Genomic DNA, 71,593 nt, shown 5'->3' on the forward strand with positions numbered 1-71,593 from the left:
TGAAAAGTATTTGTCTACTACTAGATATGGAGTCAAAGTTACTACATGGAGCAAATATCAACTTGTGAGGATGCAAAAGTCATGAAATAGGTGGTTTCTGATTAATTCATGAAACAAACACTTGAACCTAAGAATCAAACTGACAAGGACCAAGTTTAATTCCTCATTGCATCCCTAGTGCCTAGGATGTCCATTAGAGACAATATTTGTTGAATAAGTATGTACTATATGCCAGGCACAGTAGTAGGAGCATGAGGCACATAATCCCTTACCCTCAGTCCTATGAAAAATATCCTACTTCCTCAAAGTAATAGAAGCTTGAGTGTGCAACCAAACAAATGAACATGAAAGATATTATCAAAGATAATGAAAACAATCAATCAGACTCCTTATAATGATTCCATGTGCAGCTTCTCCATTAACCGACTCTTATAACTCTGTGAAGCAGGCAGGGCAAATATTACTACCCCCAGTTCACAGCTGAGATAATACCATTGCTCAGCAGTTATTGAGGGATTCTTAATGGCCAGTACTGTTAAGTGCTTTACATTCATTATCTCATTGACCACCAGTAACCCTTATAAGGAGATACTTTTATTTCCTCCATTTCAGACTAGAAAATCAACGGAGTTAAAAAAAAGTGTAAGTAATTGTGTCCAGGGGCGCATAATTATTAATTAGCTCAGTCAGGATTCATCTCAGGTGGTGGGACACCAGGGCTCCGCACTGCACAGGAAAGGGCGCTGGACGCCAATAGTAAATGAAGATGCTGTAACTAGTATAACAGCACTCCAGCCAGTTTTAAGGGTTAACTTGCTTCAAGCTTAGGTACTCCTTGCTTACTAATCTAAGTCCCTTTATCTGTAAGAGAACTAACTTACTTTTCTTTGAGACTGGCAGACCACTGGCCTTGAGAAGTGAAGGACAAAGCTTTCCCAGAAGATAGGGCCTGACTACATTCGAAAACAGCTGCCACGATGCCAGCAAGTCTGTTCAGGGTCATGAGGGCATACAACTAACCGAGTGGGCACCTGCTTCTCCTGCACGTAATCCCCCTCCCTATTCCCCATGCCTTCCCCTTAAAAAACACAAAACCCTCCAGCTTCACCTGGATGGGGAAGATGGGTCTTTGAGACATTAGTCCACCATTTTCCCAGGCTGCTGGCTTCATGAATAAAGCAACCTTGCCTTCCTACCACCACTTGTCTCTGAATGTTGGCTTTCCAGTGGCAGGCAGCCATACCTGAGTTCAGAACTGGTTCTGTCTGGTAACACTAGTACCAATCAGAGCAACTTGAATACTATCCACATACTGAACAGATTTCCCAACATGGTAAAGGTAATATATTCCCAGAGAGTTTGAAGATGAGAAGACTCATCTCTAAAGGCCTAGGAAAATTATCCCACTGTAACAGAAACATTTTAAATACAATTCAACATTTGAAGACAGGAGAATATTTTGCTGCTGTTTCCTCTGGAAGCAATGTTTAATATTTACTACTCAAGTAGCAAAAGAATTTAGCAAAACCAAACACAGCCTCATGCTATCCATACTTGCATAGGCATCTGCCTATAGGCCCAACAAGATGGTAATGGTAACTTCACCACCACAAGTGGATCCAGGCAGAAGAACCAAATAACACAAGAGCTGGAAGGGACTCTGGTAATCAGCCCTGACTAGATAGGAGTACTCAGCCCTCAGTTTACGGAAGCGGTGAAGCTCAGAGATTCACAAAACCTCCAAGAAAACATTCCACGGGAAAAGGCTTTCCCACCTCGGAAATCAGTCTATCCCTTTCTTCCCTTTTCACTCTTTTCCTGTTGCTATTGATGAGGGAACAAAGGCAAGAGAAATGCGGCTTGGATTAAATCTCCTTACAGCTTCCAGCCCACCGATAGACACCTGAAACAGGCAGAGCTGACCTTCCTCAAGGAGTTCATGGCTGCCTTAGTGCCTAATGTTTATGTTTTTTGAAAGACTAACCTTATCTTAACAGCAGCTAGCCCTTCAAGGTCCTGAAAGCCTTGCTTCCAAAATTCCTTAGAAACTTAATTTATCTCCATCTCCCTCCCTCCACAAAGTTAAAAAGTATACAATCAGTCACTCCTCACAATCCCAGGGCAGCTCTTTTCTGCCCATGGGTCCTGTGCCCATGCTACAATAAAATCACCTTTTTGTACCAAAAGCGTCGCAAGAATTCTTTCCTAGCTTGTTGCTTACGGACCCCACTTCAAATTTCATCACTCTCTAGCCGCCTTCTTCCTTTCCTTCAACAAACCCTTTCTGAAACGGTGAGCAAAACAGGCATGGGCCAGCCCACGGTAAGTTTCAGTGGGAAGAAGATGTCTTCCCAACAGACTAAAACACAATTAAGCCAAAGACCAGATCCTCTTCTCTTGCCCCCCACGGCCCACCGCCCCGGGCACTGAAGTCCGTGCGGCGTGGGGGCTGGGCGGCGCGCTCCCGGGGAAAGCGGGGTGCACCAGGGGGCGCCTGGGCCAGCCGGCGCCGATGTGGCCAGCGCACAGCTAGGCGGTCTCCTAGCGACCCGAGTGGCCGAGAGTACACACCACGAACGCCCGGCTGCAGTCGAGGAGGCAGGGACACCATGGACGACCACAGGCGGCAGTGTGGGCGGGGGGCGCCAAACAGCGTTGCAGTGAACAGGAACTGCGGGCCGGGGTAAGCGCGCCGGGCCCAAGCCAGGCGCACCCCGCGGGTGCCGCGAGGGGGCGCCTGCACCCGGTGCTTGCTGGGGGCTGGGGGCCGCGGGGGTGGGGGGATGGCCAAGGAGGGCTCTGCTGGGGGTACCGCTTGTCTTTTCTCCACAGGGTCCCCGGCACCAAAATGATTATAATGTAGAATAATCAACGCTCAGTATTCTGTCGCAAAGCAGACTTTTTTTTTCTGTTCTGCTCCTAACCTCGTAACCTCCCAGGGAATGTAGATTGACATACCCATTCCAGATGGGAACCTGCTGGCCACAGAGTCCTCTGTGGAGACTGGCTGAGCTTATCACCCACCCTTCTCCGGGTTAGCCAACCGGATATGGGGCCTCTGGCCACCCCGCACTGCGTGCCACCAAGTTGAGCCTGTGCTTGGGGGGGGGGGGGGCGTGCCTCACATACGGGGATGGTCTGCTGCCATTTTGAATAGATGGTGTCACAGCCCCAGGGCAGGAACCCAAGGCTTTTTTGCCTTTACGGATTCCTTGAGCTATTTATGAGAATGGAATTCGTCTCTCCCGGAGGTAGCCCGATATGGTGGTTGATTCCAAAATCTAGAATCAGAAAGGCTGGAGTCGGCGGCCAGTCCTCTTCTTGTTTGCCTAGCGACCCTAGACAACTTAGTTGCTCCCTCTGGGCTCAGTTTGCTTAAGTGTAAAATGGGAACAACAAAATGAATCAGCTTTACATGAATGCGATGAGGATTAACTGCTGTATCACTTGTAAAGCAGTTACTGGCATACAGTATGTACTTGCATTTTAGCAATGATCAACCCTCAGAATCTTTTTTCCCACATTTTCAAGGTTTTTATTTTGAAATAATTGTAGACTCACAGGAAGTTGCAAAAATAATACAGAGGTCCTGTGCACCCTTCCCCTAGCTGCTTCTAGCCGCACCATCTTACACAACTGTAGTACATTACCAAAGCAGGAAATGGACATTGGCACAATATATGAGTTGGGCTATAAGCCTTGCTTGGATTTCATCAGATTTTGCTTGCAGGTGTGTGTGTGTGTGTGTGTGTGTGTGTGTGTGTGTGTGTGTGTGTGTGTATAGTTCTATAAAATTTTGTCATATGTAGTCATCAAGATACGAAAGTATTTCCTCACCACGGGGAACTACTTCTTGCAAGCCCTTTATTAGCAGTTCTTTCCCCACCTCCAACCTTTAGCAACCATAATTGTTCTTCATTTCTGTAACTCTGTTCTTTTGAGGATGTTAGACAAATAGAATAAAACAATATCACACCTTTTGAGATGGGCTTTCCCCCCACCCCCCACCTCCATCTGCATAAAGCCCTTGAGATCCATCCAAGACACTGTGTATCAGCAGTTTGTTCTTTTTCATTGCTCCTATGGTTGTAAGACTGTTTCACCTATTGAAGGACATTCAGGTGGTTCTAGTTTTTGGCTGCTGCTATCAACATTTGCGTTCAGGTTTTTGTATAAACATAAGTTGTCATTTCTTTTTTTTTTTTAAGTTGTCATTTCTTTAGAATAAATACCCAATATGCTTTTGCAGTTTTTTTACTGTTTTATTTTTGAGAGAGAGAGGGAGAGAGTATGAGCAAATGGGGGAGGGGCAGACAGAGAGAGAGAGAGAGAGGGAGACACAGAATCTGAAGCAGGCTCCAGGCTCTGAGCTGTCAGCACAAAGACCGATGCGGGGCTTGAACTCACAAACCACGAGATCGTGACCTGAGCCAAAGTCTGATGCTTAACTGACCAAGCCACCCAGGTACCCTCATCTCTTCTGCAATTCTTAAAGATGGAGATATCTGTGGAGCATATGCTAGTGACTCTGAAAATAGTCAATGTTTAGGAAAAAAATGTTTTCAGTTTAACTTTCCGGGTCAAGCAACATTTTTCATAAACTTAACAAAATGCAGAGCCATGTTTCTTAACTACAAGAGGCAAAGGAGAGTGGTGGGAGGCTCTTGTGCTACACTGGTTGCCTGTTCACCTCTCAGAGCTCAGTTTCTTCATTTAGAAGGGAAGAAGTAGACTAGATTTCCTTCAGGTTTTGCCAGATCTGACATGCTATGAGGTTGGAGCTGGCTGCCACTCTTTCTGCATTTGGAGTTGTATGACTGTTCTTTAGCAAAACTATCAGTCATCAGATTTCATTGTGTGAAGCGCTTGGATGTTTGAGGTAGTTGTAAATGTGTGGAGCATAAACTCTGTAAAGATATCTAATATTATGGAAAGTTACTTGCTAGCAGATCTTGCCGAATGGATCATCAAATCTAAAGGTTAGATGTAATTTTAACACTCCCACCACTTAGCTATTTGAGAGTGATTTATTCACTTCAAAGAGCATTTTTTTAAGCCTTGCATCTAGATCTTCACAGTAGAACTGGTTTAAGCCCAAACACATGCACACACAGCAAGCAAGAAGTTTCTAGGACTCACAAGAAAATAATAGGGCTCAGGGCGCCTGGGTGGCTTAGTCGGTTAAGCGTCCGACTTTCGCTTGGGTCATGATCTCACGGTTCGTGGGTTCGAGCCCCGCGTCGGGCTCTGTGCTGACTGCCAGCTCGGAGCCTGGAGCCTGTTTCAGTCTGTGACTCCCTCTCTGACCCTCCCCTGCTCTCGCTGTCTCTCTCTCTCTCCTAAAAATGAATAAAACATTTAAAAAATTAAAAAAAAAAAAAGAAAAGAATAGGGCTCAAGCTGGAACCTCATTTTTTTTTTTTGAGAGACAGAGAAAGAAAGAAAGAGAGAGAGAGAGAGAGAGAGAGCTAGAGCAAGCCTGGGAGGGGCAGAGAGAGAAGGAGAGAGAGAATCTCAAGCAGACTCCATGCTCAGTGTAGATCATGACCCGGGCTTGATCTCACAACTGCAAGATCATGACCTGAGCCAAAATCAAGAACCAGATAATCACCTGACTGAGCCACCCAGGCACCTTGAGGCTGAAACCTCTTAAAAATGCTTTGTGCCTACAAGGATACATGTAACAAGGAGTAGATTAGGTGTAACAAGCCATTGCAGATGAAAGGGGCCTGGAGGTGGAAGAGGCTTCAGAGAAAGACAACAGTAATATAGAAGTATCTGACTAAGGCAGTGGGATGTATTAAGATAATAAGTGATCTGCCCTTAAGCTGCTCAAGTTCCAAGTCCTGACATAAGCAATATCTGGGAGTGTTAGATTGCCCAGGAACTGGTCTCGTTTTTCTTCCATCAACCTCTTCCATCTCATCTTTATGCCCTAACAACTCAGTGCAAACAGGGACCTGGTGGGTAAGAAGACTGAGTGAGGCAGGCTGGGTGTAGGAAGTAAGTTAATACATGTAAAGCACTAGAACATGCCTATGTAAAAAATCCTTGATGTATGTTAGCCATTATAATTTTTATCCAAACAGAAAAGGAACCAAATGACAGGTTTGTAGCCACCCCCCCACCCCCACCCATGCAGCCCATGTACTGCCAGTTTGCAACCTTTGACCCTCTAGTTCAGGAAGTCAACTGAGACCCAGAGAGGTTCAATGAAGTGCCAAGGTCATTCGACTAGTTAGGGGGAGCTGTCACCACTGGGATCCAGGTTCTTGCCACTGTGGTCCTGTGATCCTTTAAACGACAAGAAGAAGTAGCTGTAACTTGTGAGTGTCCTTCACAAGGAGAATGGATAGATGAACCATGGTGGCGGCAGGTTGATAAGAAAAAATTAGATTTATACATAGTGACATGGATGGGCCTTTACAATATGGTGCTTGGCAAACTAGTAAGAAACAGAAGGCCACCATTTATGTAAATTCAGAATATATGCACATAAAAGGAAAACAGATATTATAAGGAACGTACAGCCAAAAGGGTTTGTTTTACTATTTATTAATTTATTAAAAATATTTTTTTAAAGTTCATTTATGTTTTTGAGACACAGAGACAGAGTGAAAGCAGAGGAGGATCAGAGAGAAAGGGAGATAACAGAATCCAAAGCAGGCTTCAGGCTCTGAGCTGTCAGCACAGAGCCTAATGTGGGGCTTGAACCCACAAACCATGAGATCATGACCTGAGCCGAAGTCAGATGCTTAACCAACTGAGCCACCCAGGTGCCCCTAAAAGGTTTGTCTTAAATCTGTGAGAGTGGTTTGCCTGTGCAGGGAGAGTAATGAGAATGCGATGTGCAATAACACAGGCTCAAGGAAACAGGGGAGGGGCCATGCACTGACCAGTGATAATGTGCTCTGAACTAGGAGTCTGATTAGTTGGACCCTCTCCACAGAACCCCTCCTCTCCTATCTCATCCTCTCAAGAAAGGTGGAGGCTGGAGGCACCTGGGTGGCTCAATGGTTGAGCGTCCAACTCTGGCTCATGTCATGACCTCAGTTTGTGAGTTCGAGCCCTGCATGGGGCTAGCTGCTGTCAGCATAGAGCCTGTTTCAGATTCTCTGTTTCCTTCTCTCTCTCTGCTCCTCCCCTGTGTACACTTCATCTCTCAAAAATGAATAAATATTAAAAAAAAAAAAAAAGAAAGGTGGAGGCCAGCCTCCAACCTGTGTTCAACCTCTGTGTCCCACCCCCATCCCTGTGGCCCATATGACCAAGTGTGTCGTCTTCCAGGTACAAAGAGAATCTACCCTCCAAGTGTTTCAGAAAGCACGAACACAGGCCGATGTGTCCCACCTCCCTGAACAGCCTGCGATGGACCTTTGTGAAGAAGGGACTGGATGACTTCAGGAAAGGCTGCCCGCCTTGTGAAGGTCTGATCACTCGGGGTGCTCAGGAGGCCTTTCTCCCCCAGATTCATCCAACTGCTCCCCGACCTGCCCCAAAGAAGAGGCAGCACAGGCAGCCCAAGGAAGCAGCCCCGTTTTCCAAGCTCTCACCAGCCCAGCGGGTACAGAAGGCCTTCCCAGCAGACGTCCAAGCCTGGCTGACCCCACACCCCTTGGCTCTTTACCCAAATCTGGGGGAAGACATGCCTGTCGAGGTAACCTCATTACCTAAGGGTGTGGGAGGGCTTTGAAAATAATTCTCAGTTGCCTGGGAGTTCTCTCAAGGGGGTGACACAGTTATGTTGGGGAGAGGATGACGAACACCCCCCGGGGTGAGAGTTCTCATGGAGCAGCCCTCCTTTCTCTGCCCCCAGCAACATACTCACCACTCCCTTTGCTTCCTATGAGGCCAACTTATAAAGCCCCAGCACAGCAGAAACATTTGACTTCTTTCCCCTTGAAGTTCTACCAGCCTACTTTGCTTGGGATGTTTTGGAAGGAGAAACCAAGGGGGGAGTTGTCCAGTCTTCCTTCTGTCACTCTAGCCTGGGAGTGGGGGGCAGCTCCATTCTGTCCCCAGGTTCCCAGGCTGCTTTTGCCTCCAAGCTCCACAATCCTTAGCGTAGGTGTCTTGTTCTTTTATCTCAGGATGGCTTCCACACCTCCGGGCATCAAGGCTGTCTTTCAAACAAGAAGGGGGAAAGGGGCAAAGCTTACAGCTGACTCTCTTTTAACTAGACAAATAATATCTTTCCCAGTAAACATCTCATTATCTGACCACTTCTAGCACCTAGGGAGTCTAGAAAATTGTGTTTCTTGGTTAGGCATTGCAACGTTGAACAAAACTGTAACACAGTTCTGTTAGATTTCAGGAAAAAGACAGAATGGATATCGGGCAGGGAACTAACTAACAGTGCCTGCTACCCACCCCCCTTCCCTAGGTCATTCAACATGGCAGTCGTTCAGAAAGGTAACCTTCTCAGGGTGCCTGGGTGGCTCAGACTTGATTTTGGCTCAGATTGTGATCCCAGGGTCCAGCGACTGAGCCGGGGCTCCACGCTGAGTGTGGAGCCTGCTTGAGATGCTCGTTGTATCTCTCAAAATAAAAATAAAAATAAAAAATAAATACGGAAGGAAGGAAGGGGGAAAGGAAGGAAGAAGGAAGGAAAGAAAGAAGGAAAGAAAGAAAGATGTCTCTGCAAAGTCCTATGATGGCCCTTTCTTCAAAGGCCCTGCACGGTCTGCTCTCTGCCCCACCCCTGCTCTGCTCCTCCTCCAACCTCACCACCTACTCCTCTCCGGCTGCTCTGGCCTCTTGGCTAATCTGTGAGCACAGCCAGCATGTCCGAATCAGATCTCTCCTCTGTGCCTGGGACACCTGCCCCCACATGTCTGTCTGGCTCACTTCTTTGCTTCCTTCAGATCTTTGCTCACATGTCTCATAAAACACGCTCATTCTCTATCCCTTCCTGTGATCTGTTTCTCATCACAGCCCTTGTCACCACGGGGCTCCTCACTGGAATAAAATCTCTGCAAGGCCAGGGACTTTATCTGTGTCTCTCACTGTGTTCCACCAATACCTGGCATACAGTAGACACTCAGTCAATATTTGTGCATAATGAATGAGCGAATCAATAAATAAATGATTCGTGGCAGAGAAGTTTACAGAAAGGACAACTAGAATTTCCTTTTTTAAAATTTTTTTTAACATTTATTTATCATTGAGAGACAGAGACAGAGCATGATCATGGGAGGGGCAGTGAGAGGGGGTGACACAGAATCTGAAGCAGGCTCCAGGCTCTGAGCTGTCAGCACAGAGCCTGACGTGGGGCTCAAACCCACAAACCTTGAGATCATGACCTGAGCTGAAGTCGGATGCTCAACAGACTGAGCCACCCAAGCACCCCAGGACAACTAGAATTTCTAATCAATTATTTTCCACGTGGGGCTTTTCTCCACTGTCTCCCACAGGCCAGAGCTTCAGAGCCCATGCCAAACAGATTATTTCCACATCCCTGCAGATGGTGCATAGGACGGTGGTCCTTATTTCCATGTCTGACCTCCTCAGCTGGGTGTGTTGGCTTCTTTCTGAGACAGGATCTCTTCTTACAGTATTATGATGGCCACCAGCAACTCTAGATTTAAATGCTACCAAGAAAAAGAACACCTCTGTTGGCATGCATGCTTCCAGCAAAATCCCATAGCCCAATTCCTGTGGGTAAACTTTGGATTATGTGCCTGTTCCTAAACCAGACGCTGTGGTCTTGATTGACCTGGCCTGCCTGTGGAGTGAGGCTGGGGTCCAAAGAAAAATCTAGACACTGCTATTTGTAGGAGGAAGAATGGTTGTTGGGTAGTCAAATACTACAGAAGCCCTCTAGCACTTGGCACAGTAGGGCAGCCTGAGCCTGGGCAGGCCCAGGGGAACTCCCCTGTGAGGGCTGGGGGGATGGAGGCTCAGCACCGTGGCTGCACGCCTAATGCCCAGGCGGCGGACACTTACCCACAGCGCCCCGCTCGGTACCTGCACAGAAACTGGTGAAGAGCATCACCGGCTGGAAAAGCAAAGCGGAGAGGCATGTTGTTGGTGTTTTAGAATCAAGGAGCCGTCTTTTTCAGCACATTTTTCTTCTCTCCAAGGCTGTTTTCTGTTTGTAGCTCTTATTAAAGGTGCTGGAAGTGCTGGATCCGGACAGGAAACTGGAGGATACGTGGGCTTACTGTCAGGGCATCAGGAAAAGAACAGAGAAACCCACAAAACTTTTAAAAAAACGTTCTACCCAAATCTACCCGGGACTGTAAGTATTGTCCTTCAACCCTCGCTCTTTCCTGTCACCTCGTGAAACCTTCAAGGACTAACCTTCTCAAAGCCCCTCATCATTTGAATAATTGTGAGAAGCAAAATAACTAAGTTCCCAAGGAGAAAGGAAAGGAGTCTTGGGTCCTATTCTTTGTGTTTATTTCATAAATGGATGTGAATTATCCAGCAGTACAACATGGGTGTGCGTACATGACTTTGGGAGAGCTGTTCAGGAAGACGAAAACTGCAGAATACCTGATTCATTGGCCTTCAAGGGCCCTGTGAATCATCTATGGCAGAAGCCCTTTTATTCAACATGATTGGGACTAGGAGCTAGTTGGAAAGGAAAAAACAAAACAAAACATAAAACCTAAAAATCCCTTTTAAAGATTATGCTTACATACTTGCAACATATTCTGTTTTACCCCCAACCATGCCTAAATGTTCACTTGCTGGCCTTCTAATGTCAAGCCTTGTTTGGAGTTTGAGTCTGCTGCTGGGAGTTCCCAGTCATCTTTTTTAGCATAAACTATACCAGTAATGCCACCTTCATTGAACAAAGGTCATTAAGCTTAATTTTCACAGCAACCTTCCTTTGTATCACACTCTTATATTACCCGTTCACGTAATATTTAACCTAACATGTTAATGCAGTGGCAAATATGCTTGACAAAAATAGATTTGGGATACCAGTCGCCTTGTGAATTTAAATGATGTCACTGGTGGGCCCTCAGGAGTGTGGGAGAACTAGAGAGCAGCCCACCCACAGCCCCCAGACCACTCATAGAGGACCCAGGCTCATGGCCAGGGTGTGTGGAAGGGGCCACGTACAGCTTTTATTAAATTATACGTGTTTGCTAAAGTGACACACAAGGTGACAGGAGCCCCATCATTCTGGCCACTGAGTATACGCCCTGGTAAAATTGGGGAGACAACTGGGCACACTTCTTCCACTAGGAAGCAAGATGGCCCATGGGAAACGTGGTTCCTCCCTTTCGTGATGGGAGCCCCGCCCTGGCGAGCCCCACTGGGGTCCACATGGGACAGTCTACCTGCTCCTGGATTTCACTTAACGAGTCCTTTTGAACCTAGATCCATAGGCGCTGTCACTAAAAAAGGTGATATTTTAGTTTCCTTCTTTGCCCTTTGTATTATTTTGCTCAGAACCTGGCTGAGGAAGAGGGAGGAGTGTTCTAAGTAGGGCTCTCCTTGGAGACTTTAACAGTGTGGGTCGGTGTGGCCCTAAGAGCATCTTTGAGTTGCTGGATCTTCCGTGAATTATTAGCTAGCTGTCTTTATGCAAGACAACAATCACAACAACAACAAACCGCAGTACTACTGAGCACCTAGGGACACTGCTAGGTTCTGAGGACATAGTGGTGAACAGGCGAGGACCCTGTCCTCATGGTGATTGCAGTGTGCTGTGGAAGGGAGCAGCAAGTACAGACAGAAGTTATGAATCTTATTTCACAAAGCTGTATGCTTACAAAAGACCCCTTTCCTTTGTTTATTTATATCATCTCATCCCACTGAGTAGCAAACCTTCAATCACCGTTATTATTTACACTATAAGAAAGTGGGGTAGGTCCCGGATAATCGCAGGACTGATCTTAACTTCTTTCTGGTCTCTGGGACTCTTTCTTCTCTCTATTCTTGTTGTTTGTGGTACACTCTGTCCACCCACCCCCTCTTCCCGCGTCACCTGCTACGTCTAGCATGAGTGCTGGAAAGACCTTGGGGTTCTGCACAGTACGGGCTATTCCTTTAACTGCAGGAAGTTTCCCTGGTCAAACTGAAGAAATCTCCAGGGCAAGAAATTAAAAACAAATGGGTTATTCACTTGAAAAGAGAGATGGTACAGTACAGAGGAAATGAACAAAACTAATATCTTAATAAATTATCATCACAAAACAAATGTATAATTACATAATGGTAAGTTTTTCTGTCAGCATACTCTTAGCTGTTAGCATATTCTTGTACAGTGGCTGCTGTACAAAGTAACACAAATTTGGGGCACCTGGGTGGCTCAGTTGGTTGAGGGCCAAATTCTTGATTTCGGCTCAGGTCATGTTCCCAGAGACGTGGGATCCACACTGAGCATGGAGCCTGCTTAAGATTCTCTCTCTCTCTCTGTTTCTCTCTCTCTCTCTCCCTCCCTCTGCTTCTCTCCCACTTGTGCTCTTTCTTTCTAAAAATATCATCCCACCCCCAAAAAACCCAAAGTGACACAAATTTAGTGGCTTAAAGCAACAGAAATTTATTATCTCCCAGTTCTGGGGCCAGAAGTCCCAAATCAGTATTACTGTGCTGAAATCAAAGTATCAGCAGGCCATGTTCCTTCCAGAGGCTCTAGGGAAGAACCCAATCCTTGCTTCTTTGAGCTTCTCGTGGCTATTGGTATTCCATGGCTGTGGCCATATCACTCCAGTCTTCAAGGTCAACATTTTCAAACCTCTCTCTGCTCTGTCTTCACATCCCCTTCTCCTCTGTGTGTGCCAAATCTCCCTCCGCCCCCTCCTACAAGGAAATCACACTAGTGATGACATTGAGGGCCCACCCAGGTAATCCAGGATAATCTCCCCATCTCAAGCTCCTTAAATTAGTCATATCTATATAGATGGTTCTCCAAGTAAAGCAACATTTATAGATTCCAACAATTAGCACCTTATCTCTTTGGGGCCATTATCAACCTACCATAGTATGAGTTAATATCTCCCATTTCAAAACAACTTTCATTGAGCACAATCTCTCCTTTCCTTTACAGCAAAACTTTTTGAAAGAGGTGTCCATACTCACTTCTTCTTCTTTCTTTAAAAAAAATTTTTTTAATGTTTTATTTATTTCTGAAAGAGAGACAGCATGAGCAGGAAAGGGTCAGAGAAAGAAGGAGACACAGAATCTGAAACAGGCTCCAGGCTCTGAGCTAGCTGTCAGCACAGAGCCCGACGTGGGGCTCGAACCCACAAACCATGAGATCATGACCTGAGCCGAAGTTGGACGCTTAACCAACTGAGCCACCCAGGTGCCCCTTCCTTTAACTCATCAGCACTGCAATAGATCTGCCCTTGGTCAAGATTACTACTGACCTCTATGTCACCTGATTAGTCCTCTGTGATCATCATGCTTGATGTGTCAGTAGCAGTTGATACAATTGATGGTGTCCTCTTTCTTGAAACACTTGTTTTCACTTGGCCTCTTGAAAACCCTCTTTCTTGGTTCTCCTACTTCAGTGCCCCTCTCCCCATTCTTCTTTTGCTGGTCCCTCCTCGTCTTCCTTTTAACCTTGAAGTGCATCAGTCTCTGACATCTTTTCTGTATGTTTACTCATACCTAAGTGACCTCATCCTGTCCCTCCTTATATGGAAATTCAACATTTGCCTTTGGGTATGTAATTGGCATCTCAAACTCAGCAAGTTGAACCTGAACTCTTGATTTCTTTCCCAAACCTACCTACCCTTCTGTCTTCTCCAGATCAGTAAATAGCAATGCCATTTTTCCAGTTACTTTTGAAACAATAGTTGTGCCCTGCCAACAAATCCTAATGACTTTACTTTTGAAGTTTATCTGGACTCTCAGCTACTGTACTACTGTCATTCTTTTCCAAGATACCACCAGCTCTTGCCTGGATTATTGAAAGTTTCTAGCTAGTCTCATAGCCACTACCCAAAGTACCCCCACTCCCTGCCCCAGTCTATTACTCACACAACAGTTAAAATGATTCTTTTAAAAACTTAAGTCGGCATCATTCTCGTGCTCAAAATTCTCCAGTTAAGGTACGGCATAGGGAATGGAGGCAATGGTATTGTAATAGCGTTGTATGGTGACAGCTGGTAGCTATACCTGACATGAGCGTAGCATAACATACAGACATCAAATCACCATGTTGTATACTTGAAACTAATGTGCCATTGTGTGTCAACTATACTCCAATTTAAAAAACTTACTGCAAGATATATGACAACAGTAAATGCTATGTTTCTGTTTGTCTGATTAAAAAAATTCTCCAATTGCTTACTCATTCAGAGTAAAACCCAGAGTCTTACAGTTGTCTCTGAAATCCCTATGATCAGGCCCCTGGTGACCTCTCAGACATTACTCTCTGCTACTTTGTCCTTTAGTCCCCCCAGCCACACGGGCCTCTTCGCTATTCCTCATCCACACTCAGCACACTTATTCCTTGGGGCCTTTGAATATGCTTTTCTTTTCTGCCTGGTGTCTGCATAGTTTGATAACTGCATGACTTGATCAATTTCTTCTTTTGGGTCTCTGCTCAGCTATCACTGGGGTAGTGAGGCTTTCTCTGTACAAATAAAAACCTCCTGTTCTCACTCTCCATCTCTCCTGCCTTGTTTTATTTTTCTTTATATCACTCGTAATCACCTGGCATATGTTTACTTCTTTCCTATCTATCTCTCCCTAGTCAGTAGCAAATTCTATTTGGACAGGGTCTAAGCTTTATTTACAGCTAATTTCTAATGCCTAGAACAGTGCCTAGTACATAGTTGGTGTTTAGTAAATACTTGTTGAGAGAGTGGGTGGATGAACTAATATATGTGTGCTGTGAATAAAAGGTACTGGTTGCCAGGAATGAAATGTGTGTTCTGGGGAAAGCCTCTGTGAATGCTTTCCTGAGGAAGGAACGTGTGTGTTGAAACATAAGGGGGAAGGGGGGCGGATGAGGAAATGCAGAAGACGTTGCAGTCAGATGTTACAACATGTACAAAGGCTCTGTGGCTGAAGGGAGCATGATGAATTCATGCAACTGAGAGAAGGCCACTATGGCTGGAGCTCAGAGAGCGAGGGAGGGTGGCAATTTCAGAAGAACCTGGAGATATAGGCAAGGACCAGGCCATGAAGAGCCTTGGAAACTGAGTTAAGACGTAGGTCTTTATTGGAAGAGTCACGAGAAGCTACTGAATACAAAAACTTGTACCCGAACATTCAGAGCAGCACCATGCCCAGTAGCCCAAAGTGGCAGCAACTCAGGTGTCCATCAACTGATTATAGATAAAGAAAATGTGGTCTAACCATGGAATCCTACTTAGCCATAAAAATGAAAAAACCACTGAATCATGTTATAGCATGTATGAACCTTGAAAATATTTCTTTCACTTATGAAAGAAACCAGACACAAAATACCACATAGTATCAGGTTCCATTCAGAATAGTCCAAATTGTCAAACCCTTAGAGACAGAATGTAGATTTCTGGATTTCAGGAGCAGGGAGAATGGGGGAAATGAGGTCTGATTGTCAATGGTTATGAGCTTCTTTTTGGAGTGATGGAGATGTTCCAGATTGAGACCATGGTAACCATGGCATAACTTTGTATATATAGGAAAGCCACTAAATTGTATATTTTGAAATGGTAAGTATTATGGTACAGAAATTATCACTCAATTAAAAAAAAGAAGCTATCGAGAGGTTTAATTGAGGGTGAAGGGCAGCAGCATTTGATATGGCCATATTTATATTTTGAAATGACTGTTTTAGCTGCAGTGCAGAGAATGGATTAAGGGTTGGGAGTTTGAGCCCTAAGAGAAGATCAGAGACACCAGTTAGGAGCATTGCAACAGTCCAGAGAAAGAGACAGAGTTAAAACCTACGAGATTTATTAATGGGCTGGATTTTAGGGACAAGAGAGACAGAAGTCAAGGATATCTCCTGCTTGTAAAGACTGGCTATGGCTTCAGCAGTTGGGCTTTTACCTGGCACAAGTCTTAATAAATGGCACTCATAGTTTCAAAAAATCGGCTTATAACGGTAAAATGCTATGTATATTTTAATTGTTATAATTAATCATGATATACTTGCCCTTATGATACTGAAATTGAGAATGTGATTTTTGGAAAATTAATGTAGTCATTGTATGAGCTTGTGAGAGACTGTTGGAAATGCTTGCTTTATCATCTTCTTTCCTCAAGATAGCGTTTGAAATCTACTTGGATTCATGGTGTCTCATATTGCAATTCTTTGGTGATCTCACTGTTCTTAGTCCCAAGAAGACTCCTGTGTCACATCCAGGTCAATGGCTTTATAAAGAAAAGAAGCCAAGTGAAACAGAATTGCTCCACCAAGTTGGTCCTCTTCATGAAAATGTACGCAAAGCAGTTAGCGACTTCTGCAACTGGGCTACTTCTTTTGTAAGTTAATAGTAGTACTTACAACCTACTATTATTTTTTAAGTTTAATTATTTATTTTGAGAGACAGAGAGAGCTTGAGTTGGTGAGGGGCAGAAAGAGAGGGAGGAGAACCCCAAGCAGGGTCTACACTGTCAGCACGGAGCCCGACATAGGGCTTGAACTCACCAACCAATGAGATCATGACCTGAGACAAAATCACAAGTCTGATGCTTAACAGCTTGAGACTCCAGGCGCCCCCTCACAACCTACTTCTTAAAGTCAAACTCATGGGGCACGTGAGTGGCTCAGTTAGTTAACATCCAACTTCGGCTCAGGTCGTGATCTCACAGTTTGTGAGTTCGAGTCCTACATCGGGCTCTGTGATGACAGCACAGATTTTGTGTCTCCTTCTGTCTCTGCCCCTCTGACACTTGCACTCTGTTTCTCTCTGTCTTTCAAAAATAAAGAAACATTAAAGTCAAGTTCAGAGTTACTATTACAAAAAACAGTGTTCAGATATGATAAGTCAAATATTCAAATTCATAAAGGAATCTTTATGACTCTCTCACCATTTACAACAGAAATGTTTCCTGTAGATGATGTTTCTGGGAAGTTGGCAAGCTTGTAGCCTTTTCAGATGTTTATTGTTTATATGTCACATAGCTATTGTTTCTTTGTTTCTTTTTAGTGGCTCTCTTTCTTTGCCATCTTTATTGAGATGTAACTGACATATAACATTGTGTAAGTTTAAGGTATAAAATGTGATAATTTTACACACACACACATATTGCAAAATGATTGCCACAATAGGGTTAGTTAACACATCTATCACCTCACATAATTACCTTTCTTTGAGTGCAGTGAGAACATTTAAGATATACCCTCTTGGCAACTTTCAAGCATAAATACAGTATTTTTAATTACAGTCACCATGCTGTGCCTTAGATTCCCAGAATTTATTCATCTTATAACTGAAAGTTTGTATACTCTGGCCAATAACTATTTATTTCCCCTACTCTGTTGTTTCATACCTTTATTTTCCATTTCAATGTCCTTTCTTCTTTCTGTCCTTCACTTCTTCTTCAACTCATTTTTCTCAGTTATATTTAAGTACTTGGGCAGCTATGCTTAACTACAACCTTCACAAAAGGTATTTCTGACATGAATGGATTAAAAAAATTTTTTTACATTTATTTATTTTTGAGAGAGAGAGACAGAGAGACAGAGCATGAGCTGGGAAGGGCAGAGAGAAAGAGACACAAAATCCAAAATAGGCTCCAGGCTCTGAGCAAGTGTTCAGCACAGAGCCTGACATGGGGCTTGAAACCACAAATCGTGAGATTATGACCTGAGCTGAAGTCAGACACTTAACCAACTGAGCCACCCAGGTGCTCCTGGATTTTTGACTTAGTTATTAAAATCTTTCCTTGCCCTCCTTCCAAGAACCCACTTAATTATCTATTTGTGTTCCTGAGTCCTGTAGGTATAGATTCCTTAGGTTTTTACCAGATTTAAGACTTTCTAGGATTTGCAATCTTCCTTCTCCATTTCTTTGAACATTAGTCAGTTTTAGTCAATGTATTATTTAGGACTATTTCATTGGCAAGTGACTGAAATATAGTTTAGACTGGATTAAGGGAGAAAAGGAAACCATCCAGGGAGTTTCAGGTATAGCTGGATTGAGGTACTAAAACATTGTTAGGCGTTCTCTCTGTTTCTTGGCTGCTCTCCTCTATCTGAATCCATTTATCTGACCCCAGTTTCAGGTGTATAACAGAGTGGGTTGCCAATTCTATACATTTGGCTATGTTCATCACAAGTGTAGTTAACATCTGTCACCATAAAATGCCATTACAATACCATTGATTATATTCATGTGTTGTACCTTTTATCTGCATGACTATTCCTTCCATAACTAGAAGCCTATACGTCCCAATCCCTTCACTCATTTCACCTATTGCCCTCCCCGTGACAACCACCAAATTGTTCTCTGTATTTATGGGTCTGCTTCTGTTTTCTTGTTGGTTTGTTAATTTGTGTTGTTTTTTATATTCTACCTATAGGTGAAATCATATGTCTTTCTCTGTTTGTCTCAATTCATTTAGCATAATACTTTTTCGATCCATCCATGTTGTCACAAATGGCAAGATCTCATTCTTTTTTTATGTCTGAGTAATATTTGTGTGTGTGTGTGTGTTTGTGTTTGTGTGTGTGTGTGTGTGTGTGTGTATCACATCTTCTATATGCAATCAGAAGTCTGCTTATGATTAAGCAGACTGAATTTTTCTCAGCTCACTAATTCCCTCAGGGACTCACTGCTGGCTTGTACTAAGTTGTCTCTTAATGCACTGACAAGACCCTCCACAGCCCCAGAACTTCTTGTCTCCAGTAAATGCTGACTGAGCATTTAAAAAAAAATTTTAATGTTTTATTTATTTCTGAGAGAGAAAGACAGTGTGAGCAGGGGAGGGTCAAAGAGAGAGGGAGACACAGAATCTGAAACAAGCTCCAGGCTCTAAGCTAGCTGTCAGCCCACAGCCCGATGCAGGAATTGAACCCATCAACCGTCAGATCATAACCTGAGCCGAAGTCAGACGCCTAACCGACTGAGCCACCCAGGCGCCCCTGACTGAGCATTTTCTACCTCTCTTCCAAGCTACCTCTTCTCTAGCTGTAGTCAAATGCCTCCCTTAGATTAAAGAAGAATTTCACCATTTGTCCTTGATTCATGCAATGTGATATTCTTCCAGGGAAGTTCAAACATTGATGAAGAGTTCATTCTGAAACAGTTTGACATTGACTATCAGAGCAAACCAAACCATGATGTACTCCACACAATGAGACTCAACCAGGTTCCTCTGGAGGTAAAGGAGGTGGGGCTAAAGAAACTACAAGAGCCACAATTTTTCCAGAAACTAGACTATGAGCAGAAACACCGGAAACTACAGGTAATTGTCAACGAGGAGAAGATTAAAAATCAAAGAAAATTCAGTTGAGTTAAAACCTTAAATGTTCTTGAATTCTGGTATTTCAGTGAGGCGCTGGCCTTTTTCAGTAGGATTCTTGAATTTTTCTTGGTGTTTAACAAATATTTGTTAAATCAATGAATATTTAATATATATAATATAGCCATTTATACAAACAAGGCATGTCATTCAGCATTATTGTTAATAACTGAATTGTCATTGTTATCTCTATGTGTTTGCATGTTGAAATTCTCTCTTTTATGTGTTTTATATGTTGAAATCCTAACAGTTGATGGAAATATATATGAATGTTTATTAATCCAAGAGTTAAATGCTGCCATTAATGATCATGAAAGTTTATTCTATGTCCAAAGAATTCTTGAATTTTGGGGAGAGTCTTAATGACCACAAATTGTTATTCTTGACCACTTGCTTGCCTGATAATAACAAATCATCCAGTTTTTCAATACCACTTGCCCATGAAGACAGAAGAACAAGGAAACAGAGGAGAAAAAAACATGCTATGTTCCTAAGGGAAGAACTATGGACTCTTAACGTCTTTTCTACTTTTCTACACAATATACAGCTGCAAATAGACATACACACATATCAAATTGCATCCAGTGCAACAACAGATTTAAGTACCTAAGTTGTGGTGGGGGTAGGGGTGAGAGAGAGAAAGTTCCTTTCTCTGAAAGTGAAAAACAATGTATTACTTCTAATCACCCTCTGTTTTTTACATGTGATCTTTGATACTGTATTTCTAACATTTAAACAAATTAACTTTGTCCTTTATATTTGAACACAATCAACTGACCCGTTTTTACATATGTGATGTTTTCTTTCCTTGGCTCTGTTACATTAGGTTTATGAAAACTATTCATTGCAGCACTAATATCAGCACTTTAAATTTTCCATTTCCCGACCATCTTTTTTTTTTTTTAAGAGAGAGAGAGAACACACAAGCAGGGGAGGGGCAGAGAGAGGGAGAGACAGATGATCCTAAGCAGGCTCTGCACTATCAGTGTGGAGCCAGATGCAGGATTTGAACTCATGAACCATGAAATCATGACCTGAGCTGAGACTGAGAGCTGGATGCTTAACCAACTGAGCCATCCAGGCACCCGCCCCTCCATCCCTGGCACACCTCATCTTTCTAAAGAGTAAAATATAAAGTGATGCTGAACAGGCAAATTATGTCCATCACACCTGAGACCTGTTCACCACAGCTTGTCCTGAATCTGGGCCAAATCAAATTGCTCAATTCCCTGTGTGTACAAATAGTTGCCCAACCACTGCTCTATAAACCATGGTGGTTATTGACAAAATTGAACTTTTGACTGGCAGACAGAAGGTCACTATGTAAAAGTTCAAATACATTTCCATATGGTATCATTTTCCTTCTGCCTGTAGGACTTCCTTTAACTCTGCTTCTAGTATAGATCTGCTGGTGATTAAGCCCTTCAGCTTTTGTATGTCTGAAAATACCCTTATTCTGCCTTCCTTCTAAAAGGTATTTTTGTGGGTATAGGTTCACAGTTTTTTATTTGTTTTCAGTACTTTAAAGATGGTGTTCTACTGCCTTGGTTGTGTTGTTTCTGATGAGAAATCTTATGCCTTCCTTGTCTTTGTCTTTCCGGATGTATGACCTTCCTTGGCGACTTTAAAGATGTTCTCTTTGTCACTGGTTGTGGGTAGTGTGATTATTATACACACCTTGGTGTATATTTCTTGTGCTTGGGGTTTGTTGAGACTCTTCAATACATGGATGTATAGTTTTCATCAAATTTGGAAAAGTTTTGACCATTATTTCTTCAAACATTTTTTTGTCTCCCCCTCCCCCCTCCAAGGACTCCAATTATGGGTAATTAGGCTGCATGGAGTGGCCTCCCAGCTCACTGCTGCTCTGTGCAGGGTTTTTTGTTTTCTGTTCAGTTTTCATTCTTTTTCTCTGTCTAATCGGCCTTTGATCCTGTCTAGTGTATTTTTCATCTCATATATTACAGTTTTCATTTCAAGAAGTCTGGCTTGAGTGTTTAAAAAACCATTTCCATGTCTCTCCTTAATATTACACATGTGAAATGCAGTTATAATAACTGTTTTTGATCTTGTCTGCCCCTTCTAACATCTGTGTCAGTTCCGTGAGAGTTGCCATGACTTGGTTTATCTCCTCATTACGGATCATGTATTCTTGCCTCTCTGTATGCCTCGTGATTCTTTTAGTCGATGCCAGACACTGTGGAATTTACCTAATTGAGGTAGGGTATTTTTATTATAAACTCGAGTTTTGTTCTGGGATGTAGTTAAAGTTATTTGGAAATGTTTGATCCTTTTGGGTCTTGGCTTTTAAAATTTGTTAGGAAGGATAGAAGTGATGTTCAGTCTGTGGCTAATTCTCTACACTGAGGGAAGACCCTTCAGTCTGTTCTACCCAGTGTCCTGTGAATCTTTAGGGGTCTCAGAAGGGAACAGGCATGGTCCCTGTCTCTGTGTACATGCCGGGTACTGTTTTTCTAATCCTTTTGTTGGTTCTGTCCCTGTGCCTCAGGTCGTTTCCTCCCCCATACATTTGCTGAGAGAGACCCTCTGCAAATCTCTGGAGTTCCCTCTCTATGCAGTTCTCACTTCTGTTACTCTGCTGCAAAATGTAACCGCCTTGGTCTGGACTTTCAGTTCTATCCCCTCAACTCTTGAGAGTCTGTCTGCGCTGTGGCCTGGAAGGTCACTCAAGACAGTGAGCTGGGACAATTGTGGGACCTGTCTTGCCTATTTCTTATTTGTCAGGGATCCCTGTACTTGCTCTTTGGTGTCCAGTGTCTTATAAGCCTTTATATTTATAATCATATTTATATTTATTTCTGTTTTCTAGTAGCACGTAGGGGGGTAAACCTGGTCCCTCTCCCGGAAGTGGAAATCCCCATCTTTCTGTTTTAGCCCACATACTTTCAGGCCTGCTACACTCCTCTTTGGTCTTTAAAACTCGGAGCTTTCCTACTACTTTACTGTTGCTCACAATATTCTCAGTCTGAAGTGCCCTTCACACACATCTACCTTCTTACATCTTCCTTTAGACCTGGGTTATGTCCCAGATTTTCTGTGGAGATATTTCAGGTCCCGTGGTTGACATTATTTTTACTCTTGACCTCTCCCAGCAGTCCATGCCTCTGTGACAACACATCTCTCTTTCCCCTGGGTTTAATCCTTCCATGTGTGTACAGTCCTTCCACAAACATTTCTGGTTATCTGCTTGTGTGCTCAAAAGTGCTGGGAGCAAACAAAGCTGACACGAAGGTCTGTTTCCCACACTTGAGGAGTTTATAGCCCCATCGGGTCAGCAGGCAAATGATGGACTATCATGGCGTGCTGTCATGGTTCATTGAAGACATGGGAAGAAGTCATCAATTCCACCAAGCACGGGGTGAGGGGGCCAGTTAAGGACTCACAGAAGAAATCATGCATGTGCTGAGTCTTGAGTGATGAACAGTCACCCAACAGCATAACATACTTCAGAACTCAGATCTGTACTATGGATTTCATCCCTTCCTTTCTTTTTTCTTCTCTCTCCTTCTTGCGTTTGTTTTAGTCAGTGATGCTCAGTTGAGGGTGATTTCGCCCCCCTTTCCACCCTACCCCCTGGGGATATTTGACCACGTGTGGATATTTTTCATTGTCACAATTTGGGGGAGGCAGTGCTACTGGCATCTAGTGAGTAGAGGCCAGAGAAGCTGCCTACGTTCCTACAATGCACAGGGTGGCTCCCTCCCCGACCCCACAACAAGGGACTATTCAGCTCCAAGTGTCAGTGATGCCAAACTTGAGCAACCCAATTTTCATTCAACAAATATTTATTGAGCACCTATTATGTCGTAAGTATTGCTCTACGTGCCCAGAGGGTTGTATCTGGGAGCAATCTCTGAGGCTTACGAGACAAGCAATGAGAAGACTATATAGCATATGAAATGGTGATATGCAGTTAAGAGACAGGAGACAGGGAAGGGAGACAAGAAGTGTTGTGAGGTGGTTGCAATTTTTCAACAGTATGCTTGAAGTGAAAGGATCCAAGTGCTGCATCCAGCTCTGAGAAGGCATTTCCTCTCCCTCTGAGCTGTCCTGTCCTCTCTGCTTCAGATACATAATCTGACCTGATTCTAGAATGACCCACACATTCCGCCTCAGGTTTAAACGTGAGTGAGAAGAGAGAGGTGCAGAATCTTTGTGGTTTCATCTTTGTCTTAGTCAAGAGTTAGACCTCCTTTTGTGATGAGACAGTGTGGCTATTGCATCCACACTGTCAGGCTATGATCCAACAGATCTCTTTACATCCTTCCTGCACTACCGAGGAATGAGAGAAAGAAAGGAATGACATCTATTCTTTCTCCTCTTTTCTCTTCCAACCGGAGGCAAGAAATTGGTGGTAGATAGCAATTTTGTTGTTGCTGTTGTTGGACAGCATTTTGATCAAAAGTAGTAAAGCATTTATAAGGTTGAGCACAGTATTGGGCTCATAGTAAGTCTATAACTCACTATTTTGGTTGACTGAGTAGCTGACTGAGTATTGTTTAAGGTCATTACCCCTTCAGTGAAATATGTGATTTTTATATGATTTCTAGCTGCTTTACATATTTTTTTCTTTTAATGTTTCCTACAACCCTTTGGATGGATACTATTATCTTCATTCTATAGATGAAGAATTAACTAATTTGCCCATAGACTCATAGCTACTAAGTAGGGATTTAAAGCTGGGTTTGTCTAAATGCAAAGGTTATGCTTAACCATTACATTATTTTCTCAATTGTGAAATTTTCATGATACCTTTGTAAGTCAAAGCATACCAAAACTTTCTAAAATACTTTGGCAAGGATCAACCCTAAGCGAAGAATAAACACTACTGCTTTCAGGGTACCTGGGTGGCTCAGTTGGTCAAGCATCTGATTCTTGATTTCTGCTCAGGTCATGATCTCATGATTCATGAGATTGAGCCCCATGTCAGGCTCTGTGCTGACACCAAAGAGCCTGCTTGGGATTCTCTCTCTCCTGCTCTCTGCCACCCCCTCCCCCACTCTCTCTCAAAATAAATAAACTTAAAAAAATGTTACTGCTTTCATAAGCTAAATCTTAGACTTATTGAAATGACAAACATTAAAAAAACCTAATAAAATTGGGAATTGTTATTTTCTACAGAATCCTTATAAACCAAAGCGTGTGAAGATGAGGTATGGAGCATGGTACCTGGACACCAACTTGTGGAAAAAACAGAGAGCAGATGAACCTTTGGTTGACCCCAAGGTCTCATGTAAAGCTCAAGATGAGAATCTTAAAAAGCAGCTGCAGGAACAGGTATGTCTGTTCATGTCTGATCATGTGCTGAGACATGATCATCTGATCTAAAGATTATCATAGTACAGCTGCCATCTCATGTTGAAGTGAGAGTTCTGGGTGGAACATAACTTGCATATTGAACACATTGTATGTGTAGTAAGTAAGTCTTGAAATCTCCTGGCTTTATGATAGACACAATGTCTCTAAAGATGGGGCAACCATTCATCATATTCCTAGCATTCTTGGAACAAGGAATTCTGTGGGTAAATTGGCTGCTCAAAGGGTGGTGTGACCTGGTAGGACCACCCCAGTACTCAGAATGGATATAATCTCACGGGTTCTCTTTGAGTAAATACATGTGAAGCTGGCTTTTTGTCACCAATGGGTGAATGTTAAAGTGTTCACAACTGCATTGAGGAAACTTCTTTATGCAATTCCCAAAGTTGCAGGGCCTGTCTGATAGAAAAGGGGCAAAGGTTAATAAGCACTGACTGACATTGCAAAGCAACAGGCGCACATAATGAGGATGTGCTCTAATTTTACTGCAGATAAACTCTGTGCCTGCCCGGCCTTGTGTGCATGCCTACCAGACAGAAGATACTCATTGTAGTCCTGGAAATTTGGAAATAGTGACAGGACACTTGAACAAAACTCTGATAAGAATATTTGTGACCCCTTCTCTTTTTTTTTTTTTTAATGTGTTTTATTTATTTCTAGGAGAGAGAGCGAGCGAGCGTGAGCAGGGGAGGGTCAGAGAGAGAGGGAGTCACAGACTCTAAAACAGGCTCCAGGCTCCGAGCTGGCCGTCAGCACAGAGCCCGACGCGGGGCTCGAACCCACGAACCGCGAGATCATGACCCAAGCGAAAGTCGGACGCTCAACCGACTAAGCCACCCAGGCGCCCCTGTGACCCCTTCTCTTTTAAGACAGGTCCAGAACTTCTCCCAGATAATGATGAAAACACTTCAAAACAAAATGCTATACAGATGTGCTGACTCATTTATTCAGCAATCACTCATTGATTGTCTCCTTTAGATTGGAAAGCTGAGGCAGGAATGATAGTCACTTTTATCTTTTCTAGAAGTGAGTATGAAATTCTTATTTTTCACATGTAAGGCATGGCACAAATTTATAAGCACAAGATGATTATAGAAGCCAAAAAGTAATATAAATAATGTTCAGTACAATTTCTTGATGTATGGTTTTCTGAGCAAAGTATCTAGGTTTATGTGAATTCATTACATAACATAAAACTATTCCAGTTGCACTTTAAAAAATAACAAAACACAAATCAATGAATGAATGAATAATTCTCAATGAATCAAATATTGCAACAAAAAAAAATAGATGCAAAACTTTTGTTTGAAGGTGTCTAAAAGTTCTCTTTTTAGAAATATATTCTTAAAGGCTAACTCTTAAAGGCATAAGGAATTTTACACAATTATTCCATTTTGATGGTGAACACGAGTAAAGATGTTTACCAAAATGGTGACAGTCAGCTCATGAAAAAGAAGTAAGGTTTAAATTTTGGAAATACGGTTATGTATTATAGTAAAAGATTGTTTATCAGGTAGCTGAGACATAGGAAGGAGTCAAAACAATGGGATTGTTGTCTAATGATTTTTACAAGTCACACCTTTGTCCTTCCTAAAGAGTGAATTTCCCTGTTAACTTTAGTTGATGCCACTTGACTATGACATGTGAATTCGTGAGACACAGGGGCAATAAGATGCTGATAGGGGACAATCACTGTGAGGATGTGGCTCTCTTGCTGGGAACTTTGGTGTGTTCTTGACTGAGTTCATTTGGAAGTTGAAATGGCTTTAAAGAACTGAATTACAATGACATAAACTTATCCATCCAATTTTAAAATGCAAATAAATGAAAGGTAAAACCCAAAAGATAACATGAATGCCCCAAAGATGTTGGGACTGGATCAAGTCTTTTCTGAGTATCATGCCCTTTGAACTTTAAGTCAACCAAGGATATTTACAAGGCGTAACTGGCTCTAGTCAATGACTCGTGAATTGGGCAGTATCGCGTGTAACAAATAGAAGGGTGCTGCAAACAGTTGTATAAAATGGAAGGCTTTTATAGGCAGAAATGGGGTGGGTCAAGGACAGCTTTGCCAGATCCTGCTTTTATTATCAGCAAAAGAAAAGATTGTTCTGGCAAGGTCACTTTTCTAAGGCAGAAGGGCAGGGGTCTTGTGCAGAGTACCTCACTAGTGCTGATCTGGAAATTTCAGACTAATGAGTTAAAAATCTCACTCCTGGGAGAGGCTGAAACTGCAATCAGATTAGGCATTAAATCTTAGTGGCACTTAACGTAAGTGACTGCATTTGCTTCTTCTTCTTTTTTTTTTTTAAGTTTATTTGTTTATTTTGAGAGAGAGAGAGAGAGAGAGAGAGCAAGAGTGAGCAGGGGAAGGGCAGAGAGAGAGGGAGAGAATCTCAAACAGGCTATGCACTGTCAGACAAAGCAGGGCTCAATCTCACAAACAGTGAGATCAAGACCTGAGCCGGGATCAAGAGTGGGATGTTTAACGGAGCCACCAAGGCACCCCTCCATTTGTTTCTTTTTAACAATGCCCTTCCTTTTCATGAAACTGTCAGCCAAACTGAGAGGTGTGATCAAAATGTAAGGTACTAGTGCCACTCTCAGCTAGCACTCTGTACTTCTCAACGCTTTGCCGGATCCTGCTTTTTTCATGAATCTCTGTGGTGTTCACAGGTCATGACTTCAGGCTCACAAGTTTTTAATCAATCATTCTTTTTGTCCCTTTTTTGATGCTCCAGCCTTAGGGAGATTGTTTGCTTGGTGATTAGCAGCTACAAACATGCATTTCAAGCTTTTGAGAGAATGGAACACACCAGGGAGATTATTATGAAAACTCTAAGCAGGATAATTCCCAATGTTTGAAGTGCTCTTTGGAGCCATGATTCCTGAGACTAATCAGAGAATGACCTAGTAGTAAGACTCACCCTTTGAAGCCAAGTGGCTTGCTCAGTGATATTATGTAACGGAGTTTCAGCTTCCCCAGAAGTGTTAATCCAGGTGCAGCATGTGGTGTTGTCCACAGCACGGACACCTCCTTGCTCAGCTAAAAGCTAATCCTGTTATCAAGAACAACTTTGGCCAGAGATTCTACAGATCTTTGCTGGGCAGCTCGTGCCTTAGCAATGGAATCTGCAGTGTCTCCAAGAGTTAAGGAGAAGTCTCTGATCATAGTCTCCTTTGTATTTGTTCCTAAACCAGAGGTCAGTCAGGTTTTTAGAGCATATGGGAAGAGAATTGCCTAGCCTGAAATAAAAAGTCATCCTAAGTGCTTTAAAGATCGGTGCTGCTGCTGAGATCTCTCGGTGAGTGGGGATAGATCTGATCTTGATAATCATGGGAATGTGGGGATGCAAATGTACGAAGATTCACATAGGTAAATGTGTCTGCTTATAAGCAGGGGTTGTCTGTCATTTGTGGTGACACTGGGAATATAAGAGAAATTGGTCACAGAGAGGACCAGTGGGTCTCTTGCATCATGACAAATCGAGTTTGACAAATATGAAAGTTTGCCTCCCTTAGTAATGGACTGGGAGAGACAGATGATGGAATTATCTTTCCTGGCCAATGTTAGAGTAATGAAAAGAAATAGAAGAAGAAGGGGTTTCATGTTTAGTCAAAGTATGAAATGTTATCAGTGTTTTGGGTAGAAGCCGTCTACTTTGGTGCCAGATACTTCTCGTCCTCATCAATGTGATTCAGGGGTCTCCAGCATCTGTATATGACCAGATTTCAAGTGGAGGCTTCTTCAGCTGTGAGAAGTGTGTCCAGGGCTCAATGCCCTCTAGCTTTGTAGTAGTGTCAGTGGTCAGAAATACTTGGTAAGACCCCTTCTAATGTGGCTCAAGGGTTATCTTCCTCTAATGATGCTTCTAGAATACCCAATCACCAGGCTCTAGACTGTGACCAACAGGATCCCGTGATTGGGATCAGGGAAGTCTTCTTTAATCTGTTGATGATATGCTTAAGCATAAGTAAAGACAGTATGGTCCTGGTCCTACTAGCACGAGGCAAAAAGGGATCAGCAGAAGGTTGTTTATACAACCTGGTGACCATATCCTGCGGAGTTTCCCAAAAGGGGTGCTTCACACAGTCAGGAAGACCAAAGGCAATACCTTCAGCCAGGGAAGTCCAATGATTTCAGCAAGTTTAGAAATTTTAAGTTTGGGGATCCCATTAGTTCTCCCAATGGTGCCTGATGAGTCAAGGTGATAAAGACAATGATAATTCCAAAAAGTTTGTGAGGTTTTCATTGAGCCTCATATGATTTGGCAAGTAAAATGTGGACTTGGCAATGGGTACTTGATCACTGGAGACTGTGGAAGCTCTACCCCAGATGGAAACACCTTCTCTGACTGTGTCTTTGCCACCGTGAGGGCATCACCCTGGCAGCAGGGGAAAGCTTCAGCCAATCCAGAACACACAAGTGCAGTGACAAGAACATACCGACAACCCACACAAAGTGACAGTTGAATGAAGTCCACCTTCAGGTTTCAAAGGGTCCAGAGGGAGGAGGCCTTTGAAGACAAATAGTTTTTCTAGGATTATGGACTTGGCAGATCAGACCCTGCTGCAGACTCTTTTTGCAGTTTTATGGAAGTCTCTCCTCCAATGTCAATTCATAATTTGAGATCATCTTAAATGCTGTATGGTGAGTTTAGTAATGCAAAAACCAAAAAGTGGGGTTTGTCAGGGAACCAGGAAGAACCAAGCAGTGATCTTGGGGTTCCCAGGGCCCCAACTGTTCATTTAATTTACAGTTTACCCATCTCAATTTCTGACTCAGGAGCAGACTATTGCCATGTTACATGGACATCAGGATGGCAAAAATCTGGCAATGAGGGGTCATTTTTTTTTTTTTTTTTGCAGAATGGATTTCATCTATATTTGCCAAAATCTTTATAGATTTTTTGCTGTTGCCTTTGCATGAAAGTTGGCTGGGGCATTTACCTGACACTCAGGTTCAGTCTTTCAGTGTGAGCCTCAATTTTGATGACAGCAATTTCAGGAGGTGAGAGGATAGCAGTAAGAAGATCATTCACTTGTTGCCCATTTTTGACTGAGCCCCAGAGGACATCAGAAAGCCCCTTTGTTTCTGTAGCATCCTTGAATCATGGACAACCCCCAAGGCATACTGGCTATCAGTATAAATATTAAGTCTGTCCATCTGATAATTGACGTACTCTGGTCAGGGCATGGAGGTCTGCTTGTGGCATGGATGTAGCTTGGGTTTCTTCTTTCAGGCGGGTCATATTGGGTAGTAATAGCACAGCCAGCCTGGAAATCCCTTTTTTATTTCTACAGTATGACCCATCACAAAGGTTAGGTCAGGAGTAAAGGAATATCTTATCAATCAGGACACAGTATCACAAAATGGGACATTAGTACCTTGTGGTCATGGACTCGCCTTCCTCAGGTAGAGGTAGTAATGTAGCAGGACTAAGGGTTTTGCAAATTTAATAGCTTTTTTTAAGTTTATTTATTTATTTTGAGAGAGAGAGAGAGAGAGAGAGAGAAACTGTGAGCAGGGAAGGGGAAGATAAAAAGGGAGAGATAATCCCGATTAGGCTCTGTGCTGTCAGCCTGATATGGGGCTTGATCCCATGAACTGGAGGATCACGACCTGAGCAGAAATCAAGAGTCAGAAGCTTAACTGACTGAGCCACCCAGGCTCCCCAAAGGCATTGCACAGTTTAAGACACAGATTGGGTGGTGAAAGCAGAAATATCTCATAGGAAGTTAGTCTACTTGCAAGAAATGTTGAGTCAATTCTGAGTTAAGAAGACTTTGGACAGTGGATGGACTTCACAAATAAATGTCATTTCCCAGGGTCAAATCTGATGAAGGTTTCCCTTGCTTTGCAGTTGTGACTGTAGCCTTAAGATGGCTGGGTAGGCATGAGCAATTCAATCAGGTTGTGTACTGTACGAGGTAATAGGCAAATAACCCTTATTACCATGATTTTGTATGAGTGTTCCCAGGGCCTGATTATCCCTCTCCTGCACAAATACGATGAAAGGTTTTGAATAGTTAGGTGGCCCCGAGGCAGGCAGTTCTTAAGGTGCTTGTTTTAGTCTCCTAAAAGTCGGCTCCTCTTTGTCTTCCCAAGGAAAGTATTCAGGGACGGAAATTGTAGTCAGTTCCTAGAGTGGGGTAGCTAATAGAGAAAATTTAGGAGCCCATAGGCCGCAATAACCAGTCAAGCCTGATCACCACAAATCTGTCACCTAGTTGTGGGTGTAGGAAATTCCTGGATTAGCTTAATTCTTTCGGGAGACAGCTGAATTTCTTCAAGGCTTAGATAATGACCCAGGTAATGAACAGTGTCTAGAGATAATTATAATTTTTTCTTAGAGACTTTGTGTCCCTTTTCAGCTAACTGCTGTAGCTAATAAATGGACTCATTTATGGATTCCTCTTTGGTAGCTGAGCATAACAAGAGGTCATCTACATATTGCAAAAGGGCTGATTTCCTGGGGAACTGGAGTGTGCTTAAATCTCAGAGAAGTGCTCTAGAGAGGTGAGAAAGAGCCTCAGTGAACTCTTGAGACATGACTCTCCAAGTAAGGCAAATAGATACTGGCTATTGGGGTCTCCAAGGATGTTGAAAAAGGCTAAACAGAGGTCCCCGGTAGTGGACCATTTTGAGTCTGGTAGAACTTGTGACAGAGGGTGTTCAGGTTTGGAATGACTGGGAGATGGGGAATAAATGTCTTATTAATAGCCCTCAAATCCTGGAAAACTCAGCATCTGGTCCATTAGGTTTCTAGACAGGCAAGATTGGACGGCTGTTGCAGGAACTGGTACAGGGAATGATTAGCCCTGGGCAATTGGGTCTTCTATGGGTTTGAGGCCTTGTACGGCCTCAGGCTTTAATGGTTATTGAGGTAATTTAGGGAGAGGTTTTGTTACACTTAGGAATGTGTAACAGCTCAGCTGCTATTTTGTGAGCTTTTTCTAGTCCCTGAGATGTTGAAGACCAAAGAGCTCAAATATCATCTGTGGAGTTTTGCTGTCTTGCTTACTGTATCCATTTTTGGGCTTCACCATGTCCTACCAACATGTGGACATGGTGATAAAGACATGGAAGCCTGGGGTCATAGGCACAGATAAGGACTCAGATTCTTATAAAAACTTTCAGGTTTCCTCCCTAGGTTTAGGAATTTCTTTTTCTTGTTCTTTTTTTTCTTAATGTTTTATTTATTTTTGAGAGAGAGATAGAGACAGCATGAGCAGAGGAGGGTCAGAGAGAGAGGGAGACACAGAATCTGAAGCAGGCTCCAGGCTCTGAACTAGCTGTCGACACAGAGCTCGACATGGAGCTTGAACCCACAAACTCTGAGAACATGACCTGAGCCAAAGTCGGATGCTTAACCAACTGAGCCACCCAGGAGCCTCTAGGAAATTCTTTAATTACAGCCATTAGTTCAGTCTTTGACCAAGGGGTAAAAGATACCTGAGAGGTTCATTTGTAACCTTGGTGGTTTTATTTAATTTTAATTTTATTTGTTTTTTAAAGTTTATTTATTTACTTGAGAGAGAGAGAGTATGTGAGAGAGAGAGAGCCAGAGGGACAGGGAGAATGTGAGCAGGAGAGGGGTGAGAGAGGGAGAGAGAATCCCAAGCAGGCTCCAAGCTGTCAGTGTGGAGCCTGATGTGGGACTTGATCTGTGAGATCATGGCCTGAGCTGAGATCAAGAGTTGGACCCTTAACTGACTGAGCCACTCAGGTACCCCTGGGTAGTTTTACTTTAAAAAGTAAGTGTCCGATAGTCTCTTCAGAGTGGAAAGGATGTTCAGACAGAGGATTAATAAAACCTGTGTTCTCAAGTGAAAAAGGGTGGGGGAACAGTAGGAGTTATAGCAGTCCTGTGGTCTTTTGTTCTCCATACCTCTTGTGTCTTTAATTTTTCATTGGCTTTTTGTAACCAAGTCTTTTAATGAGGCTATTTTGGAATCTTCAAACTTTTGGAGACTTCTGCATACCAATTAAAGTAAACATCCCATTCTGTGTGTTTAACTTGAGACCCACTTGCTCTCAAGTGCATTTCTTATTTCCCTTTAAAAAATGTTTATTTATTTTGAGAGAGAGAGAGAGAGAAAGAGAGAGAGACCATGAGCTGGGAAGAGGCAGAGAGAGAGATGGAGAGAGGATCCCAAGCAGGCTCCATTTGTTAAGTACAGAGCCTGACACAGGGCTTGATCTTAGGACTGTGAGATCATGACTGAACCGAAATCAAGAGTTGGATGCTTAACCAACTGAGCCATCCAGGCATCCCTTTCAAGAGCACTTTTAAAATAAGTGATCTTATCTAATTGGAATGTTCCTCATAATGGCCATTGTTACTCTGGGTTCTTTTTAGAAAAATTTTGCCACTTTGCTAGACACCTGCAGTTTCTAGGACCATAGTTCTCAGACATAAAATAGATAAGAATGTGGCGAGGTGGATCTCTGGATATGAAGGACCCCCTCTCTTTTAGCTAGTAGGCCTTTGGGTTTCTTGGAGCTAAACTGATACTCAGATTATCTATCACAGGAGTCTTCTTGGAATGGTAAGTACTTTAACATTCTTTAAATGCTCAACCTCAGCCCACCAAACTTTTCAGCCTGGCTTCTGAGATTATTATTAGCAACTAGGCCTTATTTAATACTTAATACCTGAGGCCTCCCATGGGACCCATCCAGCCCAAGTCGGAGCCAGACAAGCCAAAGTTGGACCCAGTCCAATCCGAAATCAGACCAAGTCTGGTTTTTAAGTTGGACTCAGTCCAACTCTGGCCTGTAACCACCAGCAGTTCCCTTGTGGAATGTGGAGATTAGAAGAAGGATTGAACCAGCAACCTCAAAAGAATAGGGACTGCAGAATGATTCCAAACAAATGGGGAACTAGAGCTGCCACCAAGCGGTTCCCGACATGGATCTGGTGATAGAACCAAGGGCTGGGCTTTCCAGTGGAAGGGAACTGGGGAAAACAGTTAAATCAGCAGCTTGATGCAGGGAGTGGAGCTCAGAACTGAGAGGAAGTGACCAATGGCCCTCAGAAGCAGCAAGACTACGAAGTGTTCTCAGGCACCACTCCTGTTTCTTGTTGTTCCTCAAAGCCACTGGAAGTCTCCTTTGGTCCCCTTGCTGCCACCAAACTGTCAGAGAACAAAAATTCAATGAAGCTAATTTGAAGATCTACTTGCCTTTATTCAATGGTCATGAATTGAGCAGCATCCCATCTAACAGACAGAAGTGTGCTCCAAGGACTTACACAAAATGGAAGGCTTTTATGGGCAGAAATGGGGTGGGATAAGGAAGTTATTAGCAAAAAAAAAAGGGCAAGGATTGTTTTAGGTAAGGTCACCTTCCTTAGAGGGAGGGGCTGGGGTCCTTAAGCACAGTACCTCACTAGTGCTCATCAGGAAATTTCAGACTGACTGGCTTAAAATCCCACTCCTGCGAGAGGCTGAAATAACAGTGAGGTTAGGTGTTAAATCTGGGTGGGGCTTAACAGAAGTGACTCTGTGTTGGACCTGTTGCTCTTTTTAAACAGCTCTGAAAATTGTGGATATCTGCCTAGTGGGCAAAACACTCCTGTTTCTTCCTCTCAGTTCCAGTCACCAAATGTGTCCAGTTTTTTTCCCCCCACACCAAACAATTCTCTGATTCTCCAGACATCAGCTGGGTGTCCTACAATTTAATTCAATTCTGACACTATCTACCTGTAGTTAGCACCAAACCCCACAGGTTAAGGGCTCAGTCTCACAACATTGGCCTCACAACACCGGCCTCACAATCGCAAATTCAGATTATCACCTGTGCTTCTGACCACCCAGCTGTACATTAGGAGTTCCCACACCTCCTCTTCAGGTTCTATCATCTGCTCAAAGAACTCAGGAAAACAGCTTACTTACCAGATTATAGGTTATAATAAAAGATTATTATAAAAGAATATAACTCAGGAATAGCCAGATGCGCAAAGCAAGGTATATGTAGAAGGGGGCCGAGCTTCTGTGCCCTAGCCAGGCACACCACCCTCCCAAAATCCCCACATGCTTACCAGCCTGCAATTTCTCTGAACCTTATACCCTTTGGTTTTTTTATAGAGGCTTTCATAAGTAGGAGTGGTTGATTAAATCACTGGTCATCAGAGATCAATTCAGCCAGAGATTGCAGGGTGGAGCCCAAAGTTCCAACACCTGGTTGTTTCCTCTGGCAACCAGACCCCATCCTAGGGCTATTGAGGGGCTTTCCAAAAATCACTTCATTAACATAAACTCTGTTGTAATTAAAAGGGGCTAGTTATGAAGAACAAAACACTCTCCTTTTGTCTTTGTGGCTCTTATCACTTGGAAATTGCAGTGGTTTTAGGAGCTCTGAGCCAGGAATAGGAAGAAGACCAAATATATATTTCTTATTAATAATCCAATGGAGTATTACTCAGTTATCAAAAATAATGAAATCTTGCCATTTGCAACTATGTAGATGGACTAGAGGTTATTATGCTAAGCAATGTCACTCAGTCAGAGAAAGACAAATATATGACTTCACTCATATGAGGAATTTAAGATACAAAGCATATGAACATAAGGGAAAGGAAGCAAAAATAGTATAAAAACAAGAGGGACAAAACATAAGAGGCTCTTAAATACAGAGAACAAACTGAAGGTTGCTTGAAAGGTTGTGGGTGGGGGGTTGGGCTAAATAGGTAAGAGGCAGCAAGAAGGACACTTGTTGGGATGAGCACTGGGTGTTATACATAGGGGATGGATCACTGGAATCTACTCCTGAAATCATTATTGCATGATATGCTAAATAATATGGATGTAAATTAAAAAATAAATTTTAAAAAATCATAACACAAAAAGAAGAAAATCACAGTATTGTGCCTGGGTGGCTCAGTTGGTTAAGTGTCTGATTCTTGATTTCGGCTCAGGTCACAATCTCTCGGTTCATGGGATTGAGCCCCACATCAGACTCTGCTGACAGTACAGAGACTACTTGAGACTCTCTCTCTCTCTCTGCCTCTCTGCTGCTTGCACATGTGCTCTCTCTCTCTCAAAATAAATAAATGAACATCAAAAAAGATAAAAATGAAAATCATAGTATCACATTTGTTAATCTCAAATAGGTTAAATTCCAGACATCTTGAGTAATAATTGTCAAATTGATAAAGTGTATTGCTTATCTTTAATACAAGGGTAAGAAAAGAGTAGGGAAAGGAGAGAAAGTTGGACATCTTTTGAAAGCCTTTATATTCACTGATTGGAGAACGTTATCCACACATCTACTCCCAGATGAGGAGGAAGTGATTTAAAATAAGGTACTTCATAAAGAGCTAAATGCTTTCAATTTGAACAAGGATGGAATCAAGCTTCTGACAGCTGACTTTTTTTTTTTTTTTTATGTGGATCCTCTTTTAGGAGGAGTTACTAGCAGACCTTCATGGAACAACTGCTTTTAAGGATTTCATTCTAAGAAGGGGCTACAGAATGCCAAGTGTGAGTAAAGGATCATTTCAGAAAGACTTGCTGAGGGGCTCATGGTTGTTGATGGGGCAGAGTCAGCACCCTCTCAAAAGCAAAATGCAGTTGACTCTTGAACAACACAGGCTTAAACTGTGCAGGTCTACTTACACATGAATTTTTTTCGATAAATATAGTATGATACTGTAAACATATTTTCTCTTCCTTATGATGTTCTTAATAACATTTTTTCTTTAGCTTACTTTAATGGAAGAAGACAGTATATAATATATATGACAAAAGATTTATGTTAATCAACTGTTTATGTTATCCATAAGGCTTCTGGTCAACAGGAAGCTATTAGTAAAGTCTTTGGGGAGTCAAAACTTATACACAAATTTTCAGCTGAGTAGGGGTTGGTGCCCCAACTCCTGTCATATTGTTCAGGGGTCAATAGTACCTCTCATACCAGGGCTTAGGTTCCTGGAAGGAAGGGCATGCTTTTTCCTAGACAAAGGCCCAGAGATAGGATTTGACTTTTGCTTTTTTTATTCTACCTATTTGGTTTCTGCTGTCAGAGGTGCTGTCTCCCTGCTGACTTACCTGCCTTGAGTTTGGCCTTAATGGGGGCAAAGAGGAAAGGGTCTATTTGCAGGCCATGCACCTTGCAAACTCTGACTGTTCGTCAAATATAGTCAAATAGTCTGAAGTCTCTAGGAAGTCCTCAAGTGTCTTTTGCTTCCATGTCTAAGGACAGAGAGCTGTGACTTGGGTCAGGACAAAATGGAGTTGAGATTCACAATAGGAATTAGCCTGTGTGGATCAGCCTTGTATGGAAACAGACTAGGGCAAAAGTTCACTTCCCAGGGCCCACCAGTATCTTCGTATTTTTCCCTAGTTTCTCTTACCCCTCATCTAGTTTCCCCTTTCTTAAGTTGTAAGTCTAGCCCCAGCTGCCTCCCACGTGGAGCGGACACTCTTGGAAAACCATGTGCAATATGGATGGGGCAGCAGGTTGGCAGAGAGGACCATTGTTAGCAGGAGGGCCTCAGAGTGTAGAGTTCTGTGTCCAGACCAGCTCTGTCACCACAGTGAGAAAGCAGCTAGCCGTGCTGCTAACGTCATAGCTGTTAAGTTATGCATTTACCCAGGAACCTCTGTGTGCATATCCCATGGGTCTTTAGGACACCGTGCAGCCAAGATGGTCAGGAAGCTGGGAAATGGGACACTGGATATATTTTTTCCCATGAATGATAGAACTAACAATAGCTTGTACTTACTGGCAAATAAATGTGTTGACAAAACTCAGATATAGACTGGTTTCAAAGCTAAATGTGAGGGAAAGTCCAGAGTGTGAGGGGAGAAGGGTGAAAAGTCTCCATTACAGAACTGGAATGAAATATCTCCTTTAGTTTTGAGCATCAATAATAGGCCTGTGAGATATATTTACCATGCTTATATATATTTTTGTACTTATAGCTGCCTAATCTGTATGTGAGGGTCACATAAGTATACATTTACATACTTACATGTATGAAATACGTATGTTGATAATATTTTATATGATTACATAATTGCACATATTATATATTTTATAGCATATATAAATATATTTAAGCACAAGTATAATTATGTGATATATATATAAATGTGATGTGTGTGTATATATATATACACACATCATATATATATATACACATACCCACCCACATATGTATTCCTCTTGCCAAGGATTATATATAATCCTTGCTTATATATATATACTATATATAATCCTTGTTTGCCATTATAATAACTCAGTTCTGTCATAATATTTTTAGTGGCAGAATACTTTTTAAAAAAAATTTTGATTTGTCCCCTGTTGGTTTAATTCATTTTGTTGACGAACATTTAGTTCAATTTTGGGCAAAAAGAAGCCTGCCTGACACACTGACTAAACTTTTTAGCTGCATTAACTAAAGAGAGATGATGCCCCTGACATAGCTGAGTCTTCTGAGAACCCCTGTCATTCAAAACCCTGGAACATATTTTCTTCCTTTATTTTTACATCCTCTATTGTCTATTTCATCAATAAACTTTCAACTAAAAGAGAGGAAGGAATGTATTTTACTATATCTATTTTATATATATGTCATTAATATAAATATTCATTCTCTTTTTATTCCCCATAAGGTCTGTGTACACTGTACACACACATTCATATATGTTACATGAGCATAGGTACTTTATACACATTCTAGCATCTGCTGCTGGATTATCTACTCTGTTCATTACTCTTGGCTTCATTCTGGCTACTACACAGACGGGCCCCAGGTTTTTAATAGAAGGGATGAGCAGCACAGGGCTTTGCTGAGCTGAGCTGAGCTGAGCTGGGCTGGACTTGGGCACAGAACACATGGGAATTAGATTTCGGTATTTCTGACATGGCGCAACTACCTTCCAAAGTCCCACATCTATCATGGCCAGTTACCAACATGAGATTTGAGTACCAGGATATATGCCAGAGTGTGAGGTTGTGAATTTGTATATGGTAGTGGTTGTGGGCAGGGCTGTACAATTTTTGTTTCCCAATCTAATGAAAGTTTACTCATCTTTTTTTTTTTTTTAAAGTTCCTTGAGAAGATGTACATCAGGAAGGAACATTAATGTGAGTGTAATAAGACTTCTATAAAATAACACAAGCATCAAAGAATCTTGGGAATATGATTAGATCGATTTTATTTATTACATACTTGGCTATTTCTCTACCTCATTTTATTTTATTTTATTTTTAATGTTTTATTTATTTCTAGGAGAGAGACAGAGAGAGAGACAGCGTGAGTAGGGGAGGGTCAGAGAGAGAGGGAGTCACAGACTGAAACAGGCTCCAGGCTCTGAGCTGGCAGTCAGCACAGAGCCCAACGCGGGGCTCGAACCCACGAACCATGAGATCATGACCTAAGCGAAAGTCAGACGCTTAACCAACTAAGCCACCCAGGCGCCCCTCTCTACCTCATTTTAAACCTTAAATACAATTTATGAGTGGCCCATGGATGTACAACTTTGACTTGGCAACATCCATAAATTTCAGACTTAATACTTACAAACATTTCACAATGGCTGTCTGCTTCCATTAATCAATATCTTACGTATCATATCAACTGTGAGATCTTCACAGTTGATATAGTCTTTTCACATTTTTGTAGCATTGTCAATATTATTACATAGGTATATCAACCATTTGTAAATAATAAATAAAACCATAAGTAAAAGCAGAATTACTCTATTGCATTTTCCAATAGTATTATTTTCCTTGGTTTTGAGTGAACACCTCCTTTATTCTTTTTTAGAATATTATTTTCTTTAATTTTGAATTAAGCTTACTGAAGTTTTTCCCTTTTTAGGCATGTTAGTTTTGACAATAAATGTCATAAGTCATAAAGTTTAATGGTGACTCATGATGATATATCTTTCTATGTTTTTAATTAAAAATGTTTATTCATATATTTTTAGAGAGAGAGAGAGAAAGAGAGAGAGCCAGCGAGCACATGTGCGAGTGAAGGACAGAAGGAGAGGGAAAGAATCTCAAGCAGGCTCTTCACTATCAGTGCAGAGCTCATCATGGGGCTTGATCTCACAAACTGTGAAATCATGACTTGAGCAGAAATCTAGAGTTGGATGCTTAACCAACTGAGCCACCCAGGCACCCCTCAAAATGATACATGTTTTTAAATTAATTTTCAAAAAATTATTCTTTGTTAAAAATGTTAACGCTCATGCTAGGAAAATCAGAAAATATAAACTAACAAAAATAATATAGAAAATGTGACTAATTCCTATAGAGTCAGCAATAACCACTCTTAACTCATTGGAACATATCCTTCTAGATCTTTCTCTAGGAAACCCACTCTGTAGAATTTAATCAAAAAAGGAATTTATTAAAAGCATATTGAGTCCCAAAGTTGTGTGAGTTACTGCATCTGTCTTCACATACAAAATTTCTGGGCGATGACCTTTCATCCTCAGGACTGTTGTGATTTCATCTCAATCATCTGTATGTTGTACTGACTACATAGCAATCATGCCATAAATGAGTCTTTGCCATGCCTTCTGTGAGGCCAGACTTTAGGGTGATGGTGTACATGACAGAAGCATGAACCCCAGAGTGTCAGCCCACTCCTGTAAAATTAGTTACTTAGTGAGAACCGGTGTTGGATGGAATTCCATAGCAGCGAATAGACATTCCATACATCTATGAGTGCTGGTGTAGGCAGAGGCTTGTTAAAAAGGAAAACAAATCCAAATCAGAAAATGTAGCTATTCCAGTTAGGCTACTTTTCTCAGACTTCCTGGATGTTTTCAACTCATCACACATGCCCACATGTTTGGTAGCCCACAAGAGCAACAGAGGGCTAGCTGTTCCTCCCACACGTCCAGCAGAGGAGGAATCCAGTTCGATGAGACAGGCCGGGGCAGGATTTGGGCAATCAGGGCTGGGATTCTGACAGTCAGGTGCTGAGCAACAAGTGGTGTCGGCAGTGGTGGTCTGGAGAGAATTGATTTCTTTTCCTGGCCACACTGCTCCTGGCTTTGTTACATTCATGCCTAACTCATATCAGGCACTCAGATTTAGTTTTAATTGCTGGACAACTACATATTCAACAGAGGCAGAAGCCAGATCAGCCTTGGTGAGGGGAAAGTCCAAGTTGCTGAAACCCATGTACAGTCTGCACTTCTGCCTCCATGCCTATGTTGTTCATGAGATCACCAGGCAACGCTGAAGTGTCTGGGGAAAGAAGTGGGCCGAAGGGCAAAGGCTAGGTAAGCCTTTTCGCCTGGTTATTGAGCGCTTCCTCCACAGTGGAGACCTTTGATGGGGATTCACAAAAAACCAAATATCCTTATACTCTCAAGGATCCATTCTGAGAGATCTCCCGAATACCTCCTCCCCCGAGCATCTTTGTCACCAGCAGCCTTGCATTTGTGGTCCTTCCCAGTCTGGCTGCTGAGCTAAATCCTCAGCTACTGACCGGTACAGGTGACATATGCACCTTAGGCCGTTTCTCGTTTCAGACAAAGTGGTCAACAGGATGAAACTTTAAACATTCCCCCTCCTGGGAAATTCTCCCCAGTTGTTCTTGAGGGCCAGCCTGGAGCTGGGCTTTAGTGTTGTGGCGTCCACTTGCGGCTACTACGATCGTATTGTGCAGGTTGTCTGTTCAGAGACCTGGTCGTGGAGAACATCCCTAGGTCACATGTGTAGACTGAGGAAGAGTGGCCGTGTGAGAGGACTGGGCACTCCATACAACTTGTTGTGTCTTCAGTTTCTGCTCAAGCCCAATCCCATACAGAAAACTTCCACCTGATCATGAGAAGCAATATAATTTGGTAATTAAACACATGGACTTTGGAGCCAGAGGGCCTAGGTTCACATCAAGCTCTGCTACTTACTTATGAGCTCTATAACTGGGGGGCAAATCACTTATCCTCCCTCCGTGTTAGTTTTCTCAGCTAACATAGGGATAATAGCAATAATAACAGAACTGCCTCCCAGAATTTTGATGAAGATGAAAGGAAATGTTATGAGTAAAGTGCTTATAAGAGAGCCTGGCACAGCATGTGCGCACACTAAATGTTAGCTGACTTTACGGCTTGGTGGATCAGATGACCCCAAGTTTACAATGGGCACCAGTCGCTTGGTTACTTAATGGCTCATGATCAGACCCCCATATTTATCAGTGCCTAGCAACAAACCAAGATTGGTCTCTCAAAAGGAGAACAGTTATATGCCACAGAGTTCATGGCCAGGCTGCAGTAATCCCGGGGGGCCTGTGCTCTGCTTAGCCTTTCTGGATGTGCCAAAGCTCTGTTCTGCAGCCTTGTCTGCCACAGGTGTTTCAAGTGCACTGGATTCATTGGATCAGAGAGCAGAGATTCCTGGACCAACCACAAGCCTCTTGCTGCCGGCTGCACTCAAAGCTGGCAACCTCTCAGATTACTGAGGACAGGAGCTGAAACAGCACATCTAAATCTGGCCTTCAACTTCCAAAGAGAAGGCTAGTGCACCATTATATTTCATTTCCAACACCCAGATATAAGAGATGTAACTAACTTCAAGAGCATAGATACCAACAAAAGTTTGTTAACAACTAGAAAGTGATATGGTTTTGAGTTATTACCTTTGTTGTTAGTGTAATTTATTATTAAAAACATTTTATTAAGTTTATTTATTTATTTTGAGGGAGAGAGAAGGAGAGTGCAAACAGGGTAGGGGCAGAGAGAGGGAGGGAGAGAGGGAATTCTAAGCAGGCTCTGCCCTGTCAGCACAGAGCCCAGTGTGGGCTCGAACTCACGAACCATGAGATTATGACCTGAGCCGAAATCAAGAGTTGGAGGCTTAACTGAGCCACCCAGGAACCCCGTTAATGTAATTTATTTAGTCGTAAGTATATTTGCATTTTAATAATGACTGTGTTTACCAACCAGCTCACTAAATTCCTGAGAATTTATTAATTGACTTTTGTGATCTGATAAAGAGTCTCTAGCACATTACTGATGTGAGGATTAAAGCTATGAAAGGTGTTAGGGGTGGAGAATGTAGACAATCAGCTACACCAATCTCCTTCCTGATTATTTCCACAAAGGTCATTATAGAGCCCTTGTGCAAGGTGGGAAAAATTTTACACACAGGGGAGTAGAGAGCATCTGTCTGACAAGGAAGGCTGTGTTAGCTTCTGTCTGCAAGGAGCAGATGGCAAAATGGGATTTGAAGTGAAAGATTTCCTGGGAGAGGAAGCAGGAGAACATGGGAAGAGCCTTTAGATCATAGTGCATGTGTGATGCCTGCGGAAGGAGAGAGGGAAGGAAGAGGGATTGGGGCAGGAAGAATCTTGAACTGCAGCACAACTCAAATAACGATTTGGCCAGGCCACTGGGGAGTCTTCAAGTAAAAGCTGCCAAAAGGCGGATTCTTACATCTTGCCAGAATGCTTCCGTGCACTCCATCATTGGTTGGGAGCAGCCCCAGAGAGCATAGCCTCAGCGCAAGGGTGGGCATCAGCCTGGTGTCAGTCAGTTATACACCATGCAGCAAGAGATCTGAGTGGTGTATTTCCATAGGCTTGGGGATTTGGGGGAACTAGAAGCCGTCTGAATCTTCCCATGTATTCACATTTCAGCATTGAGGGTCTCACTCTTTCCCAAGCAGTGCTTTATCTTCACAAATGGGATCTGGCAAAGCTGTGAATTCAAATGATATTTTAATTCAACTCATTCAAAGGGTCCATTTGCCCCCCTCTTTCTCTCTCAGTTTAATAGCTGCAATGCATGAAATTCCTTGAGAAAGTCCTTTAAGGAGTTTCTGATTGGGGGGGGGTGTCTGTGTTTATTTTTAAAATGTCCACAAATTACTTGATGTTCTTCCCTTCAAAATATGATGTGTAACTCTGTTTCCCTGAGTGTGGGCTGTATCTACACTTGGTTTTTAGCAGGAAAATGTGGGAGAAATGATGATGGGTGATTCCTGAGACTAAATCATAAAAGACATTGCAGCTTCCTCCTTGTTCTCACTTGGATCCTTTGCTCTGGGAGAGACTAGCTGCTATGTTGTGAGGACACCCATCCTACCTATGGAAAGGCCCCCATGGAAAATTCTGCAAACAGCCATGTGAATAAACAATCTTGGAAGTGGATCCTCCAGCCCCATGAAGACTTCAGATGATACTGGAAGCCCTACTGACATCCTGACTGCAGCCACGTGGAAGATGCTGAGCCACAAGTACCCAACTAAGTTGCTTCTGAATTCTTGACCCATAAAAACTACTCCAATGATTCTTGTGTTAAGCTATTATGTTTAGGGATTATTTGTTATGCAGCGAATAGATGAACAATATAGATTAAAAATTTTAAATTCATTTTCTTAACGTTTATTTATCTCTGAGAGAGAGAGGGGAGGGGGGACAGAGAGAGAGGGAGACACGGAATCCAAAAGCAGGCTCCAGGCTCTGAGCTACTAGCACGGAGGCCCACATGGAGCTCGAACTCACAAACCGTGAGTTTATGACTTGAGCTGAATTCGAATGCTTAACCAACTGCACCCCCCAGATGCCCCAGAACAATATAGATTTTAATGCCTCAAAGTAGGATATTGGAAGGAAGCAGGACTGGGCAGTGTGTGAAACCAGGAAGAAGTCTGAGGACAGCATTAGTGAAAGCTTGAAGAGCTTTGAAGAAACGGTTAGCAGAAGTCTCATGGGCTTTGAGGAGGCTGTGAGTGAAGACTTGCAGGAAAACGAGGTAAACACCTTGGAAATGGGGAGAAATGGTCTCCTTGTTATATAATAGCGGGGATTTTCACCACACTGTCACCCAAAGTAACATAGAAAGTAAAAAAGGTACCTAACAAACTGGGTGATATAACTAAGGAGGTATTTATCAGAGTGTTGAAGGTACTGAAGATACTGCTTCTTGCTGCTTATAGTAAAATGCAAGAGGAGATAGATAAGCTGGAATAAGGACAGCTAAACAAAATGGAACCAGCACTTTATGGTTTTGAAAATTCCTAGCCTCTCAGATGACAAATGATGTTTAAATTTAGAAATGATTTGTAGCAAAGATCAAATCCAAAAGGACACTTCCATGAAAATATGGTCTAAAGATGAATCCAAGGATGTAATTATTAAAACCGTTGGTAAAACCTCAGAAAGATCAAAGGTGATTCTTTTGAGTACCTTTCATTTTTGAAAAAAAAATTATTATTTTATTTTAAGGTTTATTTATTATTTGAGAGAGATAGAGACAGTGCAAGTGGGGGAAGGCAGAGAGAGAGAAAAAGAGAGAAAATCCTAAGCAGGCTCTGAGCTGGCAGCACAGAGCCTGACGTGGGGCTCAAACCCATGAAACTGTAAGATCATGACCTGATCTGAAACCAAGAGTTGGACACTCAACCGACTGAGTCACCCAGGTGCCCCACATTATTTTTTATTTTAGAGAAAGAGAGAGAGGGCGAGCATAAGTGGAGGAGAGGGGCAGAGGAAGATGGGGGGGGGAGAGAGAGAAAGAGAGAGAGAGAGAGAGAGAGAGAGAGAGAATCTCAAGGAGGCTCCATGCCCAGTGTGGAGCCTGACACAGGGCTTGATCCCACGACCCTGGGATCATGACCTGAGCTGAAACCAAGAGTTGGACACTCAACTGACTGAGCCACCCAGGTGTCCCCCCCTCCCAGTACCTTTCAGTCAGACAAAAGACTTATTAAAATTGTTAAAGTTGCCTCACAAATTCTCTCACTAAAACAATAGAACTTCCAAGAAACTGAAGGGATGTTTTTCAGCAGAATCTCAAGGTAGAGAAAGGATCATCTTGAAGAGATGTGTAGGTTTGTGGTGTGGACCTCAGTAAGATTCATAGGAGACTGCAAAGTGTTCTGAAGAACTGTATTGGCATAAGCACTGCCAACTTGGTCTAAAAGGGGTGGGGGGTGGGGGAGAGTGTTTAATAATGGGATAAGTATATTTTGCATCTGAGAGGAGGGGAATGTTAATCATTTGTGGCTGGAGGACACACTGTGCTGGGCTTAAATTATGTCCACAAATTCTTCGATACTCTTTTCTTCAAAAGGCAGAGTTTAATTCTCTTCTTGTACTTACTTCTAATGAATATAATGTTGCAGAAGCAGTGGTGTGTGATTTCTAAGACTCTGTCATAAAAGGTATTGTGCTTCCTTCTTGCTTTCTCTTGGATGACATGGTCTAGGGCAGAGTTTCCCAACCTTAGCACTACTGATATTCTGGACAAGATTATTCTTTGTCGTGAGGGGCTGCTTGTGCATTGTGGGGTGGTGAGCAGCATCCCCAGCTTCTAGTCACTCAAAATCCCCCAAATTGAATTGCTGTGTCAATTCACACACACACACACACACACACACACACACACACACACACTTGCTTATTTATTCTGTTTTATTGTTTTTTTTTTTTAAGGTTTTGGATATATAGTGCTAAATTGACCTCCCCAAATTTTACATCTTCCCCCACTTTCACAAGTTGAATATGAGTGCCTTTTCCTCAGCATCTTTGCCAACATTAAATTTTGTCTTAAAAAAACTATCTTTGCCAATTTTCCAGACAAAAAATGGTATCTTGTTTTAATTTGTGTTTCTTTTATTACTGGAGACCCTTACCATTTAAGAAATGATTTTGGGGATGCCTGGATAGACTCAGTTGGTTAAGCGTCCAACTTTGGCCCAGGTCATGATCTCACAGTTCATGAGTTCGAACCCTGCATTGGGCTTTCTGCTGTCAGCACAGAGCCTGCTTTGGATCTTCTGTCTCTGCCCCTCTCTGCCCCTCCCCCACTTGGGCGTGTGCTCTTTCAAAAATAACCATTTAAAAAAAGAAATGATTTTTATTCTGTTGTATTTCTTTGTTCTTTTTTTAATGTTTATTTATTTTTGAGAGAGAGAGAGTGAGAGAATATGAATGAGTGGGTGACGGGCAGAGAGAGAGGGAGACACAGAATCTGAAGCAGGCTCCAGGCTCTGGGCTGTCAGCACAGAGACTGATGCGGGGCTCGAACCCATGAATCATGAGATCATGACCTGAGCCCAAGTTAGACGCTTAATCGGCTGAGCCACCCAAGCGCCACATCTGTTGTATTTCTTTGTGACTTAGCCTGTTTTTCTCCTATGGCAATGGTGCCTTCACAGGACCTTCTTCCTTTGTTAGCAGAAAAGCTGTCCTGTGCCTCTGGTGTGGAGAGCTGGAGGGGCCCTACTCTTCCCAGGTAGGCACTCAGTTTTGGAAATTCCTCCATTAGAAATCATTCTTCTAATTTGTTCTCCCTCTGGGTTTACTGAAAAAGCAAGCAAATTCACTCCAAAGTAGTGGTGACACAACTTTCTAGATGACACATGTTAACAGACAGCAGTACTGACAGTGCCTTGGTCGGGCAGGTGGGCGGGATCAGGAAGTAGTTAAAAGTGATACTGAAAAGAGGTAGAAGAAACAGGGCATAGTGGTTACCCCAAACTTTTCCTCACCATGGTTCTGCTTAGGTCTGTCCTCTTCTAACCCGCCTCACTGCCTCCTAAGCAGATAATGGTCAGTTCTTCATTTTTTATTTTAGAGAGAGTGGAAGTGGGGAGAGGGCCAGAGGGAGGGAGGGAGATGGGGAGAGAGAATCTCACGCAGCCTCACACCCAGCGCAGAGTCCAATGTGGAGCTTAATCACATCACTATGATACCACGATCTAATCCCAAATCAAGAGTCCAATGCTCAACTGACTGAGCCACCCAGGTGCCCTGATGATGGTCGGTTTTTAAAAATATTTTTGTTCTGGGGCACTTGAGTGGCTCAGTCAATTGGGCATCCGACTTTGGCTCAAATCATAGTCTCACAGCTCATGGATTTGGGCCCTGCATTGGGCTCTGTGCTGACAGCTCAGAGCCTTGGAGACTGCCTCAGATTCTGTGTCTCCCTTTCTCTCTCTACCCCTCCCCTGCTCTCTCTCTCAAATATAAATAAATATTTTAAAAATTTAAAAAATTTTGTTCTGAACATTTACCTCCAATAATTTGGTATTATGCTCTAGTGCTTCACCAACACTGATATTCATTCGTTCATTTATTCAAAAAACTATATAGTTAGAGCCTCTACCTTGTAAACTTGAGGTACTCTATAGAACGTGAGAAAAAAACCTATAAATTCCCTAGCCCTATGAGCTTATACTCTAGTATAAGGGAAACACACCATTAATGAGTAACCAAAGAAGATAATATGGTCAGTGCTGCATGATATGACTACGATCAGTGAGGGGTGACATGGAGAATAGCAAGTGCCAGGCCTGCCGAGGGTGGTGCTGAGGGCATGGCTTTGAATAGGAAGGTTTGGAAAGATCTTTCTGTAGAATTTTGACCTATGTTCTCTTCAGCAGTAGTTTGCACCTGGTGGGAAGGGGAGTCTCTCTCCCCCCCCCCCCAAGCTCCCCCCTCAATCTCTCCTTACTACAAATATTTCAACTGTTTCCACTTGGTGAAAAGTTGGGTGTGTGGTATAGGCTGGCATGACAGATTGCAAGAATCGGAGATTGTGTCTACTACCTTTTCCCCTTTGCGTGTTATAGACCCACTGCCCTTGTTCTGGATGTCCCCAACATCACCTTAAATGATTTGTGTCTCCCTTCCTGAGCCCCTCCTCCTTCCCTTCCTTTTTAAACCTTCCAGATCTCAGTTAATCTTATCCCTTAGTCTCCTTGCTACTTAAAGTGAAGTCCCTAGACCAGCAGGGCCAGTGTTAACTGCAGCTTAGGAGAGAAGCAGAACCACAGATCTACTGAAGAGGAATCTGCATTTAGCAGATGCGACTTTGAGAAGCCCTAGTTCAGAGCTATTATCCTCACATGTCTGGGTTAGGCCTTTCTCTGGTTATTTACTCATTCCCCTTTTATTCCAATGCCCATTCCTATCCTTTGCCCACCATAGTCACTCTCTTTAATCTGTTTAAATAACTGACCTTCAATATGCATGATTTTTGAAACTCTGTAGTGTTGAGTGTGTATGTATTTTCAATTTACGTAAATGTGATTGTACTAGAAATCTTATCGTCTTTTACCTTTTGTCACCTTCATGTATTTACGATTTAAATATGTTGCAATGTGTAGATCTAGCACATTGGTCTAACTACTGCATTGCATTTCATAGACATCCACCATCTTTAGCTATTTCCCCATGATGGGTGTCTAGGTAGCTTTGAACTTACAGTCGTCCCACATAACACTGTGTGTCCCCTTATGGTCTTGTGCAAAATTTTCCCTGGGCCAAACATGTTCAGGAGTGGGGTCACTGGGTCAGGGGGTATATACATAATTAATTTCACAAAATTCTTCCAGATTGTTTCTACCTATTTACTCTCTCACCAGCAACATTGCGTCTTCTACTATTTGGATGTAAAATGGAGTAATATCATTGTTTTAATTTGTATTTATCTGATTACCAGTGTATTTGAATATTTCTGTATCTTTTTGCTAGCTATTCATTTATTCAACCAAAAATTACTATGAGTGCCTTTTATGTTACAGGTACTGTGCTAAGGCCCAGGGAAAAGCATCCCCTATTCAGTTTATGTTGGGTCTCATTTTTTTGTCCATTTGTCGAGTTCACTGTAAATCTACATATTAATCCCATGTATATCTACAGTTTTAACAACACAAAAATCGGGGCACCTGGGTGGCTCAGTTGGTTAAGCATCTGGCTCTTGGTTTCAGCTCAGGTCATGATCTCACAGTTTCATGGGTTTGAGCCCTGCTTCGGGCTCCTTGCTGACAGTGTGGAGCCTGCTTGGGATTCTCTCTCTCTCACTCTCTCTCTGTCTCTCTCCCACTCGTGGTCTCTCTCAAAAATAAATAAATAAACACAAAAATCTCTCTCCATCTGAAAATATTAACTTTGTCTACGGCATCCTCCAATGACTAGACAGCCTTCTTTTGATAAACTCAAGAAGTATTTTGGCCTCCTATATTATGCAGTATCACAGTGACAGTCTCCTAGATTTTGTTCTATTAGCTGTGAGTAGTTTTTGTAGTTTTGTAGTAGTTTTGCCATTTACAATTAGTGCTTTATTCCATCCGGAGTCCACCATTTTATGTGGTACAAACTAGTAATCTAACTTTATTTCTTTCTATACAGGAAGCTAGATTTGCCCAACACAGATTTCCCTTTTCTCTAAAGGTTTCATCAGTTAGCATCAGAGAGCTCAGCGTTAAGTCTATTCTGGAACTAAGATGAGTCAGAGGTTTGCAAACATTTGCAGTTAGAAAATGTCTCTGTGAAATCTGAAACCAGGCAGCTGCAATGTGATTGCTTTGCAGAAAGGTTTGACTTGTGGCTCATGTTATGTGGAACAGCACAGGCCAGAGGCTTGACAGCGTCAGACAGGTGCTAGTGGTGGTGAGTACATTTCCCTAAGGAGGCGAGACCTTGCAGGGAGAGAGCAACAACAAATTAAGAACAAGGCTGAAATTTGCCATAAAGGTTGGAATACCACCCAGAGGGGTTCTCTGGTGCCACACATCCAAATTTACACACTCCTAAAATTTATGCTTTGAAATCTGGACATGGTTTAAAACCCCTTAGTATTCAGGGTAGCTAGAATTTCAGAGCGTGGGTCCTGGGAGGTCAGAATAGTGGGCTCCAATCACAGCTAAATCACTCATCAGCTGTGTGACCTTGGGCAGATTATTTCGCTCCGGGCATTACATGAGATAATCCTTATAAAGCACTCAGCCTAGTGCCAGTGTACATTAGGTATTCAATGAAAAAAGATCAAAAGACCTATTAGATAATAGACTTTGCATAATGCAAAGAACAAACAAACCCTGGCCCTCAAGGAATTTATGATCTAAAATGAGGATGAGAAAAACTACAAAAATTATACTATAACAGAAAATCTCCTATTTTGCTCTAAGAGAGTTACAATATGTAATTCTTTTCTTTGAAGTCTGACTATATATCAATTTGAGGGCTGCGGGCTGGGGAATGGGACTGTGGACTGCGGAAAAATTTCATGGAACGAAGTGGCGTTTAGGAAAGCTCTAGACCAATGAGTGAAGGTTCCAGATGGGAGATTCCCAGTTTGGGTAGACTGCAGATCAGTGGTAAGAGAGTGGGCCGGAGGGGTCCTTGCGGCTGTCACAGAGACCTTGAAGGCGAAAGTGGGGTTGAATTTACTCCGGTCGACAGAGGAGATGCCCAGCTGGGAACTGTACTTTAGGAGGACTAAGTCAGGAGTGGCTGCAGAGTGGTTCACAGCCAGATGGGAGGGAGGTGCAGACAGAACCAGGAAGTGGTTGTGGTCTTCTAGACACTTAGGTGGGGTCTGAGCGCGGACAAGGGCCCTGGGAATATCGGGGAAGGGAGCAGAACAAAGGCCCGGGACTTAAGAATCAACATGACCCAGGACGGGCAGGTCTCCCAAAAGGTAATCTTTTCTGCAGGTGGCTATTCCTTCACACCTCAGCTGTACCTCCTTTCTCTCACTCTGCTGATAACCTCACTCCCTGCCTCCTTTGTACCTCAAAATGTTTCTCACGTTCGTTCTTTTCTTTTTGCATGCCTGTCTCCTCTCCTTTCATCGGAGAGCAGCCCTTCTGCCGGCGCCCTGGAACCCCTGCTTCCTCCTCCTTTACGGGATTCCCACGAAGAATTTCCTCTCCTCTTGATCGATGGGGCGCCTGGGTGGCTTAGTCGGTTAAGCGTCCGACTTTCGTTTAGGTCATGATCTTGCGGTTCGTGGGTTCGAGCCCCGCGTCGGGCTCTGTGCTGACTGCCAGCTCAGAGCCTGGAGCCTGTTTCAGTCTGTGACTCCCTCTCTCTCTGACCCTCCCCTGCTCACGCTCTCTCTCTCCTAGAAATAAATTAAAAAAAAAAAAAAGAATTTCCTCTCCTTACATCTTCGGTCGCTGCCATATATATTAACCTTAAAACTGACACTGCCAGTTACTTTACCAGCAAAATAGGCTTATTCGGGAACAGTAGAGAATTGCAAGGAAACAAGCAAACACCAGCAAAGCCAGAGACTAGCCCGGAAAACAAAGAAGAGAAACCTTTTTCTAGAGGAAAGGAGGAAGTCGGGAGGGCTATTAATAACAAGAAGTCCATTGGCGTAAACTGGGAGGTCAAAGTATAAGGGCTTTTCATTGGCTGAGTTGTGGCAGTCTCTCATTGGCTGGACTGTTGCTGGGGCGAAGAAACATTTCTTCAGTTGGGCTTGTGCAGTAGTAGCTAAAGCAGTATCACGTTGCAAAGTACTGCTCTTCCTGTTATGTCTGCAATTGACCACAGGTGGTAAGCCCCCAGACTCCATTTTAAAGGAGGTTTCCTTTTATTAATTTTCAGTTTTCACTGGTTCTTTTCCTGCTTACAAACGTGCTCAGGTAAGTCTCTCTTGGTCCGAAAGAACTTCCTTTGGACCTTGTTCTGTTCTTAAGCGACACTTCTATTTTTCTCCTATGTTTTGCCTCCAGATTTCTCAAGAGGAGGCTAACTCAGTGCTGGACTTCACAGCCTTCCAAAACTGAATGCTTACTTTCACAAATACTGAAGAGTTACCGATGACCTTACATATGTCAAATCCAACCACTTCTTAATAGTCCTCTCTCCTTTTAAATTCAGCTGAGCGACACCCCTTTCCCCTACTTCCCAACACCTTCTTGCACTGACTTTGGAAACAAGTCTCCCTATTCTCTCTCTTCCCTAACTCTTCCTTCCCACCCTCTTTAATCCCCAAACAAAGCTACTTTTAATTGTTTTCATCCTTCCACACAAGGAGGGAGGGCTCTTTTCTTGCATAAAATTAAAGAAAAAAAAGTTACATGTAAGTATACACATATGTCTTAATACACATAAATATTAACATATGTAAGTATAAATAAATATAAATATGAATGGTCTTTAAAAGTCTATCACTGACTTCCTTATATATTGGATATTTTTAAGTTATATATATAACTTATGTATTTATGTATCATCCATATCTATAGCTATCTTTTTATATTCAATTTAATAAAATAGTAATCATTTAGAAAATGGGCACTACATTATGGCCCCTAAAATATAAAGATGTAATTGCAACAGAAGTAGCAACAGGGAGGCAGATTTCCAGTCTTCTTGAAATTTTGCCAACGGCTGAAGTGCATTCTTGATTTCCCTTTGTAACATTAATCTCTACCATGGATTTTACTGCCATCTCTCTGTCAGGAAGTTTCCAGTATCTCTTATTAAACTACATGCAGTTCCAGTTTCCCTCTATTGCCTCAAATTCAACACATCCTAGCAGAACGCATTCTACCTCCATTTCTATCGAATTTGCCTTACTTTTTTGTTTGTCTTCCTAGATTCAAAGGACTTCTATATAGAAGTAACACTATTTGCAATGGTGTAGTGATAAACATGGTTCAGTTAATGCAGTAAACATGTTTTTAGAATACGTGGCCATAGACTTTTAAGAAATATGGGTGGAAAGGATTGCATCATTTATTGGTTATATTTTTAATAAATATATTGTTTACTGTTGATAACAGCAATAAACCTTCTAATTATTGGATATGAGTAAGGGGGCTTGCTTTCTATGATTTTACAGATCTTCTGCGATTTCATTTGCAAGCACATTTGATAAAGAAAATTTGACCAATGAAGTGAGAACTGAAGTTCTCAGTGAGGAAATAAAATCTTTAACAATTTTCATTCTGTTTATAAAATCACTCACACTATTGGTTTTAGAGTTAGGAAAATTCAAGGACATCCTATGACATCAAGTTTTACTGTGACAAAAGGAGATAGAATAATTGTAAGATTTTCTAGAAAATTCTATTTAAAAATCAGCTCTATAATAATCTTAAGATTTAAGAACCAGTTAGTAAGACAGAGTCCATGAGAATGTTATTTTATATAGTGACATTCATTTTCTTAAAAATTTAGCTCTGATACAACTTTTCATTATTTTCAACTCAAGGTTTTTGGGTATTTTTTTGGTTTTTGGCTTTTGTTTTTAATCTTAAAGCTACTGAATTGAGATTAGTGGTTTTAAACTTTAGAAGTCTTTAAAAAGTTTACTACTGACTTCCTAATTAGCTTAAGACATGACACCTTTTTGACAAAAATGTAGCATCTACATTGTGCTAAAAATGCAGATAGAACCTGTATAAAGAAGATGACATTAAGCTCTAGACTGGAAATACATGGAACTTTTAATTCATTCACTCAACCTGTACTTTTTTTTAAACAAATGCTTTACTTGTTTGTTTATGTATTTATTTGTGTGTGTGTGAGAGGAGAGAGAGAGAGAGAGAATGAGAGAGAACTTGAAGCAGGCTCTAGTACAGCTCGGAGTCCGATGTGGGTCTCAATCCCATGATCCAGGATCATGACCTGAGCAAAAATCAAGAGTTGGATACTCAAGAGACTGAGCCACCCAGGCCCCCAACCCCCCCTCTCCCGCCAACCTGTACTTTTTGAGGAACTATTCTAGGCATGTTCTAGGTGCCAGAAATTCAGGGAGAGCAAAGGACAATAAACCCTTCTCTCTTGTAGTTTACATTCTGAGGATAAGGAAGTAAATCAAGCAGAATGAATCCATGGATTTTACATTGTATTACAAGTGATGCCCTAAATGCTAAGGAGAAAAATAAACCAAAGAAGGGTATGGGGGAGTAGGGGGTTGTAATTAAAATTGGGATTATCAGGGAAGGGCTCATAGGGCAGATTGCCCTTGTGCAAAAACCCTTGGAGGGTGAGGGAGAAAGGATAGATATCTGGACGTATGTCTGCAGACTCCTCCACACATCTTTCAAGGCCCAAGACAAGCTCCCTGAGTCCCCTTGCTTATTAAAATCGTGACCTACCAATCTGGAGTGGTTTCCCCGGGTCTTCAGTTTCTCCCTGTGCTCCAGGCACTGGGGCAATTTTCAGATCACACCTGAGAAGCTCCTGAGGCGATTGCAAACCAACAAGGCCTTTTTGTCACGAGATAGCAATTTGGAGGGTCCTGGGCTCAGAGGATGCTTTAAAGAATCATTCCGACCAATGCTTTGCAAGCAGCCTGTAGGGTCTCCAGGGTGTAAGCAGGGAGAGCAGAGGGAGGTGACTGCAATAATCCAAATGAGATGATGGTGGCAGACCAGGGTGTCTGCAGTGAAGCAGAAATATTAACATAGTATTTTGAAGAAGGAGCGGCGGTTTGCTACTTCCTGCCTTCTGCGAGAGGGGAAGAAAAGGGGGGCCAAGAAGGACTCCAAGTTGTTGGTGTTCCAGCCACGGGAAAGGACGTGGTTGCCACTCTCCCTCCTCCTCCCCACCCCCACATGAGGTAGGCGGGGCAAGCGGGTTTGTGGAGGAAATTAGGGGGTCAGAGTTGAGTGAGCTGGGTTTGAAATGTCTGTTAGCATCCAGGGAGAGGCCCGGTCTCCTCCTCCACCTTCCCTTAGGAGTGTAGGAATCGTGACCCCTAGGAGGCACCAGCCCTCCTGTAACTCCGTCAGGGGCTGCTGTGCGCCTGAACTTGGGACACGTTTGAAGCATTGTTTTACCAGAGGGAGCCATTTTACTAATTATTCCCAGGCGGATATTTGCCAGCTGTGGCTTTAGCAGTTGGGCGTAGAAGTGAGGTTCCTGGGAAAGGCTCCCGCCGCAGATACAAGCGCCACAGATACAAGCGTGGGAATTATCAGCTTGAAGCTGGTGTGCAAAGCCATCAGATCAACAGAGGAGTGAATTGAGAAGACAATGTGTGTACTTCTCTCACATGGTTGTTGGCTTGTGAGGATCAAATTAAACACATACATTACCTGGCACACAGCGCTTAACAAAGAGGGTTGCTATTTTTATTAATAAACCCTGCTGCAGGAGCTCGTCCCTGAGCAACATCCGGTGCAGACAAGCGGGCACGCTTTTTGGTCAAGGAAGAAGCAACGACTTTATGTGGTTGAGAAGACTGGCATTGATAGATGGATGGGTCTCAGTCCAATGCTTTCGTTGTACGGGGGAGTGGGGGAGGCTTGAGGAGAGTAGGCGCAGCTAACCGGCGGCCGAATGGAGCCTCCACTGGGTCTCAGGTTTCCCGCCCGCGGGACCCTGGGCTTCCAGTCTACTCCACCCGATCTGGCCGGCTACCCCGCCAGCCCGAGCGCCAACCCCGCGCGTCACTGACGCACGCGGCCTCTCCCGCGTCTAAGGTCCTGGAAGCCCCGGTCTCCGGCTGGCCGCGCCGCCGCTGAGAGGCTACCGGGAGGAAGTACCGAGGCGCCCGGCGTAGGCCAAAGAGCGACCCGGCCCTGCGGGGAGGAGCGGGGAGGAACGGCGGTGGGGTAGGGCCTGGCTGGCGCGCGGCAGCTGTGCGCACTTGGGTTCTTTCCGCGCGCGGGCCACACGTGGAACGGAGCACCCGTGCGCTCGGCCTCCAGCCACTGGGCGGGGTCGGGATTGAACATGCTGGAAAAGGAGGGCGCTCGAGTCTCCGCCCGGCCGGAGCCTGGGGCTGCAGCCCCGGGGCGGGAAGCGGGGCGGGGCTGGGAAAGTTGAGTATTGGTCGCCGGGGGCAGGGCTGCGCGCAGGAGCGCCGGCCGCTGGTACCGTAGAAGGCTGGGGAGGGCGGGGTAGGTGTGGCTCTGCCTGCGTGACCCGAGCCCCGATCCCGGTCGCCGTCGTCTCCCGCAGCTGCGGCCTCTCAGCCATGGGCGCCGTCTGGTCGGCCCTGCTGGTCGGAGGGGGCCTGGCCGGAGCGATTTTCGTTTGGCTCCTGCGGGACGCGGGGAAGGAGAGCGACGCGGAGCAGACGGACGCCCCTCTTGGGGAGACTGCGGCTCCAGGAGGCGATCAGGGTGGCGGCGGGGGACCCAGCCCTGTACCTTCCAGACGGGAGCTGATCACCAAAGCAGGTATTCTTCCTCCCACGTCTCGAGGGCAGATCTGCCGTGGGGCTTTGAAGTTCACTGAGGGAGGAAAAAAACCCACCTGGTGCTTTTCTCGCGGCCCTTTCCGGCGGACTAGCCTCCCCTACTCCGGACAGGACCCTTCCCACGCCTCTCATTTTTCCCAGGCTAGTGCGCACGCGCCGGGCAGTTTCTCGCTCTCCACTGAGGCTCCGAAGGTTCCCTGAGCCGGCGTCCGAGGGTAGCGCCCGGCAGTCTCTACCCTCGGCGCCCGCCCACAAGGACCTCGAAGGGGATGGGCCCCTTTGCGTGGCGGCACTTGGCGCAGTGCGGGCCGCCGCAGCGGCGGCGCCCCTTCCGGGCCTTACAAAGGGCATGCCTGGGTTCAGGGAGATCCTACAAGCCTCTTCAGTCTCAGACCCTACAGGGACACATTCGGTGTCCCATTAACACCGAAAAACACATTAATACAGCCCCAACCCCATTAACCTCACGTCTTTCCTTACTTCACCTCATGCAAGAGCTGGGTTTGGGAACACCCAGGCGCTGAGCACCTCCTGCTATCTGGATGCTTCTGTCAGGAAGGCAAAGTTCAGGTTGGCCTCTAGCCAGGAAGGCCTCAGCTGAAGCCCTAGGGCTGTATGCTGGCCGCCCATTTCAGAGCTGTAGGACCCACAGCGCAGGGCTGTCCAATGCCCCAGGAGGGGACCTACATAATAGGGCACCCGACTCCAGTGAGTAGAATTGACATCCAGATTTACATGTGAACATGTTAGAGACTGTGCTAGGCAAAGTAAGAGCACTGGTAGAAAACCTTAGCTCCCAGTGCCCTTCCTTGGCCAGCTGCCCATGCCTGGACTCCAGCCGAGCGGTGAAAATGACATCTGGGAACTTTATTTTTAGTGGAGTCAGTCGGTGTTCATGTGTAGCCATTTGAAAGTCTGCCGCTGTGCCTTTCCTACGATTGGTTTGAGATGAGCAGAGAGCTCATCTATCTTCAGGAAGCCAGTCTCATGTTTTAGGTTGAACGATTGATAATTCAGGGCAACGTTTATGTCTCAAAACTCCACCATTAAAAAGAGATAAAATTAAACAAAGCCAATATCCCCAGCCTCCCCAACACCCGCCCCCCCAATCTATGATGATTGTATGACTTGGGAGACTTCCATCTTGCAGGGACTAGCCCAGGTGTCAGTGAGGTGGCCAAGAAGGAAACTGAGCCTTTAGGGAGCTTGGATTTTGTACTGCAAGAACATGTTTTTTAAAAATGTACAATGGGAGGAGATGTAAAAAGCCTATGTTTTGTTAAAGAGGTTTACTTTATTTATTTGAGAGAGACAGAAACTGCACAAGTGGGGAGAAGCAGAGAGAGGGAGAGAGAATCCCAAGCAGGCTCCACATTGCCTTCACAGAGCCAGAGGCAGGGCTCAAACTCCAAACACTGTGAGATCATGACCTGAGCTGAAACCAAGTAGGTCACTTAACCAACTGAGCCATCCAGGCACCTCAAGATTTTCTTCTGATGGATATGGGGTTGGCATGGAGAAACTAGCCCTCTCTCCCCACCCTCAGCCCCATCATTGTTCAGTGATGCACTGCTATCCTTTGTATCTGCCCCTTCCCCCCGACCCCCAGCATCCCTCCCTCCATAGTAACAGCTGCCCACACCTGTGAGAGCCGATCCCCGGGCTGCGGGCAGTTCCTGGGAGCAGAGGCATACTCTTAAGATCCGTAGGGTAGCCATGCAGATCTTTGCCCCACAGGCTAGACCGCATTTTCTGCTGATAGAAACCGAACTTGGCTGCATGCCAATAAGGCCTTGCAGAGATTGAGGACCCTGACAGGGTTAAACTGCTACCTCTATAACTGGCCACTTCATTTACACTCTTGTGTGAGCACATGGACACTCTCAGCTGTGTCCTTTATTGTTGGATATACACGTGCGTTCTTAGAGCGTTCTGTTTGTTCAGTTAGTGTCTCAACTAGGTAATTAAGCACTTGCTTTTAATAGAGATGGATTTCGTGAACTGCAGATAGATTAGTGGTAAAGTCTTCAATAAACCTATTTTCTCAGCGTTTTTTTCCCTCAACATGAACTGTCTAACACTGTTACATTTTTCCTTTTGTTTTTTAGCGCATCTTCAAGAAAGCAATGGATGTTTGGTTTCAGAGACCAAAGGCCATGGTAACCTGCAGGAAGCAACATGGAGATTGCAGAGTCCTTCTGGAAAAGATGGTGGTTGTGACCGTTCAAGAGAGCATGTTCCTTCTGGACAGTTTCCAGAATCTCTAGCTACATCTGAGACTGGTGACTCTAGGGGTTACTGTGAAGTTTCAAGAAATGAAAGCCTTCAGTCTCCTAAAGGAGAATGGGGATTCCAGAAAGGACAAGAGACACTCGCTAAAGGAGCTCCGTGTTTTGCCGAAAAGTTGTATTCTAGCAACCTGGTCATTGACAGAGGGAAAGAAGTGAGGCTTGCCGAGTTGAGCAATCAGGACCGGGCTGACAATGAGGACTGGGAAATGGTGTCCAGGCACTCCTCTTGGGGAGATGTTGGTTTGGGTGGCAATCTTGAGGCTTCAGTGTTAAGCCCAAACCAGGGAATGGACTGTGGCAGAAGCACTCGTAGGGAACCCAGAGGTCAGGAAGTGGATGTGAAACGAAAAAAGGTAGTAGCAAGGTCTTCAGAGTCTCAGCAAGTTAGTATCAGGTTCCAGATCCATTATATCACAAGCACTGGTGGGGAATTCATTGCAGTAACTGGAGACCACGAGAGTCTTGGGAGGTGGAATACTTACATCCCGCTGCAGTATAGCAAGGATGGGTTCTGGTGCCAGTCTGTGTCCCTGCCAGTAGATACAGTGGTGGAATGGAAGTTTGTAGTGGTAGACAATGGCAAAATTACCCGCTGGGAAGAATGCAGCAATAGGTTCCTGGAGACTGGCCATGAGGATAAAGTGGTTCAAGAGCGGTGGGGGATTCACTGATTCGGTTCTCAAAGTACTGGAGAGGCTATTTGTGGAGCACACTGAATCATTTTAAATAAAGGAAGTATAACTCCAAATAATAGCCATCAAAGTTGTTTCAAACTTGCTAGTGGCTTTTGTCTAATGTGCAGAAATATATATATATGTAGTTATATGCTTTCAGTGAGCATGGACTTTTTTTCCCCTGTGGCATTGATGGGTGGATTTTTGCTGATCCATGGTTACTTCAGAGCTTAGTCCTCTCTGGGAGTGATTTGGCTAAGCTTCAGGTGTGGACTGGCCAGGGCACGCAGAAACCAACCAGCTGCCCAGGGTTCAAGCATGAGCGTTTGGGTGACCCTTAAACCAAGAGTGAAACAAGCCTCATTCATTAAAGAGCTGCCTTCCTACTGGTACAACTGGAGAAACTCCTTACTATGGGCACGCTCAATATTAAAAAGTTAATGTCATATGGAACTGTGATAAAAAATATCTGGTCACAAGGGGTGGTTAGCAAGGATATGAGGTTATACGTTAAGACTCCCCAGTGTTATGTTTTTTTGCTTTTGCTTGATTTTTACCTACTAGCCCCAACTTGAAGGTAGTCAGTCTTTGTCTTAATGATTGCAGACCAGTGTAGAAACAAGGGGCGTATTCCAAGTCTGTCCCTGGGAGGAGACCATGAGGGAAGGGGGCGGGAAAAGGATGAAGGTGTGGGCTGAGCAGGGTGGCCTGAGTGGTGCCTCTTAGAGGGCTGGGAGGTCCAGGTCATTGCAGTAACTGGACTGCAGACTACAGTTCAGAGGACAGAGAGGACACAGCCATCATTTACCTCCAGGCCCTTTGCAGGACTGCCCCACCCCTGCCCTTCTCTCTCCCAGGGGGGTCTGGACTGACAGATGGACTGGCCCATAGCAGTCATTTCTCCTGCCCTCTCCTGTCATACCAGTAGCTATCCTGGGTAACAAAATTATAACAGGACAGTGACATACAGGTACAGCTTTGTTTTGAGAAGAAGTAAGACATTTAAACTTTATCATAACTGAACAAATAAAACCTGAGTTCTAATATCTTTATTAAATGTCTGAATTATTTGTCTAAATCTTAGTACCATAATAGCTTAGATATAAAACAAAATACCAATATTTTCCTCCACTAATAACAGACGCATAGAAAAAAGCAAACATCAAGAGGCAAGAGGTTATGTTTTCTCCTCTCTTTGGGGAAAACATTTTAGAATTTTTTTTAAAACTTCACCTTTATTTGGAGGGATATTATGCATGCCTGTACCTGAAAATGAATTTTTCTTATATGTTAAAACAACTTGTAGTAAGTACAAAATCATTTGGAGAAACGGTGTTTAATCCTGGGTACAGGTGGTCCTTGCTGAAAAGAGGATAAACCCAAAAGAAAAGAGAAAGTGCTTATAAACTATGATGGTTTTTGGCTTCTAGCATGTAATTGTTAAATCCACATATACTTTTTATACTTTTTTTGTAAAGAATTTCATACTCTACCACTAAGGTCTTCAGGGGAAATTTACTATTACTGCACAAAATACCCAAGCATTTCTATAAGGTACAATTAAAACAGTTTACAATAAAAATTTCTTTAGAGATCTTTCACTAGCAATTTATCATTACCTGATGAAGTAAAAATCTTTCAGTAAAACCAGTTGATGTAACAGATAAAGTTCATGTTTAAAATTTTTTTTTATTTTTTTAATGTTTTATTTATTTCTGAGAGAGAGCAAGACAGCATGAGCAGGGGAGGGTCAGAGAGAGAGGGAGACACAGAATCCGAAGCTGTCAGCTCAGAGCCCGACATGGGGCTCGAACCCGCAAGCCGTGAGATCATGACCTGAGCGGAAGTCAGATACTTGACCGACTGAGCCACCCAGGTGTCCCTTAAATATTTTTAAAAAATATATTGTAAAGTTGGACATGCTTAGCATTCTAAACTGTCATTTAGAGGAGAAACAGGAGGATTTAGTCACTATTATCTGCACTGTTTGGGACTAATGCTGCTGTCACAGGCAGACACCACGCACGTTAAGAAGGCTGCACCAGAAGCCTGTTCCTTGCCCACTGAATAATCAGCAGCGGGTGTTTCTGGCAGGAGGGCAGCCCCCGCTGCAGATTGCTGCCCTGGCTGCTTCTGTCCTGCGGCTCTGCCGTCCCCCAGGACCCCACCGTCCACCAGATCCAGCTCCTGGAGGGGGAAATAAAGTGAGGGGAAAACCACAAATGCTTACTAAAATTTTTGGCCAGAAAGTGCCCCATATTGCTTTGTCTACAAGCCTTTAGCGAGGACTGGTCAGTAGATGTGACGGGGCTGGGGCTGGGGAAGAGCCTCTAGCAGGGCAGCCACTTTTCTGTGACATCTTTCGACAGCTACTGCCGTCCCTGCTGTCTCTGGCAGGAAGACCAGTGATTAGAGGACTGGAACCTCCAGCCCTGCTCCCTGATCTCCAAGGAGGAGAGGGGGACTGCGGATTAAGCTCTATAAAACTCCTCAGTAAGATCTGAGAGGCTTCCAGGTTGGTAAGCAGGCCTAGGTCCTGGGAGGGTGACATGCCCTGAGCAGGCACGAAAGCCTCATGTACCAGAACCCTATACTTTGCCCCGTGCATCTCTTATATTTGGCTGTTCTGAGTTGTTTCGTTTACAATAAACCGGTAATAGTAAGTAAAGCACTTTTCCGAGTTCTGTAATTTGTGCTAGAGAGCTAGTGAAACTGAAGAGGGGGTTGTGGGAAACTCCCAATTTATAGCCGGTCAGTTAGAAGTACAGGTGGCCCAGGACTTGTAACTGCATCTGAGGTGGGGGGCAGTCTTGTGGGACTGAACCCTTAAACCTGTAGAATCCGATACCAACTCCAGGTAGTTAGTGTTAGAACTGAATGGACTCCTAGGACACCTAGCTTGTATCCACAGAGAGTTGGTTATTGCTGTTAGAAAATAATCCATATACAAAACCCTCCTAATCTAGTAAAAGTCTAAGTAAAGCAGGCTGAATCCATTCAATCTAGAAGTTACTCACTGACTGAAGAACACATTTTTGTTTCTTTCTTTACAAATTATTAATATGTAAAGGAAAAACTTTTCTAAAAGTTTTGATTAGGGGAGGGGCTTGATGTGTTATCTGATGACATTCATTGACACTGACCAAACAGTGAGTTCAGGGTCACAAAACGATCCCTGTCAGTACATTGGAGTTTGTCCTTCTGGGCATTATACCACATATTTTACTCGTGTGTCAAGTGTTTTTGAAGCTGAAAACGATAACTATTGCTTCAGCATTAGTAAAGATAAAAAAAAAAAAAAACCAAACCACATAATTATTCCAGCATACTAGTATTAACACAAATTAATACCTTATAAGGGATGCATTCTTTCACATCTAGCTAGAACTGTTTGAAGTTTTACTGTGAGAGCATTGAAGAATAGTTTATTTCAAAATAGAGTTTACAGGACAGGGTATCTTTTATTAAATTTTCACATAAAAAGAAAAAAGTACACAGGGCACTAATTATAAGCAACACCACAATTATTTGGGTAGCATCCCTCTGTAAAGAACAGGCAAGCAATGTATCATTTTAGTAACATTTTCTCCTGGTCTTTCACTTTCTGTATCCTCTTTTCTTGATTTCTGATCATTGAAGACATTGCTGAAAATGTTGATAAAACACAGTTAGATTAGCAACATTGGCTCTGGCTTTAAATTCTATAATGTGCTTCTTAAAAGGTCAGCCTGCTACTTTAGAAGAGATATATTCTGAGATTAGGAAATTCTTAAAAATTACCAAGTAGCATATTTTTGAAACGACTGATCTTACGGACAGAGGTAAGGCTAAATCTTTACTCTTTCAGTTGTTCTAAGTGAGCATACCTATTATAGAAATAAAACAGACTGATTGCAAATAATTTGAACACCTCAGAAGGGTACGAAGAGAGACGAAGATGAAGGTCAGTATTTGTCCCTGCTCCCTCAACCTGCTGAATTGCCCTCAGAAGTCATCACTGAATGCCAAGGACAAACTGAGGGCTGATGGGGGTGGGGGAGAGGGGAAGGAGGGTGATGGGCATGGAGGAGGGCACTTGGGATGAGCACTGGGCGTTATATGGAAACCAACTTGACAATAAACTATTTTTTAAAAAAAAATAAAATAACTATTTTCTAAAGTTACCACAGATTATAAGTTAAGACCATTGTGTGGCCACTTAAAGCAAATAAAATTATAAACTCTGAAAAAAAAAGAAGTCATCACTGAAAACAGTTTGGTACATACCTTCGTGTACATGCATGTACATGCTCACACTTTTCTTCTTTACACAAATGGAAATATGTAGTACAGATTGTTCTGTAGCTTGCTATATTCACTTAAAAATTTTCAACATTTCTCCAGCTCATGTTTTGTTATGACTCCACAGTATTCCATTACATGGATGTACCAACATGTTAGTAAATAAAATTCTTAAAGGTTGATTTCTCAGGTTTTCAATCATGGAATGAATAAGTCATGGGGATGAAAGGTACAACGTAGGGGATACAGTCAATGGTATTATAACAGCAATTTATGGCAGCAGCCGGTAGCCACATTTGTGGGGAACACAGCATAAAGTACACTATGTCATACACCAGAAACTAACGTAGCATTGTTAACTAAACTTCAGTAAAAAAGAAAAAGTTGCTTTCTTTTTTCATTTGTAAACAATAATATAGAAAATACTTTTAGAAGCAGACTTTTATGTGTTTGTGCAATTTTTTCTTGAATAAATTACTAGAGGTAGAATTTCTGGGTCAAAGCATATATACCTTTGTTTTGATAAATGCTCCCAAAATATTTGTTTCATAATTTCCAAGAGACATTCCATCCAGACAATGCATCAAATAAAAAGGTCTTTTTATTTTTTAAACAAATACAACATGACTCCCATTTGTGAATAAAAATGGGGCCAGTAAGATAATGCACCCTTTAAAAAAATCACAATAAACTTAAAATCAAATGTTTTCTTAATGTTTATATACACAAGGATCTGGGATCATCAGAAAGGATCTGGAATTTTCCATAGTAACAATTTGGCATAGCCTCAGCATGTTAAAAAAAAAATGTGGACTTTGGAATCAGCAATTGCAGAGATCAAGTCCCAAATATTCTACTCATTGTTGTGACTTACAATTTACTGATTATAATCTGACCATCAGTTTCCTCATTTTCAAAGGACCTGATTGATATCAGCACCCATCTCCCAGTGTTGTGAGGCTCACATGAAGAAAACATAAATCAAACACTGAGTATGGGGCCTGCTACACAGCTGATAAGTGCTCAATAAATATTAATAGCAACTATTAAGGTTAAATTTTCTTTATAAGGAATTGTTCTTAGAAAAATACTTGCTGGTTGCAGCCCCTCTGGAAAACAGTGTGGAGATTCCTCAAAAAATTAATAATAGAACTCCCCTATGACCCAGCAATAGCACTGCTAGGAATTTACCCAAGGGATACAGAAATGCTGATGCATAGGAGCACATGTACCCCAATGTTCATAGCAGCACTCTCCACAATAGCTGAAACATGGAAAGAGCCTAAGTGTCCATCAACGGACAAATGGATCAAGAAGATGTGTTTATCTATACAATGGAATACTACATGGCAATGAGAAAGCATGAAATCTGGCCATGTGTAGAAACATGGATCCAGGAACTAAAGAGTGTTATGCTGAGCGAAATAAGTCAGGCAGAGAAGGACAGATACCATATGTTTGCATGTATAGGAGGATTAAGAGGAACTTAATGGAGGATCATGGGGAGAAGAAGGGGAAAAATAGTTGGGGAAAGGGAGGGCCGCAAGCCATGAGAGATTCTTGAATGCTGAGAACAAACTGAGGGCTGATGGAGGTGGGGGAGAGGGGAAGGAGGGTGATGGCATGGAGGAGGGCACTACTGGGAATGAGCACTGGGTGTTATATGAAAACCAACTTGACAATAAACTATTATTAAAAAAATATTTGCTATTTCTTGTAGCAACTTATACTTTCTAGAGATAGAAAGAAGCGCTAAGAATAGCCCTTTGGAGTATACCAAAATTATTTCTTTCGGACAGACTCCTGGATTCATGAATTTATACCAGAAAAGCATAAAACATGATGGGCCTCCCACATCCATGGGAACATCCACTTAGAACTTAGGCCCATAAAGCTGCCTACCATCTGCAGAGTATAATAGTTTCTCATTCAAACAGCTTTAGTACATTTTAAAGTAGTTTAACTTTTTAGTTAGTGATTCACCGGGTGGCATAGTCTCTTCTAGCCTATGCTAGTTTAAATTCTGTGTAAGGCAAAATACAGTTATTTTGTCTTCTAGTTATTAACTGCAATCTTATCCTGGCTACTGTCATGCACATGCTTGTGTGCAGACCTAACAGGGACAAGAAAGATAATGTTTGGGAAGTGTCATGTGAAAAAGTGCTCAAAACGTGTCCTACTGAGGGTTGGTCAGCAGTATTACCATCCCTATTAGATGACAGAGTAGAGCAGGGCTAAAGTGATGTGCCCCAGGTCATACAATTAATCCAGGGGTTAGTCATGGTTAAGACCTTCATATTTGACTTGAGGTTTCTGAATTGCTTATTCAGTATCCTCTTCAGTGGGTCTATAGATAGGAGGCTTAACCTGAGGAGAAAGTGAGTGTGCTTTTGAGCAAGGAGGAGGTCTCTGAAATGTTTACTGTACCTTGGTTCTTCATCTGTAAATCTTCTACCAGAGTTTGCAAGCTTTCCAGTCTGTTCTGAAGCTTCCGGCATGTTTTTCCTGTTGTTTCTATTGGCTGAGACTGTGAAGCTATTAGAAAATTGCTTAGATGTGGTATTAAAAGTCTATTCAGTATTTCTTTTTAGAAATCTTCCAATTACAGGTTGAACAACCAACCTTTCTTTGAAAATAATGGAAACTTTAAAACACTACTTAAAAATTTAACAAGTGTTTTATCTAAATATTCCAATAGTAGCTTATCTGAATTTGTTTCAAACCGATCTGGTTTATTATTATTTAACTACATAGCATTAAATGGGATGGGTGAGAGGAATACTTTAATGATACATTCTACATTCTAAATGACAGCTCTTCATACCAAAACTGAGTAGATCCACTAACTTAGGGTTTGGAAGAGCAAGACTTAATACTGACACTGGCAACAGTTTTGAATGTGTGTGAGACCACGTGCCCATTTTAATGGCTGTCACCTGAATGAGGACAGTTTGACCCGGTGGGGAGAGGGAGTCTGCATCCTGACACGGCCTCAGTGAGCCTAGTTTAAATAAATGTGGGAGGAGCAAGTGAAGAAGGACTTGAAGCCTGTAAACTAACTTCTACTAAGTATGCTACATTTTGCCAATCTCTAAAGGATAGTTGATTGGCAATTCTGAAATTTTAATTTTGATCTTAGTCCCTGACTTGCTGTATAATCTTGAAAACAGTTTTTGGTGGCTCATTTTCCTATCAAAAAAAACAAAAACAAAAAAAACCAAAACAACCCCCACCACTCTTTTCAGTACAGATATTAGTATTAAAGGCAATCATCTAAGAATATCTTTAGTTCAAGAGGATGAAAACCGGTTCCTCATAGAGATATTTTTCACACAAATAATGTAAAATATATGATGTTTGATGAGTATTTGACAATAGAAAAACAAGGAAATTCCATGCTATTATGTAGTCACAAATTAATAACGAGGTGTCCAGAAGTACTGTTCTACTCCCACAACAGTCACAGCTGTAATAGTTCAAGAATTCGACCCCCCCTTTTTTAGTATTTTTATTTACTATTTAGTATTTTTAAAGATACTAAGGGATAACTTAGAAATACAAGAGAGGATGGAGGACAAAATACAGAAAAAAGATGGTAAAATGTATTAAAATCTGTGATTAGGTTGTAGTTTTCGTATTTTGGGGAGATCTAGAAATGTGTGAGGCACAGAATCTTTAAAGGCTAAGGGCTGACTCAACAGTGATGCAACAATTTGCCTAGTTTATCCCTTATCAAAGGGACCGATGCCAGAGAGAACTGGGATTGCCTGCATTGCTGTCAATATATGGTAAAAACATTTCCAGTTCAAGTCTGTCTCTCTCTCTATATGTATGTATTTACACACACACACACACACACACACACACACACACACATATGTATATAATGTCCACTTACTTATGCACTTACTCTAAATCAAACCATTTTCTTCATCCGTTTTAGCAAATAACAAATGAACTTTAAATTTTAAAAATGAGGGGCGCCTGGGTGGCTTAGTCGGTTAAGCGTCCGACTTTCGCTTGGGTCATGATCTCACGGTTCGTGGGTTCGAGCCCCGCGTCGGACTCTGTGCTGACAGCCAGCTCAGAGCCTGGAGCCTGTTTCAGTCTGTGACTCCCTCCCTCTCTGACCCTCCCCTGCTCACGCTGTCTCTCTTTCTCTCTCTCTCTCCTAGAAATAAATAAAACATTAAAAAAAAAAAAATTTTAAATTTTAAAAATGAGAACATCTGACAAATTTGTATGATAAATACTTGCACTTACAAAGGCAGAGACTGAGGAGAGCCATGATTTGAGAGAATGTAAATAAGAAAGAAAAGTCATAGCATTTAAAAAAAAAAAAAAAAGACCCAAAATTTTATAAGAAAATGAGGGGGGGAGTTCATTATTCATGTCAGAGAAATAAAGAGAAAATATTCACATACAATATCTATGCATATTTTTAAGAAGAGAGTGTGTGCATGTGTGCAATAGCTATGTTATTTAGATGAGACTCACTTAAGTTACACATCATCAGTTAGAGTTTGCATATAAGAACACCATGTAAAATCTTATTAATTCTGATTATGGAAGAGAACTTTAAATTCACCAGAGCAGGAAATCAATTAAGCTAATCAGTGACATCGGATCATTCTTACCTTTAACAGAATCAGGTGAATGAACAGGTTTGGTGGATCTATACTGTGAGGCGGAACCTACAGAATCTTCAACCGAACTAGTCAGGAGTGAGTGAACTGGAGACTTCTTAGGAGAAGAATGGAATGAACGAGAAGCTGAATTTTTCACAGATGGACTTGCTAAAATGTTGCAAGAACAAAAACAAAATGACAGAATTAATTAAAAATGGTATAATGCATTTCTCAGAAAGTCAAACATTCATAAGAAAATATTCCCCATGATAGGGGTGAGGGGATGTTCTGATAAATACCCAAGGCTTTGGGTTAGAACTGCAAAGCCTATGTCTTAGAAATAAGGATGAACAGGAACAAGACCTGCCCTTGGGGATCTTGAGGTCTACCTTCAAACTATCTTATTTCCTGATTGGATTAAACTGATCTTGGATTATGGTGTTCTTAGTTGTATACCAGAAGCAAGCATGAATGCTATCTGGAGAAAGGTAACCTCATCCTATGCCTCAAACCATTTGAATAATTTTTCATAGATGTCTTTCATACAATAAAAACAAACAGGCATAGAAGGAGACAAAATGATATGACAGAAAACCAAGAGAAAAAATACAGATCATAGATACAAATAATAGATACAGACCCACAAGGTCTGGATAGTGGAGGCACAGACAATCACAGATTTAAGCAGCATTATTCCAAACCCTAAACAAGTACTTATTACATAAAGAAAACCATATCTGAAAATATCAATAAAAGCTTCTAAAAACTAAAAAGAAAAAAAACCCTCAGAAAACAAATCAAACACAAAAACAATCCTAAAGTTGCCAAAAGGGCAAAAAAGACAGATTACATTTAAATGAGCAACTATTAAATTCAGAGCTGACTTCTCAGTAGAAACAATGGAAGCCAGAAAACAATGGAATATTTTCAAAGTGAAGGAAAAATGTCCTCCTAAAATTCTAAACTCAACAAAAACATTCTTCAAAAATGAGGATGAAATAAAGACAACTGTAGAAAAGCAGAAACTGAGAGAATATATTACCAGCAGACTTACACTAAAGGAAAAATTAAAGGTATTAAGAGTAAAATGACACCAGACAGAAAGTAAAGTATAAATATATGGGTATATCTAAATGGATATTAACTATACAAAGTAATGCAAATTATCCATGGTGGTATTTACCTTTATAATTAAAATATACATGTGACAACAACTGTATATAATTTGAAAGAATAGTTAGTGGAATTAACATGTTCTAAAGTACTCACAATGCAAGAAAAAACTAAAAGCACCCATTTATATTAATCTAACAAGGCAAGAATATATGTTGTATTCTCTTGGGTAATTATTAAAACAGCAGTAAAAACATGTAAGTGAAGTAAACCTGAAAGCATTAACTTCAAATAAATGTTCTCTTTCTTCAAAATATTAGTCTTTAAAAGATTTCTAACAAGTTAAAGACTATTTAAAAATTAAGAATTTGCATTTATTTTATTAAAACTGTTTTGTTTCGATTTTAGATATATACTGACAATATTCCATAAAAAGAAAACAAGAAAATCTGGAGATTTAACTTTCTCCTATCTCACCTCATACATCAATTTTCCTTATTTACATTATTCCTGTAATATTATATTACTGCCCAGAGTTACAGCTATACCTTTGTTGAATAACCATCATTCTCACAGTTTCATTGTTTCCCATTCATTTTATTCTCTTCTATAGGAAGAGAATCTTTAAAAAAATTTTTTTTAAATGTTTATTTATATTTGAGAGAGAGAGAGGGAGGGACAGTGTGCAAGGGGGGAGGGGCAGAGAGAGACAGACAGAATTGAAAGCAGGTTCCAGGCTCTGAGCTATCAGCACAAAGCCTGATGTCAGCACAGAGCCTGATGCAGGGCTTGAACCCATGAGCTGTGAGATAACGACCTGAGCCGAAGTTGGATGCTTAACTGACTGAGCCACCCAGGCGCCCTATAACATATTCTCTGTAATTATTTTTTTGTCTTAGTTAAAAAAATTTTTTTTCATGTAATTTCCCCACAGAAGGTCCATCAAGTCCCTGTGATTTCAGTCATGTCTATCCCATTTATGTTTTTCCTAAGGCATTCTTTCCCCTGTAATGCTTTTATTTTTCTTTTCCATTTCTAGTGTCTTATGCCATTTTGCTTTTCAACAGATTCTGTTATCTTTCAATCTCTTTCTTGACTCCCTTGCTAAACAGATAGATAACATTATGTCTTTGGAAATTATAAAAAGAAACATCTGTCTCTATTCTTCTCTTTTTCTTTTCATCCATTCAATAAGTATTTATTGAGCACCTGCTGTGTGCTTGGGATATATCAGGGATCTAAACAAAGACACCTGCCCTTGCACGGCTTTTGTCTAGCAGGAGGTGACACAGTCACCTTTATGAACAACATAAATTAGTAAGTTACCTATTAAAAGATACTAAGTGCAATTAAAACAAAAAGGGTGATTGGGAGTATGGAAGAGTTACAATTTTTGCAGAAGTTCACGACAGTAGTCTCACTGGGTAAGTGACATCTGAGCAGAGGCTTTAAAAGCAGGTGAAGGGTCAGCAATGCATAAGGAACAGTGGTGTAAAGGCCTTAGTACAGAAGCTGCCTGGGATGTTCACGGAACAATTCACGGGTGGATGACGCAGAGTCAATGACAGCGGAGTAGGAGGAAATAAGCCTGGAGAGTTAATGGGGACTTACAGGCAGCTATCATACCTGGCGTCCACTCTCATGGAAACGAGAAGCCACCGCAGAGTTTGAAGCAGGCCCAGCTTGCATACTTTCGCTAAATACTCACCTGTAGACGGGAATGTAAAGCAACTAGATGGATCTTCTAGGTCTCCTGTATGTAATGTGACCGGCTCTCTGGAAGCATAAGAATGGTCATGCAGACATTCCAATTCACAAATACAGTGTTAAGATTTATGGGCAGAAGCAAGCTAATGCTCACAAAAGTGACAGTTTAAAATATAAACTAAAAATGGCAGTTATAACCCTAAATTGTAGAAACCCTAAAATGCCAGGGAGATCCCAAGGTGCATTATCGTTAAGCCTTCAGTGCCCATTAACATTTCGCAGAATGAAAATATAGTAATATTGGTTAGAAAATTCATTTTTA

General features: G+C 42.5%; 3 protein-coding genes across 7 annotated transcripts in view; 2 read left to right on the forward strand and 1 right to left on the reverse strand.

Annotated features, from left to right (window-relative positions):
* The first annotated feature begins 2,609 nt into the window (after window positions 1–2,609).
* FAM47E (family with sequence similarity 47 member E) lies at window positions 2,610–44,001 on the forward strand. The gene is made up of 8 exons (XM_039230972.1): window positions 2,610–2,683; window positions 7,288–7,657; window positions 10,101–10,240; window positions 16,236–16,383; window positions 19,114–19,311; window positions 24,511–24,666; window positions 36,115–36,192; window positions 43,623–44,001. Exons 1-8 carry the CDS (start codon window positions 2,610–2,612, stop codon window positions 43,659–43,661), a joined length of 1,203 nt encoding a protein of 400 aa, XP_039086903.1. The 3' UTR covers window positions 43,662–44,001.
* A 12,212-nt stretch (window positions 44,002–56,213) lies between these two features.
* Window positions 56,214–59,934, forward strand: STBD1 (starch binding domain 1). Its single transcript, XM_039230974.1, has 2 exons — window positions 56,214–56,557; window positions 58,686–59,934. Exons 1-2 carry the CDS (start codon window positions 56,353–56,355, stop codon window positions 59,537–59,539), a joined length of 1,059 nt encoding a protein of 352 aa, XP_039086905.1. The 5' UTR covers window positions 56,214–56,352; the 3' UTR covers window positions 59,540–59,934.
* A 3,054-nt stretch (window positions 59,935–62,988) lies between these two features.
* CCDC158 (coiled-coil domain containing 158) overlaps window positions 62,989–71,593 on the reverse strand; it is a 97,244-nt gene continuing 88,639 nt past the window's right edge. For 4 of the 5 annotated variants that reach the window (XM_039231005.1, XM_039231007.1, XM_039231004.1 and 1 more), the window contains 4 exons: window positions 71,273–71,340; window positions 68,461–68,619; window positions 66,251–66,350; window positions 62,989–63,187 (listed from right to left, as the gene is read on the reverse strand). In XM_039231005.1, coding sequence (XP_039086936.1) covers window positions 63,067–63,187; window positions 66,251–66,350; window positions 68,461–68,619; window positions 71,273–71,340 — 448 coding nt within the window. In that variant the 3' untranslated portion in view covers window positions 62,989–63,066. Of the gene's footprint in view, window positions 63,188–66,250; window positions 66,359–68,460; window positions 68,620–71,272; window positions 71,341–71,593 lie in introns of all 5 variants that reach the window. The other variant, XM_039231006.1, reaches the window with a different exon arrangement.

The sequence above is a fragment of the Hyaena hyaena genome, unplaced genomic scaffold, assembly GCF_003009895.1.
Source record: "Hyaena hyaena isolate Hyena2069 unplaced genomic scaffold, ASM300989v1 scaffold_54, whole genome shotgun sequence".
NCBI lineage: Eukaryota > Metazoa > Chordata > Mammalia > Carnivora > Hyaenidae > Hyaena > Hyaena hyaena.

Coding starts and splice junctions, on each gene's coding strand:
- FAM47E (XM_039230972.1), top strand. CDS start 2,610: ATGGACGACCACAGGCGGCAGTGTGGGCGGGGGGCGCCAAACAGCGTT. Junction 24,667..36,114: donor AAAAGCAGCTGCAGGAACAG/GTATGTCTGTTC, acceptor ATCCTCTTTTAG/GAGGAGTTACTAGCAGACCT. Junction 36,193..43,622: donor GGGGCTACAGAATGCCAAGT/GTGAGTAAAGGA, acceptor CTTGGTTTTTAG/CAGGAAAATGTGGGAGAAAT.
- STBD1 (XM_039230974.1), top strand. CDS start 56,353: ATGGGCGCCGTCTGGTCGGCCCTGCTGGTCGGAGGGGGCCTGGCCGGA. Junction 56,558..58,685: donor GGAGCTGATCACCAAAGCAG/GTATTCTTCCTC, acceptor TTTGTTTTTTAG/CGCATCTTCAAGAAAGCAAT.